Source organism: Lygodium microphyllum, chromosome 20 (genome assembly GCF_053477565.2).
Source record: "Lygodium microphyllum isolate KBCC chromosome 20, Lygodium_microphyllum_v1.1.10, whole genome shotgun sequence".
NCBI classification, from domain to species: domain Eukaryota; kingdom Viridiplantae; phylum Streptophyta; class Polypodiopsida; order Schizaeales; family Lygodiaceae; genus Lygodium; species Lygodium microphyllum.
Window position 1 is genome coordinate 70,542,727 of NC_141154.1, and position 72,089 is coordinate 70,614,815.

General features: G+C 40.4%; 1 protein-coding gene across 1 annotated transcript; it reads right to left on the minus strand.

Annotated features, from left to right (window-relative positions):
• Positions 1 to 9,236: 9,236 nt before the first annotated feature.
• On the minus strand, positions 9,237 to 49,079 carry LOC148019007 (uncharacterized). Its single transcript, XM_087701290.1, has 5 exons — positions 48,481 to 49,079; positions 48,181 to 48,360; positions 47,778 to 48,033; positions 10,829 to 10,974; positions 9,237 to 9,366 (listed from the first exon to the last, which is right to left on the minus strand). Exons 1-5 carry the CDS (start codon positions 49,077 to 49,079, stop codon positions 9,237 to 9,239), a joined length of 1,311 nt encoding a protein of 436 aa, XP_087557416.1.
• Between the last annotated feature and the right edge of the window lie 23,010 nt (positions 49,080 to 72,089).

Consider the following 72,089-nt stretch of genomic DNA (forward strand, 5'->3'; position numbering starts at 1 on the left):
TAGTTTTTCAATTACTGAAAGAAAATCAATTGTTTGCAAATCCTGACAAGAGTGAATTCTTTAAGACAGAAATAGAATATTTAGATCATATTGTATCAAAAGAAGGAATTAAAGTTGATCCTAAGAAAATTGATGCAATATTGCATTGGCCTATTCCTAAAAATGTACATGAATTACGTTCATTCCTTGGTCTTGCTAGTTTCTATAGGAAGCTTGTACGTAATTTTTCATTACTTGCTTTACCATTAACCAAACTTCTTAAGAAAGGAATTGTCTATCAATGGACTGAAACTCAACAGAAATCCTTTGATTTACTGAAACGTGCATTAACTAATGCCCTTGTTCTACAATTGCCTGACTTTAATAGACCATTCTTTCTAGTTGTGACCGATGCTAGCGGATCAGGAATAGGAGCCGTACTAATGCAAGACAACCATCCAATAGCATATTCTAGTTCTAAGCTGAAACCCTCTGAGCTCAAATATTCCACTTATGACAAAGAACTATTAGCAGTTGTACAAGCATTAAAACAATGGAAACATTATTTAATGGGTTCAAAATTCATGATAAAGACCGACCAGCAAAGCATTAGACATCTACTTAGCCAACCCCAAATTTCTGACCGTCATATCAAATGGGCTTCCTTCATTCAAAGTTTTCATCCTATCATTCAATACCAACCTGGAAAAGAAAATGTAGTTGCTGATGCATTGAGTAGAAGACCTGCAATTCATAATATTTCTATCATATCTTTTGATTCTTTGATTGCTATGAAAGATACATATCACCAGGATATTACTTTTTATTCTGATTGGCAAAAATTAGTTCAAAATAATTTCATTCCTGTTGATTCATTGTCATATAATGATGGATTTATGTTCCATGAAAAGAGACTGTGTGTTACTATTCCATTCCGATCTTTTGTTTTGAATGAAATTCATTGTCCCCCATATCAAGGTCATAGAGGTATCATATCTACATTACGCATGTTAACTGAAGATTTTTATTGGCCGCATATGGATACAGATGTATCTAATTTCGTTTCTGAATGTTTGATTTGTCAAAGAATAAAGAGACATCATGGTAAACAGTATGGATTACTAATGCCTTTGTCTATTCCATCTAAACCTTGGGAACATATTTCTATGGATTTCATTACTGGTTTACCAAATACTAAATCTAACCATGACATGATTTGGACAATTGTAGATAGATTTAGTAAGCAAGCATATTTCATTGCATGTAAGAAAACTTTAACAGCATCACAAGCAGCACAGTTATTTTTGAAAACTGTTTTTACTAACCATGGATTGCCAAAAGTGATTATTTCAGATCGTGATTCTAGATTTTGTAACAATTTTTGGATTACACTGTTTGCAAATCTAGGCACAAAGATTGATTTCTCATCTGCATTTCATCCAGAAACAAATGGACAAACAGAAGCCACCAATAGTACCATTTTAGATCTTTTACGTGCATATACTATCTCTAAACCACAGACATGGGATACTCATTTGCATTTATTACAGTTTGCATATAACAATACACCGCACACATCTACAAAGAAAGCACCTTTTGAAGTTATTTATGGATATAGATTATCTACCCCTGTTGCATCTTTGTCTAATAGAATTCAGAGTGCTGATGATATCGCTACTATGCATAACAGTATTTTTGATGAAGTTAACGATATGATTGCTAAAGCCCAACAATCATATACCAAACAAGCCAACAAGAAAAGACAAGCCATGAATTTCAAAGTTGATGATTATGTTTGGCTTAGAATAGAAAAACGTAGACTACAAAGTGTAGATAGACATCCAGTTGTCAAATTAGCTCCTAGATTTTATGGACCATTTAGAATCATTCATAAGATTAATGATAATGCATTCAAGTTAGAATTGCCATCTCATTGGAAAATTCATAATACATTTCACATTAGTTTATTGAGACCATTTAGAGGCCAATTACCTATCCACCCTGTTTATGAAAACCCACCTTTATTAGAAGAAGAGACTGAAATGCTTGAACCAGAAGCCATCATAGACACTGACTACATGACCACTAGAACTGGCCGAAGGTATTCTAGATATCTAGTCAAATTCAAGAACCATCCTGTAGAGGAAGCACAATGGATGCACGCTAGAGATTTAAATGCTTTCCCCACTCTGTTAGCTCCACATTGAGCTAATAGCAATTGAGGTCAATTGCTATCCCACCCCGGGGGTATGATGCCAGGAGGCATATTCCACGGTGGATTCTGTGAGGTTTTAAGGTGGATTCCGTAAACTTAGATGACCGGGGCTCATACACAAAGAGGATTCTTTGTGCGAGAAGTTGATGGGGACGCCTGTCCTTTTCGGGCGTTTCATTAATTTAGTGTATACATGGGTGATTCCATAACGGGTGATTCCGCAAAATGCATATTAAATTAATAAATGTTATGATGCCAGGAGGCATATTCCACGGTGGATTTCGTGAGGTTTTACGGCGGATTCCGTAAACTTAGATGACCGAGGCTCATACACAAAGAGGATTCTTTGTGCGAGAAGTTGATGGGGACGCCTGTCCTTTTTTGGCGTTTCATTAATTTAGTGTGTACATGGGTGATTCCATAGTGGGTGATTCCACAAAATGCATATTAAATTAATAAACGTTTATGAGTTTAGAGTGCGCACTCGTAAAAAATTAAGGTTAGGATTTATTTCTAACCAGTTGATTTATTTATGTAGCTGAAGACTGCTAGGTATTCACTTTTGTCGGTTTAATTGTATTATTTTACTAACGATTGTGAATGCTTCAGTTGATGTGTAGAGATAGCAGCAATGGCGGAGGAAAGCATTGGAGTCTAGCGAGTATTCGACCTTTGGACTATATTTTGATAGGCGCCACGCCTATATTTTGTTATGACTATTGAGACATTGATTATTGATTATTATTTTGTATGCGCCTATGCGCACGGATATGTTATTTCTATTTGGACATTGAGATTGGGCGTTCCAGACTCTATGGGCACCGTCCATTAGCTTTATTTTCCTATTTTTGTAGAAAGCAAACTCAAAAGCTAAAAGCTTGTCATATTTTTGTAAATTGGGCTATTATTGAGCATGAAGATTGAAATATACATAAAATACATGCTTTGTGAAGCGCTCACACAAGACATGGGGGAGATTGAACCCAATTTGTCTCTTGTCTCTTGTCGTGCATGCTTTTACATGGTTTTTTGTGCAAAAAGGTAGAGTTCATTGTTCTTGGGGACCTTCAGGGATTCACTACGTGAGCTATCTGTGACCGATCTGCACACCAGCATGGGAGTATTACATCCTCATCCCCTTAGAAAAATCGAGATGTCCTCATCTCGAGAGAAACTATGGGTATTGTTGATGAAGAGCATTAACATCTATCCATGTGGCATCTTCTTTAGGATAGTCCTTTCTACTCGACAAGGTATTCTCTAAGGGTTCTACTCCTTAATTATCCCTCCCTAGTATCTAGGATTTTATTTGGCTGCAGCTCAAGGACTCCTTCACTAGGCATTACAATTTGTTGATCACTTAGTACATGGCTAGGATTAGGCACATCTTTCTTTAGTAGACTAACATGAAATACATTGTGAACTTTTATAATTTCAGGGAGTTGAAGTTTGTAGGCATTGGGCCCTAGGCTCCTATAGGGTCCACAATACCTTGGACTTAGCTTTTTAAAGATGCGAATCTGGTAGTACTCTGGCTTCAAATCAATTTTGGAGAAGATTTTTGCTCTCTACAATCGATCAAGTAACTTGTCTATCCTTGGGATAGGATATTTATTATTGAGCTCTAGGACCTGTGAGGGTTAGGACCTACCATGCTTCTATTGCACTACTCTAGTCACACAAGTTCTTAGCTTCAAAACTAGTGGAACTCATATTATGAAAATAAACATAGGTATAAGAGTAGGATTTATTGGGGTATTCTCAATACCAAGTGTCTTACATTTCAAAAAGATATCTAGGGTTCCAAATCATCTTGAGAGGGGGTGTATTGGGTTCTAGGTCTTCTTCTTCATTTAACTTCTCTATATATCCAAAGATTGCACTTTTGTAGCTTCATTTTCTTGGAGGCTCAATATCTTCTGGGCTTAAGTGAGGGAAGTTTGCATGGATGTGGCCTAGCTCGTTGTAGTGGAAGCATTGACAGTTGGGACGTCTCTTACGAATGTGCCCTATCTCTCCACATGTGCGACCCCCCATTTAATCCCCGCAAGGGTTGGCGTTATGAAGCAACTACTCGATCTTGATGCTAGAAAGTGCACGGGGAAGGCCAAGATGATGGAGTTTGATGGCATGAAGCCATCTGGCAAGTCAGATTTCAATTTCGAGTTTGTTAGGACCCTCAAAATCAAAATTTCCACTTGCATATAGTGTGAACAGGAAAATAGGAACTAGTAATTTTGAAGCTTTAAGTTTAAACCTTGATTAGTGAGGCTAACTCACAAGAAATAAAATGACGTGGGAGGGAGGGGGCACATTTTTTCGTGCGGCCATTTTTGCCCTAAAAAATTAGCAATTTTCAGTCGCCTAAGATGGAGGAAATGGAGAAGGCCCTGAGATGCTTCCAATCTTTGCTCTCCATCGCCGAAATCATATTAAGAATTGATGTACTGTAGAAAGAGAATGAAAATGTGTATTTCATCTCTTGTGCTGATCTCGGGAATCATCTTTGTCACAATTTCCTGATTAAAGTTCTTGGATGATTGGCTTTACTCGAAGTAATGGATCTTGCAAGTCTGTTGGACACATTGCTTCAAGACGGTGGTTTAGAGTAGTGGACAGGCCATGGCAAAACTTGGATACTTGCTGCGCAATATCCTTAGGTGGTGCGTATTTTAATAGGGCTATAAACTTTGAGTAGTAAGATTCCAAGGTTAATTCCAGCTACTTTACTTGGGGAATTCATTCATCCTCAAAGTTTGGTAGAATTGTGGAAGGTATTTTCCACGTACAGCATCTTTCAGCTGAATCCAAGTGATAGCGGCTTCAAAAACACCTTGATCTTTGCACCATTGCTTCCACCATATTCGAGCCTTGCCAACTAACTTAAGTTTGGCTATCATTGCTCTATTGACTAAAGCAATTTCCAAAGCAGAGAAATAATCGTCCATCAACTCAATCCATATCTCTGCCTCTACAACCCTCCCTTAGCCTACCCCTCACTCCCCTCTATTTCCCCTTGTTTTTTAGGGCAAAAACATTTCGAGTGGGGATGGATTGTAACAAACGGGATACACACCGACTTGGGTTTAGACACTCAATCACATTGACCGGGGTATATAAGGTGTAAGAGCCCCAGATTAGGGCAACCAGTTATTATCAAGATCATACTCTTCACCTTCATGTCCAGCTTCCATGGCTTCCTCCTTCCTTCTCTCCTCTTTTCTCTCTTTCTCTCTCTTCTTCTAGTCTTCTTCCTTCTTCTTCTTGCTCTCTCCTCTCGGCTTCTTTCATTACATTTTTAAGTGTTTTTTAGTATTTTTAGGCGTTTGTAGCTGTTTTCTTGGGGTTTTGGAAGAGAAAAGGAGGTACCCGAGTGAATAGCTGTGAGGACCTTGCAAGCACATCCATGTGCATGAACACACATGGACGCTGGCATGAAGCCATGCATATGCCCACGAACAATCACACGAATACAAAGGAATAGGGGGAATGGAGGTGTGGAAAGAGGGGGGGAGCAAAAGAAAGAGGATGCGTGGGGGAAAGGGGGTTAAGAGGGGTTGGGGTGAGGGGGTGGACAAAGTGGGTGGGCAGAGGGGAGACGGGTGGGTAGGAGGGCATAGTGGGAGGGGTTAATGGGAGGGGGGGTAGAGGACGGGTGGGCATGCAAGAAAAGGGGGGTGGGTAGAGGGTACAGACAAAAAAAGGGGGGTGGCGGTGTCAAAGGGTTTCGAAAGCGATGTCACAACTTGTCTCTGATCTGATGCTAGAGCCTGCACTAGTCAAAACAGTTTGCTGAATTTTCCCCTTGTTTGCAGTCTCCAAAGAATAAGTCCATAGCGCTGACTGAGTCTCTGAACCCTTCTCAATCTGGACTCCATATGCAGAAGCATCACCTCTTGCTGTCACATAAGAAGTACGCGCAGCCATGTCATCCACTAACTTCTTCATTCCACCTTTACCAAAGTTGGTAGCAAGTGGAGCTCCTGTCTCAGTCAACCAAATCTTACCATCTTGCCCCCAATATACCAAATTCTTCCTCCTTGCATCCTGAAAAGATTCACAATCCCTGCAATGTTGATGGTCCGTACTATCGCACCAAATACATCTCTGATCTCTCCTAGGTGCACTAGGAGCACTCCAAGGTGCAGTAGGAGCACTAGAAGAAGTAGTAGGCGCAGTCGAAGCAAACTGCTCCTTCAACTTTCCCACCAACTCCGCTTTGACTGAATCCAGTGTCAAATCTGTTATGCCTTTGATTATGTCATCAAGAGAGGTAGGCACCGATGGAGCGGATGGTTTTGGAGCAGAAGGTATAGGCATCGGTCGTGGAACAGGAGGAATAGGTGGAGTGGAAACAGTAGGCATTGGCATAGGCCAAGAAACTGGCTGAGGAGGAGAAGAAATAACAAGGATAGAAGCAGGCATAGGATTAGATGATGGTGTAGGTGTCATGGAACCATTCTGTAGGCGAGTCTTCCATATCCTCCTCTTGGTCAAAGTCGAGACTGCATCCTGAGCATCCTGCCAATCAGTTTTAAGACCCATAGGCTTCGTGCGATCCTCAAGAAGCTCACCCAATTCTTCTTGAAGAGCAGGATCTGCAGCTTGCAAGAAAAGCTCAACTTTTTCAACATCCAATGCTCTTTGTTCAATGGCATCAAGCTGATTATACCTCTCCTCAAATTCTCGAATCAACTCCGAAGCAGCTAGACCTTTGTTTGGCATGTGGACCCACTCTCGGAATGACCGCCGAGTAGCCATACCAAAGTCCTCAAGGAAGTATTCTTCTTTCAAGGCCTTCTTAAAATCTTGCCAATGTGTATTTTGAATAAAAAGATCAGTCACTTTTGTCCTCAAAGCGGGTGTGACAAGACGAAGGAAGTACTTACTCATAAGTCTAGCTGGAACTCCGAAAAACCCCATCTTGATCTCATATGTCTTCAAATATGCTGAAACATTACGCCCGTCAAATAGCTTCTTCTCATTCTCAACTGCTTCAATAGCCTTAGTCGCGCTGTTTGCATTCTCCTGCTCCGAATAGAGTTGCCTTTGCTGAGACAACTGCTGTTGATGCAATTGTTGCTGCTGCTGCATATACAATTGTGTTTGCTGATTTTGGAGCTGCATATACAAGGACATATTCTGCAAAATCTGCTTTAGATCCTCTGTTGAAGTACTTGACGCAGCAGTCATAGATGGAGCTGAAGTAGACGCAGCTGGAGTTGTAGAAGAGGCTGAAATAGAGCCTAAAGTATCTCCCATCCTGAAATTTCTGCGACGCTTTCACGTCGGGTTCACCAAAGATGTCGAAGGGTTTCGAAAGCGATGTCGCAACTTCAGAAGTCCTTGATAAATTTCAGAATAGAAGATCCATCAAGCAAGTAAGCAAGATGAGAAAATGATGCCAAGTCTCTGTTTTATTTCTGCTAATAACAAAACAAGGTTCAAGAAGAAGAAATCAGTTCAACCTTCCCGAATCCAGGAAAGAAAATAGCAAATCCATTAACTCTTTATCTTCCATCATTGTTCTAGCCTTTGCAACTTTCCCTTGATAAGTTTGGGACTTGTGGGTGATGGTAAGAATTCAAGAATATGTTGTCATGTTATGATTCCAATGTCCTGCGAACACACCGTCTGACTTTCCTGTTGTCAAAGGCAATGTCATTCTGGTATAATGAGGGAGTTTCTGGATTTGCAGGGCTTGCTGGATTTGAATCCGTCAGGAGAGACTAAATAGAAGTGAGAATGGTGAAGACATTATGACATGGAGTTCAAGCATCCTGAATAATATCCTTACATAGTGTATCATCACTGTAAATATTAGGATGGAACATTTGAGAAGTGAAATACATACGAGGAGGTTTCTCTGGAACAGGAGGTAAACAGTTATCAATTAACTCAAGAGATTGAAACAATCTCAGAAAACATCCTCTCCTCACAGTCTTCAACAACTAGATGGATTTCTAAAGCTGTTGAAGGCCTAAGATTGGCAACCAGCAGACTGAAGAGCAGAGGGTAGTGATTTGCGCACGCCTTCTGCATCCTTGTGGCGAAGGAGAACAAACTTGCGAAGACCTTCAGCATCCATGTTCTTACAGAACGAATCAAGCTGTGAGCTGATTTCTGCCTGTGAAGCAGCTTTGACCTTACTAATAGCCTCCTCAAGGCTCATAGCATCGTTAGACTTGCCTTTGACAGTTGAAGGGGCCTGCTCCTTACCTGCTGCGGACTCGCTTTTTGTTTTCATTTTCTTCTGCGATTCTTTGTTTTCTTCCTTTTCTCCCTCTTCAACCTTGGCATCCTTCTTCCTCTTTTTCAACTCCTTCCCCCCCTTGATTGCTGAGAGAGCTGGAAACCCCTTTCTGCACTTTCTTCTTCTCTTCCGCTATTGCAGCTATGGCGGCGTCTTTCTGCTCCTTCACACGACTGAGGGAGACAGAAACACTTCTTCTGTTAGTTGCAATTCCTACTCATAATGGTATAAAGGTGATGTCATGGAGTTTCTGCATCCGTCAGTTAAAATTTGTCCCAATTCAGACCGTCGTGTTTGATCTTGCCCTCGTCAACACCTTTTGTCATCATCACTGCAGCATCTTTGTCCGTCTTCATCCTCACCTGTACCCTCTGCGTCGTCTTGCTGTAGAGCTTCAACTTCTCCTTTGCCTCCTTTGCTTTTTGTCTCTGTCACCAGCCTCTGCGTGTCTTGTCTTCCATTCCCCCCCTCGTTCTTCCTCACGCCCATCATTCATCTCCCGTCGATCCCCTCCAGATTGAAAAAGCTCTCTTCTTTTTCCCAGTTTTGAACAGAACTAATTGAAATTTCTCCTTAGTTCGTTGCTTTATCAACACCAACTTGCTGAGCAAAATGTCGTCCTTATTGATATCTGCCAGTCAGAATATGCCGCCACACGTTGAACACCGCTTGGAGGCTGTAGTCGGTCAGTTTTGAAGAGTAATTGCCCAGAAGACAGTCTGCTCAGTGCTTCTCCATCTTCATCGTCATCTTATTTGTCCGTTCGGCTTCGTCCCTCCTTCGTCAACTTTAGCCCTTCTCCGTCTGTGTCTCTGGATCTCTGAGAACGTCCTCTCCTTCCCTCTGATTACCGGTATCCCCGAATGCCTGTTTCTCTGCGTTTTTCTTCCCCTTCCAGTTGATGACTTCCTCCTTTTCCCTGCGATTCCAATGTTCCCAAAAATAGTGTTCTTGTCCCCCATGCATTCTCGCCCCAGATTAGCTTTTTTGCCCCTCTTCCCCAGTGGAGCAGCCGAGTCGTCGATCCTCTCCTCTGTTTTTTTCCCTTCCTTTCCTTAATCTGTCAAATCTTTCCTGCTTTTTGAATCTGCTTTTTCCCCCCTTTTTCCAAAAAAGCTTCTTTTTTCCCCAAGGAAAGCGGGCCAATTTCAGCATTAATCACACTTTTTAATATCGACCAAGCCTGCAAATCACTTCATTGTCAATATGATTAAAGATATTTTCCCATGGCCCTCACGACAATTAGGCGGCCTTAGCAAAGCCTACACGTGTATTTCCATAATCGAAAACCGTGTGGTAAACGCCCATGAAAACATCTCCAAGAATCCATAGAGGCCCTGAAGGAACATCCAGACCCATAAACCCACTAACACATTGCATTTCATTACCCTCTCCAACTTTCAAGATATACTACTCAAGTGTAAGATCAAAATGTTTCCCTCCTATCGTAAAGGTCACTGTGGGCATGGAAGAAACTTGGTCACACTCCACAACACTCTCTCCATTCGGATTCGGAAGGCGTTCGCACATCTTGCTAAGATACGCTTTGATAAGCTCTCCAGACTTATCAGTGATCAGTTGGTTCTGTGCCCATACTACTGCCATTTCACACATAGTACATCCAGTTGTAGATGTTGGAAACATCCTCACAAAGCCCATAATCGGCATATCTTGAAATAAGTGTAGCCCATGAGATTGCATCTCGAGTTACCAGTCTACCAAAACTCCTTGTTCTTCTCCGTCTTCATCATAGAATGAAAGAGCAAACATAACAACTAAGTATGTACAAAGTATCAAATCACACACACAACTTTTGGGTGGTTTCACACCTCGAATGCGCAGCAATACGACAGTGGATGGCGGGCGGTAGGGGTAGGGTGGATGGGTAGGGGGGGCTGCTGAGTGGCGAGCGGCGGGAGTGGTTGGAGGGTGGGGTAGAAGAAAAAAGAAGAGAGGGATGAGAGAAGGAGGAGGAGGAGGAGGAGGAGGAGGAGAGACGGCGGGAGGAGGAGGAAGGGGAGAAGGAGGGAGGAGGAGGGTGGAGGAGGAGGAGAGGATGGCAGGAGGAGGAGGAGAAGGAGGAAATGTCAGAAGGAGGAGGAAGGGGAGAAGGAGGGAGGAGGAGGAGAAGGGAGAAGAGAGGAGGAGGAGAAGGGAGAAGGGAGGAGGAGGGATCGGGGAGAGAGAAGAAGAAAGAAAGAGAGAGAAAGAAGAGGAGAGAGAAGAGGAAGGAGAGGGGGGAGTGAGTTTTTTGAAATAAAATTTTAAAAGACATAAATAATAATAATAATAATAATAATAAGAAAATCAAGGGAGTCCCCCCTTGTCCCGCGCATAAGCGCAGGACGGGGGTAAAAAAATTTGCATCAGTGGGATCAGACAGAGCCAGGACGGCAGTGGGGGAGTTGCGGACACCAGGGGGCATCGCGAGGTGCGTAACAGCAAAAACACATGCGTGCACACGCGAGGTGAGGCGCGCGGCAACATAGCAAAACAAAGAAAAATTAATAACATGCAAATCATGCATCTAAAAAAAAGTTAAGAAAAATAAAGAATGTGCAAGAAAACGAAGAGAAGATGATGGAAAAGTGTGAAAGGGTGTCCAAGGCAAAAGCAGGGCGGTCATAGGAGAAAAATGTGAAAAATGGCTTTGAAAATACATGCCGGGATTACTATCAAAAAATTCGATCGTCGAAACGCAAAGCGAAAAGAAGGAAAAATGTGCAAAATAATGTGCCCAACAAACCTATTAAGTCAAAACATTGTTCCGACTGAGATAGGTGGTAGTCACATGGGAAAAACAAAAAAAAGGACGCAAAAATGGACTCGAAAATTAATATGAAAAGAATCGAGTACTGGAACAGAGGGCATTAAAAATGAAAAATGTCTAGGGGAAGGGAAGGCATAGGATGGTCACATCAAAACTCGGGTCCGGGGGAAGGAGAGGAGTTCACATGCGAAAAAAACAAAAAATACGCTAAAAAACACATTGAAAAATTAATAACTAAAAATCCAACTGGCAAAATAGAGTAGAGAAAAAAGAAAAAATGTGGGGAAAGGGTGGCTAGACATGGTGTCAAATTAAACTGGAATTCCGGTGAAAATAGGGCATGATCACATGAAAAAATGTAAAACATTCACACGAAAATGTCTCGGATACCCGCAAAAATTAATAACCGATGAACCAGGCATCAGAAAGATAAGGTGTAAAAAGTAAAAATGTCAAATTGAAGGGATAGGACTGGGTTGCCATGTCAGATTGTTGTTTCGAAGCAAAAAGGATGTGTTTATATGGAAACATGACCAATTCTCAAAAAATGGTTCAAAAATTAATAACTCAAGAACCGTCTAGCGGAACAGGGGTTGGTAAAAAGAAAAAAGGTCATTTCAAAGGGATGAACAGGGGGGAAGGATGGATTTGGGTTTTGGTGAACGTAGGCTGTGTTCTCATGGGAAAACTTCAAAACAAGGGATAAAGGGAAATAGAGAAGAAACGGCCCTTGGAGTGGAGTGAAAGTGAAAGGGTGGATAGGGGAGGGACTCCATCATGGTAAAAGGAGGTCATGGCATAGATGCATGATTAAATTGAGGCATATGCAGGGAGTTATGCATCATAGACATGCACGGACGCATCCCCACACTTAAAACCTTAACAAACAGGGGTAGATGCATCAACACAACCTAGAACTCATCAACCGACTGGACTCTACTATCCCCACACTTAACACATAACATACACTTGCAATCATAAGGATAGGGTTAGAAAAACTTGGCCCGTTTCGTGCATGGTTGAAGCAATCATCTCACTGCTACAAAAGGGTTGGAGTCAGCTACATGAGGTACCACGGCTTGCTCCAGCGTTCAACCAGCATGGCAAGAACCATACAACAATACCAGGAAGGTAGCTGGTTGATAAAGCCCATCGAGGTAGTTGTTATTAACGAAGGATAGTCACTCAGCTCACAAGTACTCACATGGGATGAGAGAACAGTCACTCGCCCCATAACGTAAATCACTAGAGGTAATATTGATGGAAACCCAGATCTCACACCTAGATTAGGAATCGACAAGGAGGATGGTGCAAAGGGAGTATGCTAGGGTGCACAATTGATGGTGCATTACTGCGTCCAACCCTATCGGGCATAGGTGTAAGCAGGAAGGCTAGGGAGCCTTATGGTGCAGTGTACAGAACAAGGTGACGTGTCTGGTGATGACGATAGAGACCCATCGCGTGGGTGCATAGGGAAAGGAATCCTTCACGGGTTTTGAGGCTCTGTTGGGCTTTGTTGTTGTTGGGGGAGCAATCCTTAGGCCGTGTCTTTTTGTCAAGATGCTTTTAAATCTTTTTTGGCAACTGGGAGACATCATCAGCAACTATGGGAAGATTAGATTTGGTTTAAAGATATCTAGATCTTTGAACAAATCATACTCTTTGATAGGATCCACAGGCTTTTCCAATCGACTGGGAAATGGGGCCATGCCCACTTTTATCTTTTCTTTTTCTTCTAGAAATGGCAACATCTGCACCTCTTCTTCATAAGGAGGTACTTCAGCATCCTTTATTTCTTGGACCTCTAGTCCTGTCTCTGCAACTATCTCTGTAGCTCTCTTTGGCTCTGTAGTGCTCTGTACTACATTGTTCTGGACTGCATTGTTCTGCTTATCCCGAGGAAGGTTGAACTTCACAGTCTTGGCAGAAGGAATGTTCTCTTTTGGAACTACGGGTTCTCCTTTCTTTACTCACATTATTGCGGCCACTTCCAATTCCACCAAATTGGAAGCAGGTTCTTGGGTCCTTTGTTGGGTATTAGAAGTAGATTTCACAGGGGCTTCTCCTTTGCATCGACTGCATAAGGACTTGTAATCCATAGACCTTCTAGGGTTTGGACAATTTGGTGAGATATGGCCCTTCTTCTCCACATCTGTAACATTCCACCTATGATCTCTAAACACCGCCAACACATTGTTGTCCTCTGTAACTTTGAGAGGGAAGCCTCCTTGGACCAAAATTAGGACCAAACTCCCTAGGCTTTGGTCCAATGTCCGCGTTGTCATTTTGGATTCTAGCAAATTGAATCTTGCATCTTTATCTTTCTTTTTTCATTCGTGCATCTCTTTCAGAGAGCAGATATCCTATGTATGGTTCTTCCTCAAATAGTATGAATAGAAGGCTCTAGGAATAGTTGGTTTTCAGGTACATTTAGTGGCTAAATGTCCCGCTTGATAGCACTTTTCGCACCATGTATTAGAACGCATCGCATCTCTCCCACCTTCCGCAACACCTCCTGCAAGAGTGGATATATTGGTGGTATTTACCTTCAGCATCTGTAGCTTTTCTGTAATCACATCCATAAGCTCTTTCTTAATACTTGCAACTGAGTTGAATGGGTAGTCCTTCAGATTTTCACCTCCTGGAGTACTTGTAGTAGGGTTTTGGGAAGCTTTTGTTATTACTGCATACATTGGTTGGGTTGATCTAGGAGGTCCTGTGTTCTGGTTCTGATTTAGAGCTCTTATGGCTAAATGTCCCACTTGATGGCACTTTTCGCACCATGTATTAGAATGCATCGCATCTCTCCCACCTTCTTCAACACCTCCTGCAATAGTGGGTATATTGGTGGTATTTACCTTTAGCATTTGTAGCTTTTCTATAATCACATCCGTAAGCTCTTTCTTTATACTTGTGACTGAGTTGAATGGGTAGTCCTTCAGATTTTCATCTCCTAGAGTACTTGTAGTAGGGTTTTGGGAAGCTTTTGTTATTACTGCATACACTGGTCGGGTTGATCTAGGAGGTCCTATGTTCTGGTTCTGATTTAGAGCTCTTGTTGAGACTTGGGGTTTTTGATTCTAGTGGGTAGGATTCCACTGTTGTTGAGTCTCCATTAGAGGAACTATTTGAGACCATTGTGGTTGTGGTTGAACCATCATTTGAGGCATTGTTGTCTATGACCACTGTGGATTAGGTGCATTGTATTGCGGCATTATTTGCATTTGGGAGTTAGGGATAGGGAACTATCCTTGGGACTAAATTTGGTGGGTATACCATTCTTGGCATGGGAGGAGGTAAGATTTCTCTTCTTGGAGTCGTTGACAGCCTTGCTTCAACTTCGTCATACAGTCTTGCACCTTCCAGTGCAGCTTGCAGATTGATTGGTCCTCTCAATTCCACAAACTTGTGAACTTCTGGTTGTAGGCCTCTAAGGAACACTCATTTCTGTATGCCTTCATCCAAATGATGGTTGGTCCATCTCTTCATGATGGATTCCATTCGTGAGACATAAGATTCTACTCTTTCTCTAGAGGATTGACTTAGCTTCATGAGCTCCTCTCACATCTGCTCTTCAAAACCTTCATGCCTGAATTTAGTGAGGAAGGCCAACTTCAAGTTGTCCCATGTGCCAAAATTTCCTGCTACTTGTCTTTAATACCACTGAAACACCGCGCCCTTGAAAGTGGCAAGGAATATTGCTAACCAATGCTCGGGGGTTCTAGCATTGTTAGCCGCACATGCTACCATAAACTCTGCTACATGAAGATGAGGGTCTTCATTGTACTCTCCCTTAAAAATGGGCAATGGGACTACATTTGCTGGCCTATCATCAATATTTCCAGCATGGATTTGACTAGGAAGTGGACCTTGAGTCGCCATGGGGACTTTTGTAAAGATTGATTTTAAGGCGTCAAAGGAGGCTTTTGCTGCAAGCTTGTTATTTGCCTAGATTTTTGCATTCTCTCTTCTCACGTACCTCTAGACTTTGGTCTAGTGCTTGCCTCTTCATTGTGTCATTCATCAGGGGGTTGGCTCCAGCCAGTTGGTCTGTACTCAACGGAACAGAACCAGAGGGGGATTTAGTGTCTGGAGGACTCTCTGGCCAACATCTCTTCTATTTCCTTCTTTTCTACATCTTTGAATTCAACTTTCAAATCACTAACAGAGGGGGAGATATTCCATTCTGAAGGTATCAAAACTCATTCTTCTAAGGATCTTTGTTGTGCCATCATCATAATAATGCCAGCTTCTGATGGTTTCAATAGTGTATGTTGTGGAGAATACTCTATCCACCAACTTCCAGTGGGTTGCTAATTGGACAAAAAGAGGTGATTGTCAATGCACCAGGCATCCCACTTGTCCTGCTGTTGAGCATCCATGAACAAATTCCAACTCTTTTCTTTCTTGTTTTCGTGAACCTCCACTGACCACGACTCATAAAGCTTCTTTACGATCTCCCACTTGATGATGTCTAAAAACTTCTCAACGAATACAAAATCTTCCATGGATGGTCATTCTCTTTGTTTCTACACTTCAATTTGTTCCCAAACAATTTGCCACCAAGATGCACATCTCTGTTGCTTCAACTGAAAGAGGAAATAGTCCACCACATAGAGCCTGCATCATGATGGTAATATGTTTCTGCCATTGTGGAATGAGCTTCTTGTGGAAAGTGGCTTTGACAATAAGAATCTCCAACTCTTCAGTGGAAGAATGAACTTTGCAAATATTTCAGTGGAAGAAGGAACTTTACAAATATCCATTGAATTCTTCTCTTCTTGGCAATGCCATTTCCTTCGTTTTCTGCCTCTTTTGATACTTGTTAATGATAGATTTTCCCAGCTGCACACCACAAACATGGAGCCCCAAGAGAGACACAAATGAAAAGGGGTTTCTACTACAAGAAAATCTATCTTGTAACATCAACAAGATTTTGTTTCATTCTTTAGAGAACCACAACAAGAAAAAGAACATCACTAGCAAGAAATCTTCACGCAGCATCATAAAAACAATCTCCCATGGTTTTATCTTCAACAAAATTCATCATTCTCTTCGTATTCTTCATATTTTTCATTGATAGACAAAGAGAACACAAAAGAAACACCACTTTTGAATGGAAATAATCACATATGATTCATCTTCATTTTCTTTATAGTTTTCTCTCATTGTCTCTCATAAATAGATACATTGTTTTACATAAAATTGGCTATCTCCGACTCTCTCTTTCTCTCTCAATCAATAGTACATCATCTCCTCACTACAATACTCAATAATCACTCATAATAATCCTTATTAGGTTGTGGATGCCCCTTCCAAGAGGTATGTCTGATATGAAAGGTCACTACAAGATATAGACCTTATAGCGACGTTTAAAGCGACGAAAATACAAACAACAAAATTTGCCCCCGTCGTCGCAAAAAGCGTCGTTATTGACGACGCCATGGAATCGTCGCTATTTGCGTCGCTATATGCGTCGCAAATGCGACGCAAATAGCGACGCATATAGTGACGGTTACAGAGAATTTGCGACGCTGATAGCGACGACAATAGCGACGCCTGCAATAAATTTGCGACGCAAATAGCGACGGTAACAGAGAAAAAAAAAATTTTGTGGCAGGGCAGCAAGCTGCCCTGCCACATATAGCACTGTGTGCTGTATGAGAGCCATACAAAATAGTTTCTGCACTGCTGCATACAAAGCGTTTGCAAACAAAAAGAATCTATACTGAAATCATAAAACTGATAGATGAAATAAATACATGATATCGCATAAAATGCGATTGGTACAATCATAAAACAATATCACTAATACATAGAAAATGTCTACATAGATCGGGCGACTAAAAACTAAAGGTATGTGAGCGCTAAGGATCCGAGGGCGAGCTACAAATCGTCGTCCCCCGAAAGCTCGTCCCTCTGCAAAGGAGCATCAAACGGATTCTGCAGAAAAAGAAACAACATATCAATCCACCATACAATAATGCATTCAAATATCTCATGGTAACTACGGACATGAAAGATGAGAGACTTACTGGGCCGCCGCGTCTGTACAATCGGTCGATCAATGATCTGAGACCGTGCCTCTCTGCATATTGAGTCTCAAGGCCTTGCGGATCACGATTTGTAATGGAGTGCTGCAAAGAAAACAAAATGCTAACTGTTAGAAACATGATTGTCAGTACAAATAATATCTCAAAAAAACAAATAAGCAAAACAAAAGAGAAACTTACAAAGTCCTCCAAATATGTCCTGTGGCCGCCACTTCCAAGATGATGTACCGATCCGGCCTCGATTCGTGCCCTCGCCGCCTCCCGCTGCTGACTCCAACGTCCTGGCGAATTTGTAGCCTCCTCCCTCAGTCGGCGCCAGTCCTCTGCATCTAACCACTCGGGCTTTGGAGCCCCACTCTTGATTGCCTTGCGTGCGTCGGATCGTCTATGTGACATGTATGCACGCATGCAATCCATCATCCAGCCCGTAGAGAATCTATCCACTGCGGCTGGCACCGGGAACTCCTCGTGCAAGGATGCTACTATGTACTCCTTGCTTCCCTCCGGTATGTTCCTCCAATGATCCAGGACGTTGTGCCGAAAAACTTGTTGGCACAACTCCCTCATGCGAGCTATCACCCTCCTCCCCTCATCATTCATGATGATAGCTCCTGACCTGCCATCCACTAGGTATCCATAATCCCTAGGAGTGTGCCTCGTATGGGCCCTCTCCCATCTCCGTCCACGCTCCTGGGCATATCCAGGAGACCCCTGAACATCCGGTGTACCGACGGGGGTACCCTCTCCCGGAGTGCCACTGAAAGGGGTGCCACCAGAGGGGGTGCCACCAAAAGGAGTGCCACCAGAGGGGGTGCCACCAAAAGGAGTGCCACCAAAAGGCGTGACATCTGCCGACGGCTGCGCAAAAGCCGGAGTAACTGGAGTGGACGTCCCCACAGGTGTGACAAATCCTGGAGGTGACCGAGCTCTAGCTGAACGACGAGACGGAGACACCGCGTCCGTGTCTCCACAGTAGCACCCCCCTGATCCTCCTACAGTCGCAGTCCCTCTCTCTGGCCCAAGTCGCGAGCGTCGAGATCGTCTGCTCGAAGCTGAAGCATCTGATCGCACTGAAGCTGATCTAGCAGAGCGCCCTGACGAAGAACGAGACAGCTCCTGATCTGCTATCTCTCTGAATCTCACGAGCTGATCTGGAGACATACGTGCCATCATCTCCTGAAACTCCTCATCGCTCATCCCTCGACTCATCCTGAAAATAAAGATACCTGCAGAGATAAAAAATAATGTTAGAATAATCAATTGAAACTATACAAAGCGCATTAATATAAATCATTTTTGAAAAATCCATCTTAAAATGCATATCTTATCTACCTTTATGGAAGATCTAAACAACGAATTGAGTAATACAATTCTCCAAGAATGAAGTATTCTATGGTCCCATGTTAATCTCCTGACATAACTCTGCATACACTGGAAGGTCGATAGACATGTCACCACAAAAGAACGAGTCTGCCTCGTTCTCAAAAAATTCTACGACTTCTGTATTTCCATCATTGTTAGCCGATGCGGGCTCCAAGCTTGCGGTGGCCTCCACCCCTTGTAATTTCGATCCCTCTATTTGCATATATTCTTCATCTATGCCTGGAACATCGCTTTGATCGTATACTCTCGCACCTCTAGGAGTTGAAGGTATAACATACCACCATCGAGGTTGTCGGGGATTTGGATAGAAGATTACCTGTTCACAAACACTTACAAACCGTCTTCAAACCATTGTGACATAAAGCATGTCGTATTACAATTAGCAAGCAAATGACTAGAAGATTACCTGTTCACAATGTGCCGGCAACACAAAGGTGTCGCGCAAATCCATCCATTTTTTTTCGGAATCTATTTCGAGAAATCCAGATGGACCTCGTCGAACCGTTGCGCCAGCTCCTCCAAGTACCACTTTGAACCACTGCACATCGAATATTATCATGGAGAAGCTACGGTAATCCACCGTAATAATACTTTGCAAATTCCCAAAATACTCCATCTCATCCACAACCGTGTTCGGATCCGTTGCTCGTCGCCGGCTCTCTTGCTCAAACCTTGCCATGACACCACAGTCCATTGTGGAGCGCATTTTGTCAATACGCTCCACCCGAAAATGCCGTCCGCGCGACCACGCTGCACTATATATTTTGTACTGCACATTGAAACACTCAAATTAGATGTAGCAAACAAATTCAGATACGACACATTCTAAACCCCTCATTACCTTTGGACTACATCCCCTCGAGAACTCCCACTCCTCCATTGAGACCTCTGCCCCTTCGCTGGATGCTGCGATCAAGGCTCCATGCAACCATCGTGTTGACATAAACCACGGCATCTCCTCCATGCCTTCGGGATATCGAATCGGTCGGTGACGCGTACTGGGTCGGAATTCAGCTCGCGCTTCCTCTCGATCTTGCCTTGCAATCTGGTACTTGGCGAGCCACGTCTCCATGGAGGCATGGTGCAACATACAAAAGCGATTCACTTTCTCTTCCATTGAGGCATCCATTCTTTTTTCTACCCCATTTCCAACCACCACATCTCCAGTCAGCCTGTCATCGTCCTTGAGCGTCCATAGCATTTCATTGTCTGGTTCCACCGTTGGTAGCCATTGTGAGATATGCACTAATGCCTCTAACACCAACCAACCCTCCGCCATGCTACCTTCCGGACGAGCTCGTTGTCGCACAAAGCCTTTCAGGGTTTTCATGAAGCGCTCCAGGAAGAACATCCATCGCGTATGGACAGGTCCGGCAATCTCCACTTCGTCCACAAGATGCACAAGAAGGTGAACTTGTATCGTGAGCATGCTAGTGGGCAGGTATTTCTCAAAGAGACAGACCGTCTCAACTGCTCCCCGCCTTGCGGATTCAATAGAGGACGTCTTAATCTCTTTCTGTGAGATCCATTGCACCAAAGTCAACAGCTTGTAAATGGCCCCGCGAATTTCTGGAGTTAGGCATCCCGCGATCGCGATCGGTAGGACAAACTGCCACAAATGAGAAAGCATTAAGAATAATGGTCACTTTTCAAATTTCAAAATGTCCACGCTAATTAAAATCCATTCTGTTCACAAACCTGACATATCTTATGCCAATCATGGGATTTTAGCCCAGACATTTGGTCATCTTTAGAAAATGCGGACCTGAGAGAACGCATCATACCCGTCGGAGTGCGGATAGACTTGATTACTTGCTTCACAATGTGCTCTTCTTTGGTAGACAAAACCCAGGGAGCGCGAGGAAGCTGCACTCCCCCTTCAGCACTCGACTGCGGCCAAAGCGCCTCCATCTTACCTACCTCCTTTAAATCCATTCGTGACCCTATAGTGTCTCTCTTTCCTGTGATGTGGTCCCATAGCAAGCTGCCCACATTTTTGAAAATATGCATGGGATCCAACAAGTGGTTGACCTGTAAGTGGGTCCAATATGGCAACTCGTAGAAAACTGAGAACCGTCGCATTCCATTTGGATGTGATTCCGGGTTTACCATTTTCAGCTCGTACCAGCTTGCAGCATTCATACGTGCTGGAGGTCGTCCAAGAAAACCTTCCCTGAGTTCATGATCCTCCGGCAAGAAAGTGGCGTGTCCTTGATATACCATCTTCTTCATGGTTCGTGACCTTCGGGAGTCTAACTGTGGCCCACACAATGGACATGCATGATAACCTGAGGTAACGAGACCTGCAAGGCGATCCACGACCTAGTGAATACTTGATTGAATGAAATAAAATATAGATATTACCGGCGTGAACAAAGGTCTGCTCACCTGAGCACTCTCCCAATCCCGGAAAGTCATGCATCGTCCACATGAGAATGGCTCGAATGTTGGCTGACCGCCGACCATCACGCCTGCTCATATCTTGCACCGTGACCCCCTCCTCCCACAAAATCTTAAGCTCATCGACTAATGGACGAAGATACACGTCCATATTTTTTACTTTGTAGCGGCCCGGGACGAGCAAGCTAAGGATGAGATGTCCTTTCTTCGTAGAAAGCCATGGAGGAATGTTGTAGTTGACAAGCACTATAGGCCACACACTGTAAGAAGTCGAGCGCAGACCGAATGGGTTCACACCATCCATGGGGAGACCGAGCCGAAGATTCCTTGGCTCTCACGCAAAGCCTGGGAAGGTAGAGTCAATGTGGCTCCATGCGCGCGAATCTGCTGATATTCGTTGCACTCCATCCGTAGACCTATTCTGCACATGCCACGTTGTCAAGCTTGCCATGGCAGACGTGCGAAACATGTGGTTTATGCGGGGGATGAGCGGAAAGTGTCTGAGGACTTTTTGAGGGATGGTCTGCCCTTGCAAGTCCTGTCGATACCTGTGAGCACCACACTTTGGACATGTCTCCATAGTCTCGTATTCATCTCGAAACAATATGCAGTCGTTGATACATGCATGGATGTTATTGTAGTCCATGCCAAGCTTCCGTAAAACATGTCGTGCATCATCACGAGACTCAGGCATGGTGTTTGCAGGTGGCAATATATGATATTTCAATAACCTAAAAAAATCATAAAACACCTTGAAAAATCCATCCATATTTACAATAATACTGTTTTAAAAAAAAACAATGAAGTCTGTATGCAAGGTACCTGAATAACTCAGTCACACTCGTATCGCTCCAACCGTATTTTGCTTGCACACTTAAGAGTGCAAGCAATGTCTTCAACCGAGATACTCGGCACCCATCATATAATGGTATGGATGCTTCCTCTCTAAGCGGGTCAGATGTCTCAACATCCATGGGAATCAATGCATCGATCATTGCCTCCATCTCAGGCTCCAAGATTGTAGGCAAGTCGGGAAGGTTGTCTGTCTCCTCTGGCATTGACGATATAGATGGGCCTTGCGAGTGGTCTATTGGCTCCTGCCATCCATCCATCTCACGTCCACGAACTCTTCTAATTGGCCGCAAAGGGTGCACTCCCCCTTGGGTCGAGACATCACCCCCCTGGACACAAAATTTGCCAACAAGACCCAATCTTATTGTGTATGGTTTTCAATTAGCTTGAGAGTACAATGCATGAAAAATGCTAACTTGAAAATACCGTTTGCTGAAAATCTGCAATCGCCTGATCAATAATCTCAGGTTGAAACTCGCCAAATCGTCGTACGTGTTCTATAGACAATCGGCGTTTTCGTCTAATTGCCAACTTGCATTGAGAGCAAGGACATGGGACACGTTGATTAAGATACGACTCGCGGTCTTGAACAATAGGACCTTCTTCGTTTGCCATCTTATCTACATTACAGCAAACGAGGCTTAAATGGATAGCTTTTTGGAGATGTACGTCAACTTGCAAGTTGACCATAAACCTTGCATTGTATATAGTAGTCGAGAGATTTTCCGATGTTATATCTCGGCCTTGTATCATGCTCAACGATTTGTTTGTCCCGGTAGATAATTTTTTGTTATATCTCGGCTTTGAGTATAAGTAATCCATTTTAAAATTAATGCGCGCCATCTATGAAATTTTACAACTATAGTAATAAAATTTATTTCAATCAATTCTACTCATAGTCATAAGACCTGAGAGAAATTATCCTATACTCAATTTAAGGGATCTCCACTTCTATAACAATAATTTTGGGTTAATTTTGATGAAGTACGTGGCCGTATGCAAAGCACATTGCATACCATTATCGATACGTATATTATCTTAAATTTCATTCCCTTCCCTCTCCCTCTCCCTCTCCCTCTCTTCCTCTCTTTCTCTCACCCTCTCCCTCACCCTCTCGTTCTCTTTCTCTCCCTCTCTCATTTCCTCCCTCCTCCTCCCTCTCCCTCTCCCTCCCTCTTTCTCCCTCTTTCTCCCTCTCCCTCTCCCTCGCTCCCTCGCTCCCTCTCCCTCCCCCTCCCTCTTTCTCTCCCTCTCTCATTTCCTTCCCCTCCCCCTCCCCCTCCCTCTCCCTCTCCCTCTCCCTCTCTTTTTCTCCCTCTCCCTCTCTATCTCTCTTTCTCTCTCATTTCCTAAACAAGCAAAAAATAAAGTGATTTAAACATCCTCCAAGCAAAAGGGAGAGGGAGAGATACAATGCACTCTCCCTCTCTTTCTCTTTCTATCCCTCTCTCATTTCCTTCCCCTTCCTATCCCTCTCACTCTCTTTCTCTCTCATTTCCTCTCCTAAACAAGCAAAAAATAAAGTGATTCAAACATTAAACAAGCAAAAGGGAGAGGGAGGGAGAGAGAGAATGCACTCTCCCTCCTTCTCCCTCTCTTTCTCTTTCTCTCCCTCTCCTATTTCCTCCCCCTCCCTCTCCCTCTCCCTCTATTTCTCTTTCTCTTTCTTTCCCTTTCCCTCTCCCTCTCCCTCTCTTTCTCTCTTACTCTCTCGTTTCCTCTCCTAAACAAGCAAAGAAGAAAGTAATTTAAACATTAAACAAGCAAAAGGGAGAGAGAGAGAGAGAATGCACTCTCACTCTCTTTCTCTCCCTCTCCCTCTCTTTCTCTCCCTCTCTCTCCCTCTCCCTCTCCTTCTCTTTCTTTTCCTCTCCTAAATAAACAAAAGAGAACGATTTAAACCTTCAACAAGTAAAAGAAAGAGAGAGGGAGACTCACCAATGAGATATGGCGAGCGTGGGCGGCTTCTCTTTGCAACGAGGGCTCCTCCTCTCCTTCGCGAACAACGACGGTGGCGGTGGCGGCGGCGGCGGCGGCAGCAACAAGTCTCTTCCTCCTCTTCTTTCACAAAGCCTTGGCTCTCTCCCTCGCTCTCGCTCTCAAAAGGCGAAGAAAACAAAATGAAAACGGCGCTCTGGTTTCGGCCGCGCTTTTTTTCCCTGCGGCGTCGCTATTAGCGTCGCTATATGCATCGCTATTTGCGTCGCAAATGCGACGCAAATAGCGACGCATATAGCGACGCTAATAGCGACGCATATAGCGACGCCAATAGCGACGCCGATAAACGCCGTCGCTAATCGGCGTCGCTATTGCCCCAGTCCCTTGTAGTGGGTCACTAGAGCCACTATAGTGACTCTTCATAGCTCACTACTGTCACCCCACTCCAGTCTTCTCTTGAGTCTTCAGCAACTACTTCTTCCACTTCCTTGAGCTCTTTTGAACTTACATTCACCTCTTACCAAGGCTAGAAAACTTTCTCAAAGTCATACATACATTCCACAGAACACTTACGGAAGATCTACAGAATAGAACATAATAGGAACAGAGTAGGAACAAAGGCTTTGCAAAAACTCATCAGAGGGTTACAGAAGGTCAACATAAAATATCAGAGCCTCATAACTCATAATAAAACCATTCCAAACTATCAAAAACTATTTAATAAGATTTTAAAAGAATCAACCTTCATCAATCATCAGTCCATGCTTCATACAGAAGAAAATCAGAATAAATCAGAAGCTAAACAGAAGGTATCATAACCAATCAGAACCTATTAGAACATCACATAACCTCATATTTCTACTAAGAATCATTATGAGCTTCCAAAACATAATCAATATCATCCAAAACACTCTCAAACACTTCCAAAATAACTAAACATCACTCAAAATCCATCAAAAATCAACCATTCAGGCCTCAAGAACAACAAAAATAAACCAAAAAAATCTAGTCATTTGAGCATTCAACACCTTGATTCGCTGCTCTAACACAAATAGCACAGATGTAACAAGCTTCAATCTTGTTTTAAATGATCCCAAAGATAGAAATTTCCTCAATTTACAATCTCCCAAGGAACCCAAATGCCTAAACCTACATCTTAGGTGGCTCACAACTTAGCGTGAGTCATGTATATCAAAAACCAATCGCAATGCATCCAGGAGTTACCCTGTGATATGGGCAATGCAATTGTGAATGCCATAGTGCTCAAACATTTTATAAATCAGCTTTGTGTGGTGCAACAAACATGTCTTTCCATGATTTAAGTCTACACATCATACTTCGTTGCTAAGGGTTAGCCCCAAGCCTTCTCATGTAGCTTAACCCCCTTTTAACTTAATTTATAAAAATCCTATATGGTATGCACAACCAAATAGACCAGAATTTTATATATTTTCAACTACTAATCAGCATCAAAACCCCTCTTTCCCCTACCTTTTAGGTTTTTTATTATTTATAGGTGTAAAGAGTGGTTTTTTCGTGTGCTTTTCTTAAAAATAATAATAAAAGATAAATTTAACATGAAGGCATAGCTGATCTGAGGCTTATCCCTCATACTAAAGCCATGCCATACATTCATGGGCATAAACCTTATTTTTTTCTAATTTTCTAACGCAAAAAACTAATTTTTTTTTTGCTATTTATATTCATTTATTTATACATTAAAACATGATATTTAAAAATTATGAGTTCTCACTGATCAAGGACACTTAATATCATTTTCATATCAATTTTTATCCCATATGACCCCAAAACACTCAACAAAAACGCAACTTACGAGTTTTGTGTGTTTTTATTCCATTATTTTTATCAAAAACACAACTTACAAGTTTTTTGTGTTTTGCAAGAAATTATTATATCATCATATTTTTTGGTTTTTATTTCATATTTTAGAGAGAATGCAACATGCAAAATCAAGAACATTCAAAATCAAGCACTTTCTCTAATCATTTTCCATAAAACACAAGAACCACTCACTTACGCATAGAAACTGCGATTTTGAGGCTTATATCTCGTAGACGGGAGGCCACTGAGGCTTCTCCTTTGTTGCTGATGCACTCTCTCAGCCCAGTACCTACGTCCTCCATCACTCCAACATCATCATTTGGTCTGAATTTGTCATCACAACCCTCCCCCTTCTCTCTTGAATTTATGCCCCCCTCCCCCTTTGTTTATCAAATTTCACAAGTTTTTTAGGCTTTTATTATGCCTAAGGTCAAAACTACAAAATAACCGGTTCAGTTTTTTTGTATTTACATTGCCCCCAAGTGGATATTTCGATTTTGAGGGGACAAACGGACTCGAATTTAAGATCCGTTTAGACGGGTGACTTTGTAGTATCGAAGTCTATAAACCTTACCTTTGTTGCACACTTTCCGGCTCCTAGATCTAGTAGCTACTTTATAATGCCAAACCTTTCATGTATTAAATATGGGGGTCAAACGTTGAAATACATCTAGGGAAACTCCAGCTCCGACCATTCACCACCATTTTATTTTTCATGAAAAATTGGTCTTTGGCACTTCTTGGGCACTTCTTGCTCCAAAAATGGCCTCAAATGCTTTAAGCCCAGCTCAAAATCGGCTCCTAAAATCTAGCTCTCAAGATTCAATGTATACAAGGATCAAAACCAATCAAAGTGGGACCCTTCATCCTAGAGAGGGGTCTCCTTCACTTTGTGGTGACCCTCACGGGACTCATAGCACACAATAAATACTTCAATCAGCTCAACTATGCTCAAAATGAACTAGTCTTTTCACAATTATAGATATAAGCTTTTTTCTCAAAATAATGGTAAATATTTCATGGGGCTTTTGTACTCAAGAAAGAGCATACCATCAAATAAATATTAATAAGTATAGCAATACACGTGAGAACCTTTCTTTTTTTTCTTGTTCTATTTTCATTTGCATTACAAAGTGGCAAACATGTACCCAAAAATTACAATGTAGAGGCCCTAAAGACCAATTTCAAAGGTCTCCTCGAGGGTACAGACCAAATCTTCAAGAATGGGCTCAGCGGCTAGCTTGTCCATGACGAGAATGGCAAGGTTGTCCTTAGGATTGTTGGGATGAGGAGGGAGGTTCTAGCTAGGGCTAGGAGGATTGCTATGCTTCATCCATATCATGCCAAAGAGCTGCCAATCTATGCAGTCCCCTCTCCTCCACCACTTGCAACCTTCTCTCTATACCTTGTCTCCATTCAACCCATTGACAAACTTCTTCCATGGCCTCCTAATGACCTTGTATGGCATCTGTCCCCTCTTCGAGATCCCTTACATGCTCTTGTTCTTGCTTATAGCTCCTCTGCAATCTCTCTCTCACAAACTCATCTCTCCGCAACACCTCTTACTGCAGCACTCAACAATCATAGATGTAAGTTATTTGAACAACACTAACTTTGAATTTCTTGACTTCAAACTCTGATGACTAGATTCAACTTTCACATTGTTCACTCGAAGTTATGAATGTTTAGACCTAGGTCGAAGTCTTAATGAATCCACAGTAACCGAGGTACATTCCTTACTGTATTCTTGGGAAGAAGAATTCATCTTCATTAAAACTTTTGCTATTAGAAAGGAGATGATCGACGATGAAATCTCACAAGAGACGGCAAAAAGCCAATGTTTAATCACATCTTATCATAAAAGTAAAACTCCCATGCCACTCCAAGAACTCTTTGAGCTCCAATGACGTTGAATTCGAGTCCAATTTCATGCGTAAGTGGTATAATTTGCACCTTTCATGGGCCCAAGTAGGACATAAAATCATGACCAATGCGAAACAAAGATGTGCCATCAAGGCCTCGAAGTACAACCCAACCTATGTGGTCCCCACCTCCTTTAGGGTGTTGGTCCTAGCTAGGAATCAACCCTTAGAAGACAATGTCATGATTCACCCATGCTTGGATAAAATTCTAATAGAGGAGGAACTCCACCTTGCGATTCAGCTCGACTCAGGTGGCCTCTTAATTACGTGTTGACGTACATCACACAAGTAGGGATTTGTCCATAGAATTTGGACCATTATGTGACCCTTGAATATAACCCCAAATTTTATGATTGGTTCTTGACATAGTAAGCACATCACGCACCCAGTGAAGACCCATACACTTTGATTCCCACAAGCCTAGGAAGCATCTTCATCTTTTGGAGGGTAATGGATGAAAACTCAAAATGAGTATTGAATTGATATGAAAGAAAAGAATGAAGGTATGTATGTGAATTATTAACTTGTGAGTTTTTGTGGGTCACATTCCTCATGGCATGAGAGTTTTTACTTTCAAACACTGATTTTTCTAGTCAGCTTACTTTTTGTACAAGAGTAGCCATGTAAAGAGAACTAATGGTGGATGTTATGTGGCAACACGAACCTAAAGAGTAGCCATGTAAAGAGAACTAATGGTGGATGTTATGTGGCAACACGAACCTAAATGGTATGTATGTGAATTATTAACTTGTGAGTTTTTGTGGGTCACATTCCTCATGGCATGAGAGTTTTTACTTTCAAACACTGATTTTTCTAGTCAGCTTATTTTTTGTACAAGAGTAGCCATGTAAAGAGAACTAATGGTGGATGTTATGTGGCAACAGGAACCTAAATGGCAAGACAACAGGATAAAGCTAACATCCTTCCCTTTTTGGAGGAGGAGCACAAAAGTCTGGCCATGGAAATTCGGGCTTTCAACCAATTAAAGTATCGCAGTATCCACAACCTTGAAGGAGTGGTGACCGTTGAAGGGGCAGTGGCCTAGATGGTGGAACAATGCAACTTTACCAAGTACCTAAAGAAGGTGGGGCATTATTTCCAATCGTCATAGTGATGGATTCTTGTAGAGGCTTCATAGAACTATTATATGTTTCTTGTTGGGGAAGGTGCAACTATCCAATAACCATGAGTCAATGTTAGATATTTCTTGCGTCAAGGAACATATCCTCAATGGTCACCATGAATAACTCTACTTCAACCGTATTGGCTATCTTCTTTCCTTTAGTCTTTACGGGGCCATTCTTTTCATTTGCCTTCTTAACATGATAATGTGCAAATTCATGTTCTTTCTTCTTACAGTACAAGCACTCTCCTTGAAGCTTTTTCTTACCACCATTCTTCTTTTTGTTAGTGTTGGTAGAGGAACCACCTTTGCCTTTTGTATTGGCAGAAAATCTAGCATCTCCACTGTTGTTACCTCTCATTCTTTAAGCCTCAACTCCTCCTCCACTAGTAGTGCACAGGATTACTCAAATGCCATAGCTTGGGGTCTCACCTAAGCGTTTAGGGTAGTTACCAATCCATCAAACTTTAGTGGACAAATCTGAAGACACTTCTAAGCTAGCTTCTCACTAATCTTTTGTATCCAGTGCCACCCATCTGATCACACATGTTCTTAATCTGAGTGATAAATGCTTCAGCTATCTCTCCTTCAACAAACTTCTCTAGTGCTATTTGATTCTCTAAGTTTTGAATCCTTATTTGATTTTGTGTTTCTATTGACTTCTCAGTAGTACGTTCCAAGCCTCTAATGCCTTGGTTGTATGTTGAATCAAGGTTAAAACACTATTAGAACAACTTCTACCTGAAGGCACAAAATGCATCTTTAGTCCTTCATTTTCAAGCTTGTAGAAGATATACATTTGGAGGAATCATGAAACTCGAATCTAATGGGTTTAGGGATGGGTTGTGATTTTGGGTTAGCCTAGCACCGTCTCTAGAAGTCATAAGAATCAAGGATAGTTGTGATTTTAAAATTTCACAAACTATAGTTTGTACCATCTATTTTTCCTTCACTGAAGCTTAGTGGATGAATCTTCAGTGTTTTAATTATCGATACAGCAACACCACCACCTAATGCACCAGTATTCCTACTTGATATAGCAGATGACATTTCTCCTCTTCCTTATTGAAGCCCTTTCCTCTCACGTACTCTTCACTCCTCAAAGTCCCCTAGGCTCTGATACCATGTAGAAATTACACGGTATAGCTGACCATATCTAAGCAACAAGTAGAGAACACACAACAAATATGAGAAGAATGGAGTCTTCTTTAATTACAAGTGAATTGATACAAAGATGGCTCTGTCCACTCATGCACTTCCTCTATGAAGTTTAGATGGCGATGCAAATAGATGATAGACAAAGAGCCTAAGGGTATCTGACTAGTAAAATATAGATTGATAATAGATTTAGAGGGATCTTCCTTTCATAACTTGGGAAGGTTGTTTGGTTGACATGTCCGACCATATCATGAACCTTCCATATTTGGCTAGGAAATATTCCCTTTACCATCAAGTCAGAAGTGCTACCCCCCCTGAGGTCTCAAGGGGCCACTATCCCCCTTGACACCTCCTCCTAGCCACTAAGGGTTGATTTTGTAATCCCGTTGGACTCCAAAATAGGGGCATGTAATAACTTCCATACCTTCCAACTCGATTCATTGTGCCTCGAGTTGCTACCAACATAACGTATTGGATATGGTCCCTAATCATCAATAGGGCAACCTTGGGTATTCATTAAAGAGGCTTTTGATTGGATTTGTATGCATTTTGAAGCCTTGATTCAGGGTTGTAATACACTGTTACTGATAGGGCTGAAGTGCTTCTTTAGCTTTGATAGGGATTTGACAGGAGCATTTGATATGTGTCTTGGTTGTAGTGGCTTCTACCACTACTAGTTTGAAGTTTACATATAATATTGAGGTGAATACCTATAGTAGTCAATGGATTGCAGTAGCATGGATCATGGATTATGTTACGTATTTGTGTATGAGCTGAGCTATTGTCTCAGTGTATCTTGGGCATTGACCCACCCTTATTTGGTTGTATTTGGTTATGAGCTATGATTATGAGTTGATGTCTTCCATGTATGACAAGATGTTGAAATAATTTGATAGGTTTCACCTCTATCATTTTTCTTCTACATCTTCTATTTCCTCTAACCCCTTCTTTTTCATCTACAACTCTCCCTAAATATCCTTTCACCCTATTGTCTCTTACCCACGTGGTGCACTTTTGATCCCAAATGCTCTCAGTGGTGGTAAACCCGATATTAAAGTCTATAGCAGGTGTGCAAAGATGGGGGATTCTGCAAGTTCAAATGGTGGTGATGCTTTACAATAGATGATTACTTTGTTGCAGCGGCAACAACAACAGTTGTGGTTGTTACAATAGTAGATGCAAACTCGACATGAAGCAGAAATAATTGATTCCTTAGTTCTCTGAATGCATTGTAGGTATTGGGATAGGAATTGAAGTAGTTTAAGGGTCAAAATGTTTCGGCCTTCATCCGGTTGTATGAAGAAAAAATGTTGTTTCATGGGTACCACAATATGCATGGAGTTGGTATTTCTCACATTGCATTGCATGATTGGATTAATGAGTTACATATAAGAGATGTTGATTGGGTAGCTTTTAAGAAAGCTTTGAGAGAAGATTTTTTTTTGGAAGATGCATGTTTGGTAACTAAAAAGACATTTACAAACTGGATTGAAAAGCCCAATAAAGGGTTGGCTACTATAGCTTTGCTTCGTGAATTTGTAAGTCAGTATGGATAGTTGGATACCAATGAGCAGCAATCATTGGAGAGCCAAAAAATTGATTTATTTCTGAAGGCTGTAGATCCTATCTTGTAGGAGAAGCTGACTAATCATTTAGAAGATGGCTCTTCTAAAATGGAGCTGAAATAAGATTGGGCTAATGTAACTAAGGAAGTGCATATGTTAGTAAAGAGAGAGTGGATAAATTAAGATGGGATACAAGCACCACACCTGCTAGTGCTCAGAAGGGGGCTAAATTTGTAGCCAAAGCGCCTATAGCTATGGCGGAATAACCGGGTATTCATGTTGGTCTGGCACTTAAAGGTGATGTTGTGGATGAATTAATTAAGGGCATGCATGATTTGAGGCTGAATTTGACTGAAATCAATGTAAAGGTCAAAAAATTGGATGTCAAGGTAGAAGAGAAGGGTCGGGCAATAGCCCAAAGGCTGTATAGAGAGGGATACAAGAAAATATGTATTTGGTGCGATAGTTTACAACATGATAAGTGAGATTGTACATCCTACCGTGAAATGGAAGTGAAAAAGTTAGTCTTTTGGAAAGATGGAAAAATACATGCAACTGAAACTAGTCTTTCAATACATCCAAATTTTGGAAATGGTGGTATGCAAAAGAGATTGGAAGAGATGGCTACAATGTTGAGATATCGAGCTCCACTCATGATATGCCAGGGTGACCGTTGTGCATTTATGTCACCGACTTGTCAGTTGCAGATGCGGTTGGTACACCGCCCATGAATAATAGCTAGATGACAGCTATCCTTATCTACTCTAGTTCGTGGCTCAGTTAGTATGCCACCTTAGTTAGTTGAGTTTGGTTTGAGACCCATATATAGGGTTCTTCTATTTCTTTGTACTAGAGTTCTTTTTGGCTTACACAACTAAGAAGAGGAAAACTATTTTCAGCCTCCACCTTTGTGTGTATTCCCCCATTGTTCAAGCAAGAAAGCTACAAGTGAGACTCCTTCCTTCTCTCCCACAATCTTGACATGGTATCATAGCCTTGTTCGTGGTAAGGAGCTCAAGAAAGCAAACCAAGTTCGCGGTGTTCTGGTAAGAGGACCAGTGTTGCTTTCATTTTTCTGTTTTGGGAGCAAGTCTCTGCAGGTAGCACAGCCGGGAAGTGCAAGAGTGCATTGTCTCAGATTGAGACGCCCTTCGCGGTGTAGCAAGAGGGCAGTATATGCTGCGGGAGAGGGCTTTAGCCCATGGTTGCTCTTTTTTTTTAATTTGAGGCCATTTCGGGGCCTGTTTTGGAGGCAGAAGTTTTCTGCACGCACTCAAAAAAAGGCCCTGTTTTATGCTGTGCGACCATTGTTCTACAGGTCGGTGAAAAGTTACTGTAGAAATTGCATCGTATGCCTGTGCGCAGAGACATTGGGAGTTACAGAATCATCCTTATTGCTTGTTGATGCAAAATCATCACTAGGAAGTGACTGTGTGGTCAAATACCACTTTTGTCAGTTTTGCAGATTTGCCCTTGTGAGGCTGAAGCTGTGTTCTTTGCAGTGACATAATTTTTTGCAGTGTTCTGTAATGGCGTCTGATTCTCTTTCACAGATTGTCACTGAAAAGCTTGACAAGAAAAACTTCAAAGCATGGAAGTTTAGAATGACGAATTTCCTTATGGGAAAAGGATATTGGGAATTTGTTGCAGGAAATGAAGAAGAACCAGTTCTTCCTGATGTTCCCACTCAACAGCAAATGCAGGCATTTAAAGCATGGTATGAGAGAGCCAGGAAAGTTATGTACTGGCTGTCTATCAGCATTTCAGACTCTATGATTGTGCATATTCAAGATGCAAGTACGCCAAAGGAGGCATGGGATACTTTGTAAAAAATGTATAGCACAAATACGCAAGCCAGGAAAATGCAGCTCAAGCAAGAGTTGCACAATGTGCAAAGAGAAAGTATGAGCATCAATGACTACCACATGAAGGTGAAGAAGATTGCAGATGCACTTGCTTCCATTGGGTCACCAGTGGAAGATGATGATTTAGTTTCTGTGACCTTGAATGGTCTAGGAAAGGATTATGTATAGTTCCGAACATCCATTTCCGTCCGTGAAAGATTTTCTGATTTTGAGGAGTTGATTGCTCTTCTAATTTCTGAGGAGCAGAGAAATGGTGGTGCATCTTCTTCAGGAGGAACTTCAAAAGAAGCTGTCTTCTACTCAAATGCTGGAAGAGGTAGAGGCAGAGGTAGAGGAGGCCGATTTGGAGGCCGTGGTAGAAATCAGAATATGCAGCAAACTCAAGAAAACCAGTCCTATGGAGGAGGACCTTGTAACTCTAGAGGCAGGGGGAGCCAAAGAGGTCGTGGTAGATGGCAAAGAGGCCAAAATGCAAACAGCAATGTTGAATGCTACTACTGTGGTAAAATGGGTCATATGGCTAAAGACTGCTATAAAAAGCAGAATGACATCATGAATGGAAAACTGCAACAAGGAAATTATGCATCTTCTAGTAGACAGGGTGATGACAGAAATGAGCATTTGTTTATGGTGCAGCACATGACCAATTCTGTGATGTGCAGAAGAAAGTAACGATGTGTGGTATGTTGACTCAGGTGCATCAAACCACATGACAGGTCATGCAGAATGGATGCAGGATGTAAGAAAAATGGAAAAACTAGGATTTTGGAGACTGGTGATGATACTACACATCCTATTGTGCAGATTGGAAATATTCCTTTGTCTATGCAGGATGGGAAAAAGAAATACCGGTCGGATGTATTTCATGTCCTGAATATCACCAAGTGTATGCAAGTTCCAATTTATAATACCAAGAAAGGAAAAGGAGGAGACTTGTCGAGTGACTTGAGGAGATGGAGGGTTGAGGTCGTTACACCCTCTCTCTTCCTTTATCTTCTCCTCTCACGCTTCATTTCCCTCTCTCCCATTTTGGCACAACACTTGCCTTCTTGTTCTTGTTTCTTTCTCTTATGCTTAATGCTCATTTTTATGGAGAGTGAGGAGGAAGAAGAGGGTGATGATGGTTTGGATCTATCAATCTTTTGTGTGTCATCTCTCTTGTGTGTTATGAGAGTATGGTTCTTGGTGAAGAAGAAGGAGTTCTCTTGCAGGTTTTTCATGGCTAGCAAATGTATTTGCAACCTCTACTTAGCCGAGTTCATGGTTATCATGGTGTCATGGCAGGGGGACTGTTCATTTTGTACACTAGCCAGGAAGAGGTGGTCATGGAGCTTTCAAGAGAAGTATTTGTAGCTATATTTTGGGCCATGGAAAGTATCATTTCTTGGCTGTATGCTCAAGAAGAATAGATGGGTTTTGTAGAATCAAGAAGAAGAAGGCTTTATCAATGAGAAGATGGAGAAGAAGATGAGTTGATAAGTTAATGTTTCCACATAACATTTTCCACCAATTCCACTGTGTCTCTCTCTTTCCTCTCTTTCCCTTTATTCTTCTTCATCACCCCCTCTTCACCGACATTTCACTCTTCCTTCCTCCCATACCCTCCATGTGTGCCATTGTTGCCGGCCTAGTCCTATCAAGAGGCAAGGTTTTCCATGACCTGTCCAATAGAACCAACCTCATCAAGAAACTCAGTCCTTCCTAAGTGTTGTCAAGACAAACAATCTCACTAGCTATCTCTCACAGGCCTATCATAAGTTGTATGTGAGCTGATATGATAACATCTAGACAAGAAGAATTGTAGCTCACCTTATGCAGTGACCGTGATGGCAGCCAAACGCAAAGAAATGTGCTGGCATTAGATTCGTCCAATTCTCTTTCATGCTCCTTCCTTCATTTCACAGGGCAGACTTGACACCTTATCTTTCTTATCTTCCACCACGTAGCAGATCCATCAGAATCCCTTTCTGAAAAAACAATATTAATGATCAAACCTTCCCATGAGTCTTGTTTCTATGCTCTTCCTTCTTTCTCTCATATGCTTGGATCTAAGAGTAATTCATATACTCTTCTTGCTTTATCAAGAACCCTTCTTCATAATATGCACAAGATTTCTCATAAAATGTTATATTTCATTTCTTTTTCTCTTTGTTGATGTTCTTTATAAAGTCTACACCTCTTTTCCTTTTCAAAATTCATGTTCCGGATGGGAGAACTTCATAATCATATCCTTTGCAAGGGATGCACTTCATTTTTATATCTTTTTGGGATTTCTTCATAAGCTTCATGGTGTGGTTGTTTTTTTTGTCTATCCTAAGTGTGAAGTTATTATTGTGTGCAAGTTGGTTAAGAGCCCTAACTTTTGTGTGCTAAGTGAATTTTTGTGGTGAGCTTATAACCTAGCCTCAACATCCTAGTTCCATCTTTCTTTTGGGTGTTATTCCTCTCCTTATCCAATGGCAATTTGAAGATCAACAAATAAAATGAAGACCAATGATGAAGATGAAGATTTGTTCAAGTTGACCATGGTTCTTCTTCAAATTTGTTTGCGGGGACGCTTCACAAAATGATAACTAGGAAATAAATGCAAATATAGGCACCAAAATGTGCTCAACATGGGAACATATTTTAAGAAATGGCATTTTTCTTTTGTACTCTCTTGTAAAAAAATCCAATATGAAGCAATGTAAAATGCGTAGTCCAAAAGGCTCATGTGATAAAATATTGTCATGGGAAAAGGGATGGTCAACACCTTTTGTCTTATTGTCAAAATTGAAGGGTCTTTACACCTTAGCAAAATGTATGCAAGTTCAAATTTATAATACTAAGAAAGGAAAAGGAGGAGGCTTGTCAGGTGATTTGAGGAGGTGGGAGGTTGAGGTGGTTACACCCTCTCTCTTCCTTTATCTTCTCCTCTCATGCTTCATTTTCCTCTCTCCCATTTTGGCACAACACTTGCCTTCTTGTCCTTGTCTCTTTCTCTTATGCTTCATGCTCATTTTTATGAAGAGCGAGGAGGAAAAAGAGGGTGATGATGGTTTGGATCTATCAATATTTTGTGTGTCATCTCTTTTGTGTGTATGAGAGTATGGTTCTTCGTGAAGAAGAAGGAGTTCTCTTGCAGGTTTCTCATGGCCAACAAAAGTATTTGTAGCCTCTACTTAGCCGGGTTCATGGTTCTCATGGTGTTGTGACAGGGGGCTCTTCAACATACAGCCAGCCCAATCCGCATCACAACAATAACTTATAAGCTCTCAACAGGATTACGATGCTCATAGAACAACCCATAAGACATTGTACCCTTCACATATCTCAAAATCCTCCTCTTAGCATTTAGGTGAGGTTTCCTTGGCTACTACATAAACTGGCTTATCAAACTAACTACATAACTCAAGTCCAATCTAGGAATAGTAAGGTAGATTAGACTCCCAACCATCTATCTATACATAGTCACATTCTCTATCACATTCCCTATATTAACAACCAGCTTTACACTCTACTCCACTAGAGTGTCCACGGGTTTGCATTCTAGCATGCCATACTTCTCCAACATATTCTGTGCATACTATTTTTATATCATCCATATCCCATGAGTTGTACACATAACTTCAATCCCTAAGAAAAAATTCAACTCTCCCAAGTTTGTGATATGAAATTCTTTATGCAACATAGCTTTTATGTCATCAATGCCCTATATATCATCACATGTGATCAGCAAATCATCTACATAGAACACCAAAATCACATATCATGTCTCTATTTTTCCTGGAAAATAGGCTATGATAAGCTTTACCTAGCTAAAATCTGTAACATCTCTCCCATGCCTCCCCCATGAGAAACCCCCTTTTTAAAATCTTTTTAAAATTAACTCAAAAATTTTTACCTCTCTCTCTCTCTCTCCCTACCAACAGCATGTTGGGGAGAGAGAGAGAGAGGGAGTAAGAGTGGTAGAGGAGGGCATGCACCCCCAGGTGTAGGGGTGGCGGCCATCAAACGGCCATCTCCTCCCCCATGAACCACCCCCTCCCCACTATATAAGGGGAGCCCCCCCCTCGGTGGTCTCAGGTGCCGCCCCCTGCTCCGTCTTCAACGCCAGCCCCCCTGCTCCACCTGACGTGCCACACCACTCCCTCTGCTCCGCCCGAAACGCTGCCAGCATGCCAGGACCGCCGCCACACTCATCATCATCATTCTCGTCTCCATCACGATGTTGTCAAGGCCCCCTGTCATAAAACAAGAAATTAAAAAAGCTTCTTGAGAAGCTTCCACAAAAAAGCTTCCTAGGGGGTGTTTCACCCGCAGACCGCGGAAGGACACAACTCGTTTGTGAAGGGAGTTCCCTTGTTGCAGGAAGGAAGGACTACCAGCTTGCATAGAATTTTAGCACACCCTCCACTTGCCCGACTTATTCTGAAGTCCCAATTGCGATGGCCCCCAAAGCGCCACACAAGAGGAGCACACGCGGGAGTAAGAGGAGCACATGTAGGAGTCCCCGCCCGAAGCACATGAATCGATAATACCTCTCTTGTGGATGTTCATGTTCCATCAAATTCACCTTCTTCATTTCCGCATGATATGGGTATTGCATTTTTGAATATATGGTTCAGGTGTTAAAAGACTGATGCTAGTGGATCTAGAATAGGAGCAATCCTTATGCAAGATAATCATCCTATAGCCTACTCTAGCTGTAAACTAAAACCATCTGAACTTAAATATTCTACCTATGATAAAGAATTGCTAGCTATAGTACAAGCCTTACGTCAATGGAAACATTACTTAATGGGTTTTGAATTTATGATCAAAACAGACCAACAAAGCATTAGATATCTCCTTAGTCAACCCCAAATATCTGACAGACATATTAAATGGGCAGCTTTCATTCAAAGTTTTCATCCCCTTATACAATATTAAACCAAGAAAAGAGAATGTTGTAGCCAACTCTTTAAGTAGAAGACCGACAATTCATAATATTTCTGTGATATCATTTGATTCCCTTATCCCTATGAAAGATACTTATCATCAGGATCTTACTTTTCAAGCTGATTGGAATAAATTAGTTGCAAATAATTGGATTCCTATTGATTCACTGTCTTAAAATAATGGATTCATGTTTTATGAAAAAAGATTATGTGTGACAGTTCCATTTAGATCATTTGTTTTGCATGAGATTCATTCTCCTCCATATCAAGGTCATAGAGGTATTATATCTACTTTGCGTACATTAACTGAAGATTTTTATTGGCCACATATGGACACTAATGTATCTAACTTTGTATCTGAATGTTTAGTTTGTCAATGAGAAAAAGGACACCATGGTAAACAATATGGTTTATTGATGCCACTATCTATTCCATCACGACCATGGGAACAGATATCAATGGATTTTATTACTGGTTTACCTAACACTAGAGCTAACCATGATATGATTTGGACTGTTGTAAACAGGTTTAGAAAACAAGCATATTTCATTCCATGCAAGAAAACTTTAACTGCATCTAAAGCTGCTCAATTGTTTTTGAAAACTATGTTTACTAATCATGGTTTACCAAAAGTTATTATTTCTGATCGTGACTCTAGATTTTGTAATAATTTTTGGATTACTTTGTTTGCTAACTTAGGAACAAAGATTGATTTTTCATCTACATTTCATCCTGAAACAAATGGACAAACAGAAGCTACTAACAGTACTATTTTAGATCTTTTACGTGCTTACACTATTTCAAAACCACACACATGGGATACACATCTACATTTACTTCAGTTTGCATATAACAATACACCACATATAGCTACAAAGAAAGCACCATTTGAAGTTATTTATGGATATAAATTGCCTGCACCTGTTGCATCATTATCAAACAAAATTCAGACTGTTGATGATATTGCTAACATGCATGCCACTATCTTTGATGAAGTTAAAGATATGATTGCCAAAGCCCAGCAATCATATACAAAACAAGCAAATAAGAAAAGACATGCTATGAATTTTAAAGTTTATTATTATGTTTGGTTACGAATAGAAAAACGTAGATTACAAAGTGTAGATAAACACCCAGTTGTGAAATTAGCACCTAGATTCTATGGACCATTCAAGATCATACACAAAATCAATGACAATGCATTTAAACTAGAACTACCACAATACTGGAAAATCCACAACACCTTCCATATCAGTTTATTACGACCCTTTAGAGGCCAATTACCTGTAGACCCTGTCTATGAAAACCCACCTTTGCTAGATGATGAGACTGAAATCCTTGAGCCTGAAACTATTATAGGTACTGACTTTATGACCACTAGAACTGGCCGTAGATATTCTAGATATTTAGTCAAGTTTAAAAACCATCCTGTTGAAGAGACCCAATGGATGCACGCTAGAGACTTAAATGCTTTCCCCACTCTGTTAGCTCCACATTGAGCTAATAGCAATTGAGGACAATTGCTATCCCATCCCGGGGGTATGATGCCAGGAGGCATATTTCACGGTGGATTCCGTGAGTTTTACGATGGATTCCGTAAGATTTTATTACCGGGGCTCATACACAAAGTGGATTCTTTGTGCGAGAAGTTGATGGGGACGCCTATCCTTTTCGGGCGTTTTGTTAATTTAGTGTGTACATGGGTGATTCCATAGCGGGTGATTCCGCAAAATACATATTTAAATTAATAAACGTTTATGAGTTTAGAGTGCACACTCGTGATAAATTAAGGTTAGGATTGATTTCTAACCAATTTATTCATGTAGCTGAAGATTGCTAGATATTCACTTTTGTCGGTTTAATTGCATTATTTTACTAACGATTGTGAATGCTTCAGTTGATGTGTAGAGCGAGCAGTGGTGGCAGTGGAAAGCATTGGAAGATAGTGTGTATTCAAATTTATCGTCTATCAAAGCGCTTGATATTTATTTATTATTTTTGTATGCGCATGGGCGCACGATTCAGATATTTGTATTTGGACATTGTATTTGGGTACGCCTGACTTCTTGGGCATCCATTAGCTTTAATTCTATTTGGCAGAAAAGCAAACTCAAAAGCTAAAGCGTGCTATTTTGTAATTTGGGCTATTATTTGAGCTTGAAGATGATTAATATATGAAATACATGCTTTGTGGAGCGCTCACACAAGGCATGGGGGGAGATTGCACCCAATTGGTCTCTTGTTCATGTCGTACAAGCTTTCTACATTGATTTGTGTGCAAAAAGTAGAGTTCTTTTGTTCTTGGGGACCTTCTGATGCTCACTACGTGTGCTTACGGCATCCAATCTGTGCACCAGTTCTTGACATGTTATATTGAGAACATGTAGCCAATACTAACCTCCCCTTTTAGAAGCAAACTCTCTTCATCAAAAGGCCACAAAAAATAGATCAACCATAGTTATGGTTCCAACCTTTAGGCTATGATACCATACTGAAGCTCATCCTTTCAGAGTCATATTAAAGAACATCATTAAGTGTCCTTCATATTGGATTCAACAATTGAACATTAGCTTTGGAAATTCATTAATTTAAAGTTTCGCATCTTCCTCTATTAACCCATTAAAAATGGGAAGAGGAGATCCTAAGGCTGGCAAGTCTAGCATTCTTGTTGAGATTGCAATGGGTTGCGCCATTACGATCGGATTCACTAAAGGAGTTTGAACGATGGGAACTATTACTCCACTTGAAGTGGGTTGACTAACTGGAAGAGGGGAAGTACTAGAACTTTCTCCTCCTCCTAATGGACTATTCTTGGAACTAGGGTTTCTAAGACCCCTCCCTTGTACGGATATCGGACCACTCCATTGAGGAGAAAATATCCTAATAATTTTGGCTCGTTATCTAGTCCTTTCAGCTCTTTCTTGCTTCTGAAGCTTGGCTTCACAGTCTTTTGGGTCTATTTCACTGCCTTCAGGCATACACTAATAAACTGGTCCTTATTGACCAAGATTCGCACACCGGCACTTATTAGCAAATCTTGACAAATGCACCACCTATCAGGACCTAAAACATGCCCAACACTAGCTCTATACCCCACCACCTCACGGCTAGGAGCGTCGGAAGGCTATGTGAATGTAAACTTCAACCGTTGTGGTGGTTACAGATTTTTCATAATTTTTCCAAGTCTCGAATTGAAGGAAGACAACTTCTCAGTCATTTCGAACTTAAAGCCATGTGCATGATTTTTCAGATCATCAATTGAATGTCGGACAAAGAAGCTGGAAGCCGAGCATGAAAGGACCAAGAGGAAGTGTGAAAGGGACATGGAGAGGAGAGTTGAAAGGATATGACCCTAAGGCAGCCTACTCCACCCCCTGCCCCCAATAGAAATTGACAAATCATGGGGGAAGGGGGGGCCATTTTTTCGTGGAAAAAGAAGAAGAAGGTGCCATGTTCATGGCAACAATTAGGTGGGAGGGGAGGGTTGGAGCTGAAAAACAGCTGCTAGATCTAAAGACATCAACCTGATCCTCCATTTTTTCACTCTCCATTGCTTGTCTTTGCTCAATTAATGGCTGTTTCGGATAAGAATAACTGAATCTAGTCTTTCACTCTCCTCTCTCTCTCTCTCTCTCTCCTTGATGCATGTTTCCATGGTTCGATCTATGTGAGAAGGGGGTGGGATGATTGGAGAGATCTCGATTGGGAGATGATGCTGAGACATGATGGAGCATAGATGGATGTTTGGAGTGTTAACGGTTGTTAATAAGTGTCAGCAACCTTCCAAATGCGAGATGTGTGTTAAATAAAGCGAGGTTTTATGAGTAAGTGATAAATTTCATCATAAAATCACAAATAAAACAAAATTTTAAGTGATATTATTAGCCAAAAAAGTAAAAACAAACCTAAGACATCATCTCAAAGGCCTCTAATACAAGCACATGGTATCAACTTGCAAGGTGATGTGGTGGGGCAATGAAAACAACTCAATAATTGAATATTTTTCATGACATCTTCACTAGTAGATATAGCCTTTGAAAAAACAATATAGTTCATACTGCAATTATAATGACCTAATACAATATCACACTTTATAGTGAAAAAATCACCAAATTAGCATGAATCACCACTAGAAATATGAATAGAAGTACCCAATGTAACCTCCACAAATGCATGAATGATTGAATTGTACTACAAAAAACATATACATCTAGTATGTACATAGTGTTTCAACTCTCAAATAGTCCTTTCTTCCAAAACTAGAGTTGGCATTTTCATTCTCTTTTTCAACTATACCTATATTAACAACTACTCTTTATGTATGTCAAGGATATTATTAAGGTGAAAACTATGTGCCTAGGGAGTGAAAAGTGTATGTGTGTGCTTGGACTTATGGGACAAGGATAAAGTGTTGTATAGATGCACTAAGGGCATTGGGTGCATGGTTGATGGTTGTATGTGATGACTGGCCTACACATTGTTGACTAGGGTGACTACCCTAGTTTGTGTGATGAACGTGGGGTGTAGTTTCTTAAGCATGCCAAATTGCTCCTAGTTGCATGTGCTCAAGCACTCTCATCTAATCATATTAAAGTGCATGTAATCAAGTGATCTTGACTCAATATGGTTGAGTATAGCACCTACAACACTCAAATGGTAAAAACACGATGTATTTGAGTGTTATTAGTATCTTGTGGTTGAGTGCTAAAAGCACTATTTGATCAAGTGCAATAAACCATGTAATGTCAAAAAACCCTAATTAGACCCTATGATGTCAAATTGGATCCTCATGGTAAAGAAACTATATCATTTTGTCATGAAACCCTAATGATTAGAAAGGAACCCTCCTTAGCAAGGCTATGCCAATGCGGCCTTGTGTGCACAATTTTCATTACAATGCTATGTTATTCGATTAAGAGTACACTGTAAACTGAAGCACATAGTGAATGGCAAATCAACAAATAAGAGAATGCAAATAGCCTTTGACATATGATTTACACAAAAAAAAAGGATGCAAACACAATGTAGCATAGGATGAATTAGGTACTTAAGGTAAATGCCCTCAGGGAGGTTTTCAAGTCACCATAAGCCTTCATACTAATTGAAAACTACCACGCCATGAACCTTCCCACTATTGAAACCCCACACAAACCACAATCTCTTCTTCCTTACCTAGGGAGACTCTGTAGGCACAACTTACTATAGAGAATTATTAATCAACAGTTTCGATGCCTTTTGCATGAGATAGTTATATAGCAAGTCATCATAGTGAGGCTCCAACAGTAGGAAGGAGAAACTCATTACAAGATTAGTCATTTGGCATGCTCCACACCTTGATGCACTCCACAAATCGTCAATGTTAGAAGGAAAGATATGTTGTGAGAGGAAGGAAGAGGACCCTGAGGGTCCACCTTATAGAACATGTCAGATACTATGTGAGTTCAAAAGAAAAGGTATTATATTTAGTAAAATTTATAGGATTATATTTATAAAAGGGATTTTTAATTTACAATTTGAAAAAAATTCATAAGTTTAGTAAATTAAAAGGGGGTCATTTTAAGGCCTTATAGTATATAAAGAAAGGGAATTTCTTAGTATCCTTTAAATGCATGCTATATAGATAATTTCTTATAGGTGGACCACCTAGGGGGAGGGAAGGGGGATAGCTAGAGATATATTGAGAGAAAAAGGAAAGGGAAGAGGGGAAGAGAGGGTGCTAGAATAGACAAAGGCAAGGAGAGAGAGTAAGAGAAATAAGGGTTTGAAAAATAGAGTGTTAGATAGAGAGAGAGGGAGGGAAAGGGAGAGGTATAGGCACTGATATGTTGAGAGGAGGAGGCAGATATATGTTGAGAGGAGGGAAAGGAAGAGAGTGCTAGAGACAAAGAGAGGGAGAGGGATAGGTAGAGTTATAATGAGAGGAGGAGGCAGAGATATGTTAAGAGGAGGAAAAGGAAGAGAGGGAGGGTGCAAGAATAAAACGAGTGAGGGAGAGAGAGTAAGAGAAAGAAAGGTTAGAGAAAGGGAGTATTAGAGAGAGTATGAGCTAAAGTGAGGGAGAGTTAGTGAGAGTTAGAGAAATAGGGAGGATTAGGGAGAGTTGAGGAGGGTTGAGTTAGTTTCAATTAGTTAGAGAGTTAGTAAGGGTGTTTCATTTATAAGTTAGAGAGTTTGGGAGAGCTACTTAGTGAGGGTTAGTTAGTTTATAGTTAATGAGGGCTAGATAGTTAGATTATAGTTAGTGAGAGTTAGTTAGTTACTTCATAGTTAGTGAGAGTTAGTGGGTCTTAGTTAGTTAGTTCGCAGTCAATTAAGAGAGTTGGCTAGCCAGTGAGAGTTAGGGAGGGTTAGTTACGTTTTTGTTAGAAATTTAGAGAGATGTGTAGCTATTTAGAGAACACAAAGAAAACATAGAAATAATTGCAAGAAAATCTACTTTGTAGCATCAACAAGTATCTTTTTTTATCTCTTCATAGAACCAAACAAAGAAGACAACAGGAACAACAATAATGTCTTCACAGAGCATCATAAACATAATCTCTCATCAGAAATTTGTGTGTTTGTAGTACGGATGCATATACACATATGAACTTCGAGGGTTTATTTTAAATTAAAAATCATGTGGATTATAGTGCAATGGCGGGGGTTCCTTTTACAAGGTTAATGGTTAGGTTCTTTTTAACTAAAAATTAGGAAGTGCATTCTATTAATTTGGTGGTATAGTGGTTAGTTAATTTTATTACAATAAATGGTATGTTATGGTCCATGTGAAGGAGGGGAAAAAAACTTGGCATGTGTGAAACATCCACAAGAGATAATGGCACACAAGAAACTATAGGAAAAACATGTATGCAAAAGGGATCACCAGTGTCACACAAAATTCACGGGGGGTTCGTGAAGGTCACTCACCGCAGGGACGCTTTGCGATGGGAGAACTCAACATAAAATAACTAACCAAAAGAATTTTAGTTTCAAGACGAATGAGAACAAAAATTCTTTGATAGACAAGATACAAGATGAAAAGACTATTGGATATGATGAAAAGACATATGAATAGCTCCAGATGGAAGTTGTGATCACAATTTTTTTCATTAGATGTTGTAGAGATTTTGTGGGGGGTTTCGTGAAAGTCACTCATCGCGAGGATGCTTTGCAAAGGGAGAACTCAACGTAAAATAATTCACTAAAAGAATTTTAGTTTCAAGACGAATGAGAACGCAAATTCTTTGATAGACAAGATAGAAGATGAAAAGACTCTCGGATATGATCAAAAGACATATGAACAGCTCTAGATGGAACTTGTGATGATCAATTGTTTATTGATTTGAAGCCAGGTACGCTCGAACTGAAAGAGAAGAGAAGAAGATGGAAGGAGAGAACTTCAAGAAAGGTGAGGAGCTCAACGCTCGAACTCAAGCCACTCTATGGAACTTGATGACAATCTTCAAAAGTAGGTGAGAAGCTTAAAGCTCAACTCAAACCACCTTCATAAGCGACTCGATGGCGGAAACTTCAATGTAGGTGAGGGACACTACATTCAACCTCAAGCCTTTTCTCCCGAATTCGATGGCAATCTTCGAAGAGATGAGGAGCATTAAGCTCAACTCAAGAGCCTCTCACACACGGTCTTCATGGAGAAATGAAGAAGGGTGAGGTCTAACTCCTCGTACACCTCCTCTTATATAGATTTTCCTTCCACACATTGAGGGGCTTTTAAAAAAAAACTCTAGTTTGTTTAAAGCTAGCTTTAAAACCTTTAAGCGTGTAAGAGAAAAAATGATAGGCTTAATAACTTAAAGCTTTTAAGCTTTAAATGACTAAAGCTTTTTAAAGCTTTAAGAGTATTCCTTTTCGGCACCTTCGCGTGTCGTCTGAAAAATGACGGCAATGGTCTCGATGATGATAGATCACTTCAGATTGTTCACAGAGACACCATGCTCAGAGCTCCTCTAGTCCTGCTAATGTTCTAGATCTGATGTGCCAGCTTTCCTCATCAACGTCGTCATCCTCCTCCTCATCAGGTCGAAGTGCAGACACGGTCCTCTGATGCACCTTGTTGTGAGGCGATGGAATAGTATTGTTGCAGGGGCAAGCAGACACGTCGACAGACTATCTATTTATCTGTTTTTGCAGTACTAGGACAGCATATCTCACAACCCAACACAGCATTATCATCTTTAAATCTAGCACATGTATTTTGCAAATTACTGACACATCAAGGAAAGGATATAGCTACTGATTCTCCCCTAGCGCATATGGATAATCCAAGAAAAGAATGTGAAAATTGTTATCCACATGAAGAAATATGCACCTCGGTACCAGTAAAATATCATATTATTCAAAGCAATCTCCCTAAGTAGGAAAACTAGATTTCCTGCATGCATACTAATCTCTATATCAACAAAATTATAGCTCAAAAACATGCAAGCATAGTAAACACATCGGCAATGCAATGGTGTAAGTAAGTACGTGGAATAACAATGTTACACGTACTTACTTATAATTGAGGCAGAGACTAAGCACCACAAAAATAATTTCCATAAGAGACCTAGTCAAAATGAAGCCACAAAGGCCAAGCATAAGGCACCGACGTATTTCTAAGTACCATAGGCAAATGGCCGATGCCTACAAAAAAAGACAATGTCTCAAAGACGCCTAATGGAAAGAAATCTTCCTTTTCTTCGAGGAATCATTAACAAAATCCTCCTCCTTGAGCAAAATATGTGAAGGTGAAGCATTGCACGATTCCACAGTTTCCATTGGTAATCGCATGGGCGATGCAACGGTCCTACCTCTCTCTTCACCACCTGCATTAGAACAAAAATTACAATATAAGTACATGGAACAACTAACAAAGTTCATTCCATCCCAACAACAATAATACCTGGTCGAACATTTGTGAACCACTCCGTAGGTACTGACAAACGTTGATGCAGTGTCACAAAACAACCCAAATCTTTGAACCCATACTTAAACCAATGCCTCGGTATCTTATCTGTATGGGAGCGTTGAAATCTCTTCTTATGGTCAACCTCGTACATATGCACCCGAAAACATTGTGTGTATCCACAATGTACAACTTCAATAAAAACTGGGAGCTTGATGTCAATATTAACATCATCATATAAACGCTCGATGACCCTTGCAAGTGTTCTTCTTATAATATTATCAGGAGCTATAGCGAGTAATGTGCATTGCAGCTCCTTTTGATAGTCAGAAGCTGGGTAATAGTGCCACTCCAGGGTAGGCATCTGCAAAAGTTAAATGAATAGTGAAATATGAAAAAATTACACTTCCAAGAGTATATGCCAACCAAACAGCGCATAGAGAGCAATTCACACATATGTAAAACCAACTTCCCTGCATGGTCATATATATGCAAAAACCAATGTACCTACATGGTCGTCAATAACTACATCTCCGCAAAGAAAGTAATGCACATTATTGCACCTTTCGAAGAACATCCTTGTATACAATGTTTGTGGTCATACCCCCATCCTCTTCACCCAATAGCACTTTCACACCATGCGAAGATTTTACCCTTGAAAATGCAACATACAGTTGACCATGTGTAAACACTGGTGCCTTTAGATAAAGCCCAACAATGAACAAAGTTTGCCCCTGTGACTTGTTGATTGTCATAGCGAATGCCAACCGGATGGGAAACTGTCTCCGCTTCATAGTGAATGGCAAATGTGTAGCATTTGAAATAAAAGTAATACGGGGAATAAAAACTCGTTCGCCCACATTTGCCCCTGTTATTATCTGAGCATCTATCACTTTCCTATTGAAAGCTCTGCATATCAATCGCGTACCGTTACACATACCCCTTCCTGGATTTAGGTTTCTAAGAAGAATAATAGGTGCATTTATCTTCAACAGCAATAAATGAGGAGGAAATCCACCTCCAAGGTCTAATGTATTTAAATACTCAACAGAGTACAAAAATGAGTCGTCGGTCTCTGCAATTGAATCTGCACTATAATACTGCCTGACCTCCCCTGGCATTAGTTGCAATGCACGATCATTCAAAGTAGCCACCTCTGTATTCCGCGAGGCAAGTATAGCTCGCTCACTAAAATACGACGTGTAGTCACCCACATTGGACACGTCACTGTAGACACTATCAATCAGTGTTTCGATAGAGTGCCCTTTTAATATCATGCCAGGTGGGACACACAACTTATCACAACTTTCGGTAACACCCACTCCATCCCCTATTCCTTGAATCCAATAGATGAACCCATTGTCCACCACACTACCAGCTGTCGACACTCGCATATTGCCAGATAGCCTTAGCACCCTTATGTAACACCACAAATCAGAGTAACACAATGCAGCATTAACAATATCCTCACGTGTTCCCTTTACCACAACAGGCAAGACTTGTCTAAAATCTCCCCCAAACAAAACAACTTTTCCACCAAATGGCTTATCACAGCTCATAACATCTCTTAGAGTTCTATCAACCGCTTCGAAGGCATGTCGATGGGTCATAGGAGCCTCATCCCACAAAATAAGGCTTGTTTGTCTCAATAACTGAGCAAGGTCACTTTGAACAGGAATATTGCAAGTGGATCGATTATTTAATTCTACTGGGATTTTAAACCGCGAGTGAGCTGTACGACCACCTGGCAAAAGCAAGGCAGCAATGCCACATGATGCTGTTGCCAATGCTATGCGACCACCACTGCGTACCTTCGCAAGCAAACATTTGTATAGGAAAGTCTTTCCAGACCCACCAGGACCATCCAAAAAGAATATATCCCCAGTATCTGTATCAACAGCTTCCATGACTGCACCGAAGGCAATTCTTTGTCCTTCATTCAACATTCCCTCCATGGATTCAGAAACCCTATGTTGTTCTGATATGTTGTATGCATATTCATCTTGCAAAAGAGGGTTAGCATGTAGTTGTGATTTTGGTTGATGAGGTTCAGGCAACCCATCAAAATCACAAAGTCTTCGTCCTACATGACGTAAAAGGTCTTGTAGATGCAACAAAGCCATGTTAGATGCCTCACGCTGCAGAACACCAAGAGAGGCATGCACGTGCTGTAACTGCAATCTATACATGATATCCTCTACCATTTGCACCATAAATCTTTCCCATAGATGGCCAGGCCGAGCTGGCTCACAAAAGACCAAAATTGCAACAAACAAAGTTCGGAGTTGAGCACCAGTTTGCACAGAGGCAGCTTCCTCTAAGCACACAACATATTCATCATCGCTCTCCAACATGCCCCTTGCAATGCAAGCATCCCTAAAAGTATCACAAATCATGCTATCAACAGTACGCAAATCTTCAAAAGAAGTACATCCCCGACACTCTGTTAAAAGCATCCGCAAATAGTAGAGCTCACCACAGGTAGGCGCCACAAAATACATCCGACCACATGTATTCCCACGCTTCCTTCTAGTCCACATCTTTTGTCGTGCATTCCACACCCAATACACTGGAAAGTCTTGATAACGAATAGTCCTAGCCTCTGGATGAATGCGGTTGCACACAAACCATTCAGTAAGAGTAGTTTTCTGAAGGTCTTCATTTTGCACAACATCTGGTATACTATCTGTATCCCGAAACACCACATAGTTCTCACCAGGCAAGTGTACCTGCAGACGTTGTATATCAGGCTTTTCATCGTGCAGTGCATAGTCATAGATCCGCCAACATGCCTCAGAGGCAGAAACATATCGTGCATCCAAATAACTTTGTATCTCGTCCACCTCGTGAGCATCGCCACCATTCTGGACTGAATCAACCCCAACAGAAAATTTGACGGTTGCACGATCATGCCCCTTGTACACATACTTATACAAATACCTCACAGCCGCAATTGTCGAGCAAACCTCTACATTTATGTGTGCATTGTATTTTTTACTCAAGAATGGATTATATGGAACAATCCATCGATTATCAATAACATTACCATTTATGATCACAGAGTTTCCATCATCTCGTCTTCGATAAACGGGATAGCCAGAACTATCAACTGTCGTCATGCCCACTAATTTTCGTGGGTAATCTTTAGTACATCTACCCTTGTCCATACAGGGACTCTTGGGGTTCAATCCTCCGCAAGGGCCATGAATGTTACACTTTGAAATTGTCTCAAATAAGGCTGGAAACTTAACTCTATTGGGTAACTCAGCACAAACCAGTCTATCGTAGTGACATGCTTCTGAAGGTTTGAAAGACGACTCTAAGATTAGCAAAGTATGAGAATGTGGTAGCCCCCTCTTTTGGAATTCAATCACAGTAACATAGCCAGCAACCTTTCCAAAGAGATCCTTTCGCAACAACGTACACATCAAATCAGCATGCTTTTTATGAAACACGCGAGCAGTCAAATCCGGACGATCATAAGCACTTTGCCCAGGCAATAAAGCATTAGTAATCTCCAACCACTTTGGATTGCATGTCATTGTTATAAAAAGGTCAGGTTTTCCCTTACATCGCACTATAGCCATGGCATCCTGATATAATTGATACATGTGCCTTGGTCCACCTGTGAATGACGACGGTAAAACTATCCTCTTGCCAACAGAGGCACCAACAATCGGCATTGTCCCATCATCGTTTGCCCCCACCATGTCTGCTAAGCCTTTATAGGCCTCCGATCGTAACACTGATTGATTCTGGCGACACCAAGTTAACCTGCATTGCTCTATACTACAATAAGCATCAACAATAAATTGCTGCAATAGTCGACCAGCACGCAATATGCACACCTCAGTATCTTCACGCACTTGAAGACGAAATGCATAAAACTGCATCTGGGTAACACAATTTTTATTGGACAATTCATATATGTTAACAGGAACACTAACATTACTATAGGGAACCTTTACATGCCAACCATCATCCCCCATAGGAAAAAGGAGGACATATAGCATTGGCATATATGCCCTATGCAAGTTTGAAATAGCAACACATCGACCACCCCGAGTGTAAACATGAATATCCCGACGATCAAGAGTACCCTCGTCACCCTGCCCTGGCATGATAGCTGCAACCTCAGTTGCTGCAGGAGCAGAGTATTGTTTACTGGTTCTTTGAATACCAAAAATACTCATTCTTAGTTCCTGCACGGGATTATTTTGCAATTGCAAACCCACTGACCTAAAAGCACGTGCATATATGTTGTGTCGATGCATCATACATTGAAGCTCCCCTAGCAAGTTTGGTAATAAATCATGCATAACCCCCAGTCTATTAAGCAACTCATGCTCGGTATCATAAACATACAGTTGTGCAAATCTTGGCCTTTCTTGACGCTGCACATCAGGAAGCAAAGTACCTATACGGTGGTAAACAGACCCATGCACTCTAAAGGTGTAACCATTCCCGATAACGGGTAGCTCATCAACATTAGCTCCGAGTGATACAAATGCAAGAGCGCTGTTGTATGCTCGTATGCTGTTTTTAAATATCCTACTCTGAGGGTGCATGCCATGCAACAAATCATGCAATGGCTGTGGTGGACGTTGCAACGGCGGCAACATTACTTTTCCATTTCGACAACAGTGTCTTCCAAACAAAATCGACCCTTGAACCCGAGTCTCGCATCTCCACAACTTAGCTGAACACCTTTCACACATCATACAAAGACTCCCCATGGAATGCACATCCGGCTCTTGAAATAGTAGTATTGACATTGCCGGGTGAACATCCGTTGCAGGCAAAGCATTTAAAATGGAGCACAATCCACCACTTTGGGGATCAAAAACAACAATATTATGAGCACGTGACTCATTAGCCACGGAATTTTCCACATTGTGGTGATTTCCAAAATCTAAACCAACATGCTGTTCAACTGGCTCATTATCCCCATTTACAAATTCAACACGGTGAGACACACTCTCACAAACGACTCCACTAAGATTTCCCCCATGTTGGCACATAGACATTGAAGCATTATTAACATGTGACTCAAAAGTCACATGATTAAGACCATTGCAACCACCCACTAATGGCAAAGCATTCGTCAAATCCACACCAAACTGTCGCTGGGCTTGAAATCCCCTAATGGTTCTATCCGGTGATGGCAAAACATTAGCCACATCTATACCTAGTTCACAATGACCATTTAGAATCTTCTCATGGAACGAATGGTTTTCAATGTCTCTTTGAATGGATCTACCACGATCTAAAATCCCTTTCCGAGCCCTGAGTCTAGCAACCTGCCGTCGCTCATACCTCGTGGAAGTAAGCATGTCCCTACGAACACGCAACACATAGTCTCTCCCAGTTGCTCGATGCGAACACCCCATATTGATCACTTGGCCACAAAACCTATTATCAACGTATACACACATTTAATATATAAATATGTAAATTTAAGATTAAATATCAAGACACAAAACCACTACAACCCAATCAATGTAAAAAGACGCTACACCAGCCCATTAGAGAGAGAGAGAGAGAGAGAGAGAGAGAGAGAGAGCCTGGTTGCTAAGATAGAAGTAACCTTGGTAATTAACAAAAGAAAGTAAACATGCAACTGAAGAAACGACTATCAATACACTTTATCAAAGGCATGGTTTGATTTCTAAACTAAATGTATTGCGTACATTCGATGTACACAATATATCAAATCTAAATATACCAACCATCATTGGAGTATCAAATCTGCTCCATGTAAATATCAAGAAAGAGACATCACGTCATACACACTCAATACATTTTACTCAAATACGCTTTGTTATATCAAAAGTGTTACACATCTTAGCACTTTTCATGTAGGCTTTACAAAAAGAAGCAAATATTATCATAAAAAGTGCCAGCCCATGCACTTTAAAATACGCAACACAATCTGAACCTATAAGTTCCACCCCAAGCAATTTTTGCATATACATAGCCTTCTTAGATGCGACCGTTCATCTGACGGCTCAATTGTTGCAACAAAGCATTAAACCTACTAACATTCATTTGAAACTGCAAGAACGGCAACCGACAACCCCTCTGGCAGATCACAGGTTCATGGTCATCTCCAAGCCCCCAAACGGAAGCCCACATATCGTTCACCAGCAGATTCATTAATCTGCTTGTCTCAGAAATAATTGCTGAAAGTGCCCTTACTTCACCACCCAAATCAGTCGACACTTGCTGGAGAACACCCTGCGTGTGTCTGGTCTCGCTGACAACACCATACAGACCTTTAGTCTGTTCATGTAGCTCCATTGAGTACATGGCAAGCGCACTATCAACACGCGTACATAAACTCGTCTGCATTTCCATCAACTCATTCATCTTGGCCTCAAGTTTTTTAAGGTCCGAAGCGTCCGAAGTAGCCCTTGTGTTTCTTCGAAACTTTGCAGCTCTTGTACATTTAGCAACATGTATCTCTTGTCTCCTTGCCACCTCTTTCATTTTTCGCAAATTCATTCTATTAGAGCTCATACGTTGGCTGCAATGAAACATATAAACAATCATCTCCAAAAATATAAATAGTAGCACTTTGACGCAATCACAATTAACAAAACTATCTTCCATACCCATGCGAATGAACCCAAGCTGGCAAGCGCCGAAGAGATGACGTTGTTGCCATTTTGTTTATTTCAACTGAATCCACTACACTCAATGGAGTCGAAAGCACTACGTCGGGAATATCTCCTATGGCTTCGCTTTGTTCCATGGCTACACCAAACGTCAAGACATAAGTGATAGACACATTCACAACCTTCTTGAGAGTAAAGAACATGTTCCTATACATAAAGGTATCCCCAGTCTCGAAATCACAAACTCTAAATGGGCGAAAGAATATATGTACGCTACACATGAGTACTATCATGCACACATGGCACTCACCAAGTTCCAACCACGCATTGCCTAAAGGCCCTGCCAATGGATCTTCAATCATGTACATCTTCACAGAAAGATATCCTATACAGAAAGATATCCCCAGTCTCGAAATACTTATTGGTGTAAACCCCATAGGACACACAATAACTTACTAACTCACATTCGCAACCACAAACCCTAAATGCATGAAAGAATATATGTACGTTGCATGAGTGCTATCATGCACACATGACGCTCACTAAGTACCAACCATACATTGTCTAAAGGCCATGCCATGTCGATCTTCATTCACGTACATCAGCACAATCTTGAGAGAAAAGAACATCACGTATATAGAAGGGTGTCCCCATTCTTGAAATACTTATTGGTGTCAATCCCATAGGACACACAATACCTTGCCAACTCACATTCGCAGAGAGAGAGACAAAGAGAGAGGAGCGAGGAAGGCAAACTATACAAAACGTCGCAACATATCAAAGCTACAATCATTCTATGTATCTAGTCCAATCTAAGTTACAAAAGTACATTAGCAAAATTGCTCAGTAATCAATAGAGAAACATAGAGAAACAGAGAGAAAGAGGAACTATTAAAATGGATTGAAAGTAGTTTTATAATTTGCAAGACACATACGATGTGTTTCAAAATGAAGATTTTCATCAAACAATTCATTTAAGAAGTCTTGTAAGAATTACATATACCAAGCAAACCACGACAAAGAAGCACTGGTTAACATCGCCAAAAACCTATTGTGAACCACTATTCAATGATGCAATGTTCTCTAGTGCATATCAAGGGCAATGATCTCCAGTGCCAGAAGATGAGCCTGCACGGCGATTCATCTGCGTTAACATTGCTGAGAATCTATTCAAATAAACTTACCTAATTAACTAACTAATTTACTATTTAAACCAATAAATACATCAAAACACATTTACAACCTAAACCAAATAACCACAAACAACCAAAACTAACTAAATAACTAACTAAACTAAATAACTAACTAAACTAACTAACCACAAATCTAAACTAACTAAACCAAATAACCACAAACAACCAAAACTAACTAAATAACTAACTAAACTAACTAACCACAAATCTAAACTAACTAAACCAAATAACCACAAACAACCAAAACTAACTAAATAACTAACTAAACAAACCAACCCTAAACTATTAACTAAATAAACTAAATAACTAATTAAATAAAACAACACATTTACAACCTGAAAGAGAGAGAGAGAGAGAGAGAGAGAGATCACCGACCTGAAATATCCTCACAAACAAACTGCACAAAATATAAACCAAAATACCAATAAATTAGACAATACCAAGCAAAGCAACCTCTCTCTCTCTCTCTCTCTCTCTCTCTCTCTCTCTCTCTAAACTAAAACTAAAACATACATGGATATTATTATAACCACACGATGGACTAAATAAACTAACTAACTATAAATAAACTAAGTAACTATAAATAAACTAACTAACTATAAATAAACTAACTAAACCAAATAACCACAAACAATCAAAACTAACTAAACTAACTAAACTAACTAACCACAAAAATAATTCAAACCCTAAACTAACACAACTAACTAAACTAACCAAGTAAACTAAATTAAATAAACTAACCCTAAACTAAATGCAAAGTAACTAACACACAAATATAATTCAAACTAACTATTTAAACCAATAACCTAATTAACTAACCAACAACCTAATTAACTAACTAATTTACTATTTAACTAAATATATTTAACTAAATATAAACTAAAACAAAAGAACAAACTAACCCTAAACTATTAACTAAATAAACAAATAACTAACTAAATGAAACAACTAAACCTAATAAACAACCATAACTAACTAAACTAACTAACCACAAATCTAACCAAACTAACTAACAACCTATTTCACTAACTAACTTACTAACCCTAAACTAACACAACTAACTAAACTAACTAAGTAAACTAAATAAAACTAACTAACTAAACTAAATAACTAAAAACCAAGTTCATGTAACATAGGACTAAAAGTTTACATGGGTATGCATGTAACTATTTATCCATGATTGTCTATCTAACTACTTACATACATGGATATTATTATAACCACACAATCGACTAAATAAACTAACTAAATAAACTAACAACCTATTTAACTAACCTAAATAACTAACTAAATAAACTAAATAACTAACTAAATAACTAACTAAATAAACTAAACTAAATAACTAACTAAATAAAACAACTAAACTAAATAAACAACCAAAACTAACTAAACTAACTAAATCACTAACTAAACTAACTAAACCAACTAACCACAAATCTAATCAAACTAACTAACAACCTATTTAACTAACCTAAATAACTAACTAAATAAACTAAATAACTAACTAAATAACTAACTAAATAAACTAAATAACTAACTAAATAAACTAAATAACTAACTAAATAAAACAACTAAACTAAATAAACAACCAAAACTAACTAAACTAACTAAACCAACTAACCACAAATCTAATCAAACTAACTAAAAACCTATTTAACTAACCTATTTAATTAACTAACTAAATAAACTAACCCTAAACTAACACAACTAACTAAACTAACCAAGTAAACTAAATACAATAAACTAACCCTAAACTAAATACAAAGTAACTAACACACAAAAATAATTCAAACTAACTTATCTAATCAACTAACTAAACAAACTAACCCTAAACTAAATAACTAACTAACCACAAATCTAACCTAACTAACTAACTAAATAACTAACCACAAATCTAACCAAATAAACTAAATAAACTAACTAAATAAACAAACAACCAAAACTAACTAAATAACTAACTAAACTAACTAAATAGTTAGTTTAGTTAGTTAATTAGATTGTTGGTTAGTTAATTAGGTTATTGGTTTAAATAGTTAGTTTAATCCTAAACAAAACGTAAAGTAACTAACACACAAAAATAATTCAAACTAACTTATCTAAATAAACTAACTAAACTAAATAAACTAACTAAACTAAATAACTAACTAAACCAACTAACTAACCACAAATCTAACCTAACTTACTAACTAAATAACTAACTAAACTAACTAAACTAACTAAACCAAATAAACTAAATAAACTAACTAAATAAACAAACAACCAAAACTAACAAAACAACCTATTTTACTAACAACCAATAAATATATCAAAACAAATTTACAACCTGAAAGAGAGAGAGAGAGAGAGAGAGAGAGAGAGAGAGAGAGAGATCACCGACCTCAAATAGCAATCCTGACAAACAAACTGCACAAAATAAACCAAAATACCAATAAATTAAACCATACCAAGCAAACCTCTCTCTCTCTCTCTCTCTCTCTCTCTCTCTCTCTCTCTCTCAAGTAACTAACACATATATAAACAAACAAAAAAGTAAATTAACTCTAAACTAACTAACTAACAAATCTAACCAAACTAACTAACCACAAATCTAACCAAACTAACTAACAACCTATTTCACTAACTAACTTACTAACTAAACTAAATAACTAAACTAAATAACTAACTAAACCAACTAACTAACCACAAATCTAACCTAACTTACTAACTAAATAACTAACTAACTAACTAAACTAACTAAACTAACTAAACCAAATAAACTAAATAAACTAACTAAATAAACAAACAACCAAAACTAACAAAACAACCTATTTAACTAACAACCAATAAATATATCAAAACAAATTTACAACCTGAAAGAGAGAGAGAGAGAGAGAGAGAGAGATCACCGACCTCAAATAGCAATCCTGACAAACAAACTGCACAAAATAAACCAAAATACCAATAAATTAAACCATACCAAGCAAACCTCTCTCTCTCTCTCTCTCTCTCTCTCTCTCTCTCTCTCTCTCTCTCTCTCTCTCTCTCTCTCTCTCTCTCTCTCTCTCTCTCTCTCTCTCTCTCTCAAGTAACTAACACATATATAAACAAACAAAAAAGTAAATTAACTCTAAACTATATCTAAACTAACTAACCACTAAACTAACTAACCACTAAAAAAGTAAATTAACTCTAAACTATATCTAAACTAACTAACCTATTTCACTAACTAACTTACTATATATTTAACTAAATAAACTAACACAACTAACTAAACTAACCAAGTAAACTAAATAGAATAAACTAACCCTAAACAAAATGTAAAGTAACTAACACACAAAAATAACTAACTAAACTAACTAACAAAACAAACAAACTAACTAACTAACTAAACAAACCAACAAAACTAAATAAACAACCAAAACTAACTAAACTAACTATTTAAACCAATAACCTAATTAACTAACCAACAACCTAATTAACTAACTAATTTACTATTTAAACCAATAAATACATTAAAAAATACCAATAACTAACTTACTAACTAAACTAAATAACCACTAAAAAAGTAAATTAACTCTAAACTATATCTAAACTAACTAACCTATTTCACTAACTAACTTACTATATATTTAACTAAATAAACTAACACAACTAACTAAACTAACCAAGTAAACTAAATAGAATAAACTAACCCTAAACAAAATGTAAAGTAACTAACACACAAAAATAACTAACTAAACTAACTAACAAAACAAACTAACTAAACAAACCAACAAAACTAAATAAACAACCAAAACTAACTAAACTAACTATTTAAACCAATAACCTAATTAACTAACCAACAACCTAATTAACTAACTAATTTACTATTTAAACCAATAAATACATTAAAAAATACCAATAACTAACTTACTAACTAAACTAAATAACTAACTAAACCAACTAACTAACCACAAATCTAACCTAACTTACTAACTAAATAACTAACTAACTAAATAAACTAACCCTAAACTAACACAACTAACTAAACTAACCAAGTAAACAAAATAAAATAAACTAACCCTAAACTAAATACAAAGTAACTAACACACAAAAATAATTCAAACTAACTTATCTAATCAACAAACTAAACAAACTAACCCTAAACTAAATAACTAACTAACCACAAATCTAACCTAACTAACTAACTAAATAACTAACTAAACTAACTAAACTAACTAAACCAAATAAACTAAATAAACTAACTAAATAAACAAACAACCAAAACTAACTAAATAACTAACTAAACTAACTAACAAAACAAACAAACTAACTAACTAACTAAACAAACTAACAAAACTAAATAAACAACCAAAACTAACTAAACTAACTATTTAAACCAGTAACTAACTAATTTACTATTTAAACCAATAAATACATTAAAAAATACCAATAAATTAGTTATAGTCAAATCAACTAACTAAATCAACTAACACATATATAAACAAACAAAAAAGTAAATTAACTCTAAACTATATCTAAACTAACTAACCACAAATCTAACCAAACTAACTAACAACCTATTTCACTAACTAACTTACTATATATTTAACTAAATAAACTAACACAACTAACTAAACTAACCAAGTAAACTAAATAGAATAAACTAACCCTAAACAAAATGTAAAGTAACTAACACACAAAAATAACTAACTAAACTAACTAACAAAACAAACTAACTAACTAACTAACTAAACAAACCAACAAAACTAAATAAACAACCAAAACTAACTAAACTAACTATTTAAACCAATAACCTAATTAACTAACCAACAACCTAATTAACTAACTAATTTACTATTTAAACCAATAAATACATTAAAAAATACCAATAAATTAGTTATAGTCAAATCAACTAACTAAATAAACTAACTAAACCAAATAACCACAAACAACCAAAACTAAATAAACTAAATAACTAAATAACTAACTAAATAACTAACTAAATAACTAACTAACCACAAATCTAACCTAACTAACTAACTAAATAACTAACTAAACTAACTAAACTAACTAAACCAAATAAACTAAATAAATAAACAAACAACCAAAACTAACTAAATAAGTAACTAAACTAACTAAATAGTTAGTTTAGTTAGTTAATTAGATTGTTGGTTAGTTAATTAGGTTATTGGTTTAAATAGTTAGTTTAATCCTAAACAAAATGTAAAGTAACTAACACACAAAAATAATTCAAACTAACTTATCTAAATAAACTAACTAAACTAAATAAACTAACTAAACTAAATAACTAACTAAACCAACTAACTAACCACAAATCTAACCTAACTTACTAACTAAATAACTAACTAAACTAACTAAACTAACTAAACCAAATAAACTAAATAAACTAACTAAATAAACTAAAACAAAAGAACAAACTAACTAAATAACTAACTAAACTAACTAACAAAACAAACAAACAAACTAACTAACTAAACAAACTAACACACAAAAATGTCCGGTCAGGCGGAGCACGCAAAGAACGTGACCAATGCCAAGGCGGAAGAGGCGAAGGGGCATAGCCAGGAGCTCTCTCTCTCACGTCCGTCAGAGAGAGACTCTCTAACGTGTCGTAACACGTCAGAGCTCTGACGTGTTACGACACGTCAGAGAGTCTCTCTCTGACGTGTCGTGCGACGTGTCGCGAAGGGGCGCGCTGTGCGACGTGTCGCGAAGGGGCATGGCCAGGAGAGCACGACACGTCGCGAAGGGGCATGGCCAGGAGCTCTCTCTCTGACGGACGTCAGAGAGAGACTCTCTGACGTGTCGTAACACGTCAGAGCTCTGACGTGTTACGACACGTCAGAGAGTCTCTCTCTGACGTCCGTCAGAGAGAGAGAGAGAGGCGCTGTGCGACGTGTCACAGCGACACGTCGCACAGCGCCTCTCTCTCTCTCTCTCTGACGGACGTCAGAGGTCAGGCTCGGCGACTGCGACCCCCCGCCCTCCCCGACATTCAGACGTCCGGCTCGGCGGCTTCACCCCCCGCTGTCGAAGGGTTTGTGAAAGCAATGTCGTAACCACAGAGGTTCTTGAGAAATTCCAAGATGAAAGATCAAGCAAATCAAATAATCAAGACGAATATGATGCCAGGGTTTAAGTGTATCACAATTTTTGGTTCAAGTACAAGTAACAAGATGGATCAACCCAAAGAATCAATCCTCGCAAGAAAACCACTTTATGTTATAAATCAGAATACAAGAGCATCAGATATGTCATCCAGTCTTCAAGAGAATATCCTCAAAATAGACTCTTCTTCAACTGATAGCTCAGCTAGTATGTGTCATGAGTGTAGCACTAAAGTCAGTGTCAACGGACTGAGGGAAAACACATTGGGGTAAAAGAAACTCTCTCAAAGGAACAAGATTGGGCTGACAGCGTAAGATAATTGCTTCTCCATAAACAGGTTTAAGGGTGATTTCATGTCTTATGCCCTGCATGATGTCATCATTTATAATCTCAATGTCTTCATAATCACCTTGTGGATTCAATTAAACCACTTGCTGGCTCCATTTTATTACAACATACTCTTTCTGCTTTACAAACAGTTTAGGAGTAAACTCTGTTTCTGGTTTGATCTTCAGACTGTCTATCGTGAACTGTCCTTGCAATTCTTCTCCTGACCAGCTCCAATAATTCAATGAATTTTATCACAATTGCCATGAGAGTCTCTCCAGGTGCAAGAATCCCATTAGAAAGGCGCATGAAACAGCTCTTAGGAACATTCTTCTGAAGCTTAAAAGCAACTGGAGACTGGCTAATATTTTTGTTTTGGATAAAAGAGAAGGCTCACTGGTAAAGAGGGCTTGAGATATTCAAGTTGGAGAAGTTCGTTGCTAGTGCCAGATTTTTCATGATGAGAGTACAAGATTGTGTGTCCTGTCACTCAGGAACTGGCAGATTCAGGGTACAGACACTATCGATTTTTCTGTCATCGTAGTATCATAGAATGAAATCTGCATCGGAACGGAATTTGTATCTCATCGATGCAATAACGATTCGTTTTAGCCCTTTGTTTGCACTCCAGATGACGATTTTCAGTTCAGGTTTTAATTCGTGCGGCTCTGGAAGTCGAAGTTCCCCATCTGCCCCTCTCTGAACTTCATGGATTAATCCTTTTATCTCCGTTCAATCTTCGTCCTCCACAGCAGCAATAGAGATCATCAGTCCGTCCAGAATTACAAAGGGGAAACCGAAGCTGAAGATGATGGCTCGAGTTTGTCATCTCGTATCAGAATACATATGCCGCAGTCATTCAGCCCTCTGCGTCCAGCACTGTCACCTTTAGTCGCTTCTTACTGTCATCGTCCAATTCAGCTTGTATAATTCTGCCATATTCAAACTATTACTGCCATTATGTCCTCTGAGTGAGGAAGAAAACACCCTTTTATGCTCCTTTTTACGATGACGGAGATTCTGTTTCACTGTTATTTAAAAGGAATGAATACGTTTCCCATAAATCAGTTTGAAGATACACTCCCAGGTAACAAAGGTGATCGACATGGAAGATGCGTCATTGAAGCTTCCGAGAGCTAGGAAAGTCGTCTCCCAGGATAATGACCTGCCGATCCTCCACCTGTTCCCTTCTTTCACCGCAGTCGATTCCCCTATCCATTATTATTACAGTTCCTTCAGCATGTTAGGCTTTCGACGACACAATCCTCTTCAAGACGCGCTCTCGAATAACATGTACAGACCGCCACTGTGGTGTTTCCCCCTCACAAGCGACGAACTCACGGTCCCCATTGCTTAAGCTGGATTGGCCCCCCCAAGGTTACAATTTTCTGTTCTTTTTTTCTAGAAAAAATTCCCCCTTCTCGTCGACTTCCAAAAAAAAACATTCCCCTTCTCTCTCCTCTGTTTCTGCCTTTTTCCCCCTCTATTTCCCTCCCTCCATCCTCCTTTCTCAGCGTCCCTCTCTCCCGTGTCCCTCCAAAACTGGCGAGCTCCGATGTCATCCCCTTTCTCCAAAAATAGGCTCCTCTTCTTCTAAAAGCGAGGCTCCCCCCTCCACTTTCCTCCATCGTCCATCCTCCTCTGTTTCCCCCCAAGAGTGCCGTCCTTTTCGTTCATTCTGCCTCCCCAGGAAAAACCAGAGAGTAGCCTTTTTCTTAATAAATGGAGAGTGATAAGGATAGCACAATCTCCAATCAAAAATTAACATAGCATGTACACAACTTGCCCCTTCAAGACAGATTAAACAGTGCTGTACTGCCACCTGAAGTAGCACTATTACTTGTCGTGGGGGGGGAAAGGATCCACTAAGGTAATCAAGACGATGAGGCCTATAAACATGCTACCACTATGCGTATCCATCTTGGTGCATCAAAAAGAACCCACCTCGCACACACAATCTCTCCAATTGTATGTACTGATGATGTCTTCCGTTTGATTTCAATGGCAAATACTCCAAAAAGGAACACTTGTATTGTCATCTCACTCACATACCACAAAGGGCCATTGACACCATACTCCCATGTAACATTAGAGCTTTGCAAAATAGTAGCTGCCCAAGTCCACTGTGATACAATGACACTCACCATCAAGCCTGACTTGATGCTCCTACTAGTTGTATTGCACCATTCTGAGGTGTGCTAAACATCAAGCATGCTCTCACATTTGGCAAACATATCTACCAATATACTTCGTCTTGCATCTCTTGAAATTATTTTAGTACTTCCTCACAAAGCCCATATTCGGCATATCTTGAAATAAGTGTAGCCCATGAGATTGCATCTCGAGTTTCCAATCCATCAAAAACCTTGTTTTTCTCTGTCTTCAGCATAAAATGAAAGAGCAAACTTAACAACTAAGCATGCACAAAGTATCAAATCACACGCACAACTTTTGGGTGGTTTCACACCTCGAATGCGCAGCAATACGACATCCACCCCCTCTAATCCTGCGCATCCTCCGGATGGGCCAACTACCCATGATCATTATCATCAAGATCCACAAACAAATCAATCTCTTCGTTATGCATTTCCGGTAGATCAACAAGATTATCAGCCATATCATTTGTCTCTTCCATTGGAGTTTCTTGACGTTGCTCTTCTCTCGAAAATTCTTCCAATCCATAATCCTCATCATCTCTTTTCTTGAAAATCTTGATTCTTTTCCCAGCAATAGGCACTCTAAGCACTGTTCCATCCAATTCTGTGAGCTCATATGTTGCATTATCAAAGACATGTCTGACTATGTATGGCCCAAACCATCTTTTCACCATCTTTCGAAGTGCAGTATGCTGATTTTCAAGGCTACTATCAAAGACCAATACCCAATCTCCCTCTTCTATTGCTCTAGGCCGCAAGCGATGCCTACTATCAAACCTGTCCTTGTTCCTTAGTCTAGCAACTTTCAACCTGTCAATAGCTAGCTGAATATCCTCAGGTCTCCTCTCCAACTGTCGAATCCGAAGAGCTAAGAGCTCCTCTCTCGTCAAATCCTCCTGCCAAGGTAAAACTGACCAAGTCAAAGCACAAGTCTCAATCGGCATAACAGGTTTCTGACCATACATCAACTCTGCAGGCATATATCCTGTAGTAACACTATGAGTCGTACGATCAGCCCATAAAGCAAATGGTAGAAGTCTCGGCCATTCTCCAATCCGTCCTCTGCATGCTTTGGCTAATGCTTTCACTATCGGCGGATGCCCTCTTTCACTTTTCCCATTTCCCTCTGGATTGTATGCTGTGGTTAGAGCCAATTTGATTCCTAGCTGAGAGAAAAACTCCCTAGCTTCATCTGCATCCAATTCACCACGATCCGCAGTGATCTTACCCACACAACCATACCTGCAGAAAATTTCCTCCAATAAGAACTTACACACTGCACTAGTGGTCTTCGTTCTCAAAGATCTGCCCTCAACATGATTAGTAAGATCCTCTCTAGCCAAAACAATGTACCTCATCTGCCATAGACCCATAGGCATGGTAACCAAATCAACTACCCACTTATAATGAATGCATAGCGGATAGGTCGGATGAAGCTCATCTCTATGACGCACTACTGAATACATCTGGCAGTCTCTGCAAGTCTCAACAAAGTGAGAAACATCTCTATACATGCCTTTCCACCAATATTTCTCCCTGATCTTCTCATAAGTAGCCCATACTCCTCTATGACCAGCCCAAGGACTCTCATGAAACTCCCTCATCACCTGTAACTGTGACTCTCTATCACAGACAACCCGCAAAGGTAATCCGCCTCTTTTCTTCGGATGCTTCCAAAGAAATCCGTCCTTGAGAAAATAACCATAGGCTTTCCTTCTGATCTTCTTGAACTCTTCATCTGTCCATTCATCTCTTTTGCTTAGTGTACTAAGGTACCTGCCAATCTGCAACCAATCTCCAACATAAAGTTCTTCTATGAAAGCCACAATATCATAAACATGACAAACATGATCAACCATAGTGGCTGAAATTTCTGCATCATCCTCTTCTGCAAGTAGAGTCTCCTCATCATCATACCTGGCTCTAGACAACATATCTGCCACTGGATTATCCTTCCCTGCTATGTGTTTGAATTCCGGATTTAATGACTTGATGTATGCAATCCATCTCAACATAGCTATATCCGGAGTAGAGCAACTCGTGATCATACCAATCAATGGCAAGCAATCTGTCTCTACCACAACTGAAGCTCCAATAAAGTACTCCTTGTCACATTTGAGAGCCGTCACAATTCCCAATAACTCCCTTTTGATTTGCGGATATCTTCTCTGTCTCTCGTTTAGGACTTTCGCCCCAAACCGAATAGCATACCTATTTCCATCTGCATCATCTTGACCCACAGCCCAACCTATGCCAATTGGACTAGTGTCAACTGTCAATACAATAGGCCTATCACAATTATAATCCGCTTTCCTGAGAGTAGGAGCATTCTGTAATAATTTCTTCAATTTCCGCATGGCTCTAGTGTGACTCTCATCCCAATAAAATTTCTGCCCTTTTCGAAGCAACTGATACAAACAATCTGCAATGTGTGCAAAATGAGGTATCCAAATCATATAAAACACACAAGCACCAATGAATCTCCGTACCTCAGAAGTGGTGGAACAATACTCTGCAATCTTGCCTATAGCATTCACCTTATCAGGTGAAGGTTTCCTGCCATAATATCCACACATATGCCCAACAATGACAACCTCATTCACTCCAAAAACAGATTTTTGCCCTGAAAGTGTCAAGTTCACTTCTTCTAACCTGGCCAAAATCTTCTCACATGCTGAAATATGATCAGCCACAAAGTATCTGCATCCCTGCTCATTTAGGCTCTCATTCTTCTCTTCTTCTGCACATCCCTTAATGGGCACATCATCCAAGAAAGGCATAGTAAGCTGAGGTATGTAATCACGAAGGACCTTATGCATGGCATTCATCATATGCGCAACAGAATTAGTGGCACCTTGAGGCAAGGTACACATCCTGACAAGCCCAATGGGAGTTCTCATGGTGGTTATGTCCCTGCTTTCCAAAGCCAGCTGAAACTGATCATATCCTGAATACAAATCACCCAAAGAATAGATGGCACGTCCAGCAAATGCCTCTGCAAACTCATCCACAACTGGACCTATACCAACATTCCTGATGGTAACTCTGTTCACTGGCTGCATGTCCTGAATAAATCGAAGAGTACCATTCTTCTTTGGAACTGTAAACCACCTGTTTGAGTATGGTGCAGATGAAGGCTCAAGGATTCCCATCCTGATTTTCTCATTCAACAAATCAATCAACTTTGGCAAGTGTGCTTTAGGCACTGGAATAGGTCGGAGATTCCATGGAATATGAGGAATAGTAAAGATAACCATAGGAGCAACAACATCAGGATTCACACATCCAATCTCATGTGGGACAAAAGCAAATCCCCTTCCATGACGCTCAAGCATCTCCTGAAAGCATTGCTTCTCCATGGGTAACAAGAAATCACCATTTCCAATTTTCAATTCAGCAAGTGTTTCTGCTGAAAATTTATGACCAATATGCTCTGGATTCCTCAAAATTTGCTGTTTAGCAGCCCTCTCTATTTGCTGATCACTGTCAGATGGAAGCGGTACAGCAACCGGCTTCACCTTCTTATCCACAGTTTTGTACTTCGTGTCAACCCTGGCTTCATTATGCTCTTCTGCATTACATAAACCTTGCTGTAAATCAGCAATTCTGCACTTCAATGGCTGAATATTCTCAGCCCTCTGCTCTATGGACTGCATAGAAACAGCCCCAAACTCTGAATGCTGAAATATTTCAGCAGTAAACTCTGTTGGCTGAAAATTTTCAGCCCTCTGTCTCTCTGAAAGCTGATCATAACCAGCTGGAAACTCTGTTTGCTGAATTTCTTCAGCACTCAACACTCTTTGCTGAGTTTCCTCAGCCTCTGACTCAATCTGTGACATAAAATCTGCAATTTCATGAAACATGTCCAGGGATTGCACTAATACATTATCATGACAATTCAGCATATCAGTTTTCAGCATATCTCCCATCTCTGTCATCGTATCTGTACAAATCACACTGTCATACATACCATCTATGTGCTCATCATCCTCCAAAATTCCTGCATTTTTCAAATTTTTCTCCTTCCTGCATATATACTGCCTGGCAGCTCTAGGCAACCTAGAAGTCTTCTGATAGCTCATTGAACTGTTTGCTGAAATCCCAACATAACCGGAGGAGAAAACACTGCTGCCAGGAGGCGAGAACTCCAATCTCCTCTCCTCTGTACCACCGTCGTCTCGCGAAACGGTGGTACCTAATGAAAACCCGAATCCCTCACAGTGGGCAAGGGTGCATCTCTCAGAGTATCTCTGTTTCTAACATGATTCACACATACAGTCATAAACTGAACTGCTCTCATACCATCTTTACTGCGAATCCGTGCATAAGCAGATCCATCATCCATGACCTTTGTCTCCATGCGCATCTCTGTAATGAATGGCTGACCAAGAATTATGGGATACGAGCATGAATCCTGCACAAAGAAATGAAAATCCTCCTCTACATCACCAATAGAAACCCTGACACTAGGGCAAGCAGCATATAAATCACCTGCAGTGTTATTGGCGGCTCTCATACGCCACCCATGCTCTACATCCATAGGCCATCTGTTACTCTCATAAACTCCACGAACAATGAGATTAATCTCTGAACCATGATCAACCAATGCAACATAAGGCACCTGTTTCTCTCCAACCTTTACCATCGTCTCTGTAGTTGCCCTAGCCCAATGACTCCGTGAGAAGTGACTACGCGGTATCAAAACAGGCTCATCAATTTCAGCATAATGCATAGGCTGAACCCTCTTCTCTACCTGCGGCAAAACAGAAGCATTATCAACCATAACCTCATCATCATCATCATCCAACTCTCCAATCAAAACTCCATGCGTATCAGTGGTAGCCAATGCATGTCTTTTCCTCTTCAGGACCTCCTGAAACTGATCCTGAAACTCTCTTTTTGAGATACCCAAAATCTCAGAAATAGTGAAAGTCACCTCACTGCCAAGTATCTTATCATTAAAGATTTTCTTCATGTCTGTAGATGTCTCAATGTCGGACATCAATCTGAATCCTGGCTGCTTTCTTTCTCTAGGCTCTTGCCTCTTTTCCCTCTTTTGAGCATCCTCCATCTGTCGATCTGGCCCTGATCGTGAAGACGGTCCTGCAGTAGGTGGAGTAACAAACTCACCCCCTCTAGTCTTCTTAGCTGCACTTGGATTTTCTTCATCCCTCTTACGCTTCTCCTCAACAAATACATCTGCACCATGAGATTTAGCCAAATAAGCATAAATAGAATACCTGTCAACAGGCGAGTCCCAACCTGTCTCTGATCTGATGCTAGAGCCTGCGCTAGTCAAAACAGTTTGCTGAATTTTCCCCTTGTTTGCAGTCTCCAAAGCATAAGTCCATAGTGCGGACTGAGTCTCCGATCCCTTCTCAATCTGTACTCCATATGCAGGAGCATCACCTCTAGCCGTCACATAAGAAGTACGCGCAGCCATGTCCTCCACTAACTTCTTCATTCCACCTTTACCAAAGTTGGTAGCAAGTGGAGCTCCTGTCTCAGTCAACCAAATCTTACCATCTTGCCCCCAATATACCAAATTCTGCCTCCTTGCATCCTGGAAAGAGTCACAATCCCTGCAATGCTGATGCTCCGTACTATCACACCAAATACATCTCCGATCTCTCCTAGGAGCACTAGGAGCACTCCTAGGTGCAATAGGAGCACTAGAAGAAGTAGCAGGCACAGTGGAAGCAAACTGCTCCTTCAACTTACCCACCAACTCCGCTTTGACTGACTCAAGTGTCAAATCTGTGATTCCTTTGATTATATCATCAATAGAGGTAGGCACCGATGGAACAGATGGGTTTGGAGCAAAAGGTGTAGGCATCGGTCATGGAATAGGAGGAATAAGTGGAGTAGAAACAGTAGGCACTGGCATAGGCCAAGAAACTGGCTGAGGAGGAGAAGAAATAACAGGAATAGAAGTAGGCATAGGAGCTGATGATGATGTAGGTGTCATGGAACCATTCTGTAGACGAGTCTTCCATATCCTCCTCTTGGTCAATGTCGAAACTGCATCCTGAGCATCCTGCCAATCAGTTTTAAGACCCATAGGCTTCGTACGATCTTCAAGAAGCTCACCCAATTCTTCTTGAAGAGCAGGATCTGCAGCTTGCAAGAAAAGTTCAACTTTTTCAACATCCAATGCTCTTTGTTCAATAGCATCAAGCTGACTATACCTTTCTTCGAATTCTCGAATCAACTCCGAAGCAGCAAGACCTTTGTTTGGCATGTAGACCCACTCTCGGAATGACCGTCGAGTAGCCATACCAAAGTCCTCAAGGAAATATTCTTCTTTAAGAGCCTTCTTAAAATCTTGCCAATGTGTATTTTGAATATATAAATCAGTCACCTTTGTCCTCAAAGCAGGTGTGACAAGTCGAAGGAAGTACTTACTCATAAGTCCAGCAGGAACTCCAAAGAACCCCATCTTGATCTCATATGTCTTCAAATATGCTGAAACATTACGCCCGTCAAATAGCTTCTTCTCACTCTCAACTGCTTCAATAGCCTTAGTCGCGCTGTTTGCATTCTCCTGCTCCGAATAGAGTTGCCTTTGCTGAGACAACTGCTGTTGATGCAATTGTTGTTGCTGCTGCATATACATTTGTGTTTGCTGATTTTGGAGCTGCATATACATGGACATATTCTGCAAAATCTGTTTTAGATCCTCCGTTGAAGTACTTGACGCAGCAGTCATTGATGGAGCTGAAGTAGACGCAGCTGGAGTTGTAGAGGAAGCTGAAATAGAGGCTGAAGTGTCTCCCATCCTGAAATTTCTGCGACGCTTTCACGTCGGGTTCACCAAAGATGTCGAAGGGTTTGTGAAAGCAATGTCGTAACCACAGAGGTTCTTGAGAAATTCCAAGATGAAAGATCAAGCAAATCAAATAATCAAGACGAATATGATGCCAGGGTTTAAGTGTATCACAATTTTTGGTTCAAGTACAAGTAACAAGATGGATCAACCCAAAGAATCAATCCTCGCAAGAAAACCACTTTATGTTATAAATCAGAATACAAGAGCATCAGATATGTCATCCAGTCTTCAAGAGAATATCCTCAAAATAGACTCTTCTTCAACTGATAGCTCAGCTAGTATGTGTCATGAGTGTAGCACTAAAGTCAGTGTCAACGGACTGAGGGAAAACACATTGGGGTAAAAGAAACTCTCTCAAAGGAACAAGATTGGGCTGACAGCGTAAGATAATTGCTTCTCCATAAACAGGTTTAAGGGTGATTTCATGTCTTATGCCCTGCATGATGTCATCATTTATAATCTCAATGTCTTCATAATCACCTTGTGGATTCAATTAAACCACTTGCTGGCTCCATTTTATTACAACATACTCTTTCTGCTTTACAAACAGTTTAGGAGTAAACTCTGTTTCTGGTTTGATCTTCAGACTGTCTATCGTGAACTGTCCTTGCAATTCTTCTCCTGACCAGCTCCAATAATTCAATGAATTTTATCACAATTGCCATGAGAGTCTCTCCAGGTGCAAGAATCCCATTAGAAAGGCGCATGAAACAGCTCTTAGGAACATTCTTCTGAAGCTTAAAAGCAACTGGAGACTGGCTAATATTTTTGTTTTGGATAAAAGAGAAGGCTCACTGGTAAAGAGGGCTTGAGATATTCAAGTTGGAGAAGTTCGTTGCTAGTGCCAGATTTTTCATGATGAGAGTACAAGATTGTGTGTCCTGTCACTCAGGAACTGGCAGATTCAGGGTACAGACACTATCGATTTTTCTGTCATCGTAGTATCATAGAATGAAATCTGCATCGGAACGGAATTTGTATCTCATCGATGCAATAACGATTCGTTTTAGCCCTTTGTTTGCACTCCAGATGACGATTTTCAGTTCAGGTTTTAATTCGTGCGGCTCTGGAAGTCGAAGTTCCCCATCTGCCCCTCTCTGAACTTCATGGATTAATCCTTTTATCTCCGTTCAATCTTCGTCCTCCACAGCAGCAATAGAGATCATCAGTCCGTCCAGAATTACAAAGGGGAAACCGAAGCTGAAGATGATGGCTCGAGTTTGTCATCTCGTATCAGAATACATATGCCGCAGTCATTCAGCCCTCTGCGTCCAGCACTGTCACCTTTAGTCGCTTCTTACTGTCATCGTCCAATTCAGCTTGTATAATTCTGCCATATTCAAACTATTACTGCCATTATGTCCTCTGAGTGAGGAAGAAAACACCCTTTTATGCTCCTTTTTACGATGACGGAGATTCTGTTTCACTGTTATTTAAAAGGAATGAATACGTTTCCCATAAATCAGTTTGAAGATACACTCCCAGGTAACAAAGGTGATCGACATGGAAGATGCGTCATTGAAGCTTCCGAGAGCTAGGAAAGTCGTCTCCCAGGATAATGACCTGCCGATCCTCCACCTGTTCCCTTCTTTCACCGCAGTCGATTCCCCTATCCATTATTATTACAGTTCCTTCAGCATGTTAGGCTTTCGACGACACAATCCTCTTCAAGACGCGCTCTCGAATAACATGTACAGACCGCCACTGTGGTGTTTCCCCCTCACAAGCGACGAACTCACGGTCCCCATTGCTT

What these genes read in the sequence shown, in the direction of transcription:
- LOC148019007 (XM_087701290.1), bottom strand. Translation starts at nt 49,079, where the DNA reads ATGGAGGGAATGTTGAATGAAGGACAAAGAATTGCCTTCGGTGCAGTC. An exon ending in GGTAGTGTGGTGGACAATGG is followed by an intron (nt 48,361 to 48,480) that starts GTTCATCTATTG and finishes ACTGATTGATAG; the next exon opens with TGTCTACAGTGACGTGTCCA. An exon ending in CCCACTGCCGTCCTGGCTCT is followed by an intron (nt 9,367 to 10,828) that starts GTCTGATCCCAC and finishes TTGGAATCGCAG; the next exon opens with GGAAAAGGAGGAAGTCATCA.